Source organism: Eptesicus fuscus, chromosome 7 (genome assembly GCF_027574615.1).
Source record: "Eptesicus fuscus isolate TK198812 chromosome 7, DD_ASM_mEF_20220401, whole genome shotgun sequence".
In the NCBI taxonomy this organism is placed as follows: Eukaryota; Metazoa; Chordata; class Mammalia; order Chiroptera; family Vespertilionidae; genus Eptesicus; species Eptesicus fuscus.
The window spans coordinates 74,460,353-74,517,541 of record NC_072479.1 but is presented as its reverse complement, the minus strand read 5'-3'; the positions used below and the strand labels follow the sequence as shown (position 1 = coordinate 74,517,541).

The following is a 57,189-nucleotide window of genomic DNA, read 5'->3' as shown; positions in this document are numbered from 1 at the left end:
CTGACTGGCATAGGAACTGACCAATCAGAACCTAAACTGGGTGAACTGTGAAGGCAGAACCTAAGGTGGGGGCTGAGGAGGGGTTTTAAGGGCAACAGCTGTTTGGTGAAAGATGTAAGAAAGCGGTTAAATTTTTTAATGACCAGTTTGGCAGTATAGTGCATATGGCTGGCTATCAGTCCGGAAATAGGGATTATGTGTTTTTGTCTGCCAAGAGCATCTCCTCCTGCTGAAAAAGGCTCCCCCCACCCCATTTAAGCAATCCTATCCTATCTAATCTATCTATACTAATAAAAGGGTAATATGCTAATTAGACCAGGTCAACTGGCCATCTTCCAGACACCAAAGTTCCTTCTGGACAAAGCCATGGTGGTGGGGGTTGAGGCAGAAGCAGTTAGGGGCGAGATCGGGCTGGCAGGGGAGGGCAGTTGGGGGCGAGATCAGGACAATAGGGGAGGGCAGTTGGGTGTGAGATCAGGCCTGCAGGGGAGGGCAATTAGGGGCGATCAGGCAGGCAGAGGCAGTTAGGGGCGATCAGGCCAGCAGGGAAGAGCAGTTAGGGGCGAGATCAGATTGGCAGGGGAGGGCAGTAGTTTAGGGGCGATCAGGCAGGCAGGGGGGCAAGGTAGGGGTGATCAGGCCAGCAGGCAGAGGGGTTAGGGGCGATCAAGCAGGCAGGCGATTGCTTAGGAGCCAGTCATCCCGGATTGCGAGAGGGATGTCCAACTGCGTGGTAAACTGGCAATTGGACATCCCCTGAGTGTTCCCAGATTGGAGAGGGTGCAGGCTGGGCTGAGGAACCCCCTCCATGCACGAATTTTGTGCACCGGGCCTCTAGTATAATCATAAGTATGTATAAGGTTAAAGGTAACTGGTCAGAAGAAAACCCTTCGAAGAATAGACTGGCACCAACTTAGCCTGTAACTATCTAAGGACAAAGATTTGTGACCAACTGACTTCAAATGCTATGATGTGGGCATCATAGAAAGCAATTCTTATCATTAAAAAAGAGTATTTCAAGCTATCTGAGAAGAACACATCTCAGGAGTAACAAACAGCCCTTGTTCTTATTCACGGCCACAGAACATTAGCCATACATTTACTTATAACGTCTCATAAAATACGGAGTCTTCTAGAACTATCATTGTAAACTCAACCGAAAGCTCCTTGAGGACCGGGATAGTGTCTGTCCTGTTCATGCTCCCTCTTGTTGAGTGAGTGAGTGAGTGAGTGAATGAATGATTAAACACACTGATCAGTGGTATGTCAGCAGCACCTCCTCCCACACACACACATATACATTCACCTATAATGCTGGAATCCTTTTTTTTTTTTAAATATATTTTATTGATTTTTTACAGAGAGGAAGAGAGAGTGATAGAGAGTTAGAAACATCGATGAGAGAGAAACATCGATCACCTGCCTCTTGCACACCCCTACTGGGGATTTGCCCGCAACCAAGGTACATGCCCTTGACCGGAATCGAACCTGGGACCCTTGAGTCCGCAGGCCGACGCTCTATCCACTGAGCCAAACCGGTTTTGGCTGGAATCCTTTAAGTGCTTTTTACTTCTCTTCAATTTCCAACGTCTAATCTATTTTCAAGTCTTAAGGAGTCCCTTACCATTTTTTTTTTACTCCTTTATTTATTTATTTACCACCAAATCTACCATCCTATGTACAGTAGTACCTATGTACTCAATCCTTCTTCCTCTTAAAATGGAATTTATAAATGTCCTTTCTCCTGTCTAAAGCCAAGGCCTCCTTTTTTTGTTTTTAATTTTAACCAAGGAATCATTTTAACAAGGATTTCGCCACCCTTTTTTGTTTATATGTCCATAAGTCAAATAGAAAATAGCCATTTATTCATATGTAGTATATTATAAGAGTTTAAAATAATTAAATTAAAAAAAGTTATATTAATGCAATTTTTTAGAATACTCCACCTTCCCAGGCAAAGGGTTCCAGCTAATGGATGTGTTAATTGACTAGATCCGTGGCTGGCAAACTGCGGCTCGTGAGCCACATGCGGCTCTTTGGCCCCTTGAGTGTGGCTCTTCCACAAAATACCACGGCCTGGGTGAGTCTATTTTGAAGAAGTGGCGTTAGAAGAAGTTTAAGTTTAAAAAAATTGGCTCTCCAAAGAAATTTCAATCGTTGTACTGTTGATAATTGGCTCTGTTGACTAATGAGTTTGCCGACCACTGGACTAGATGGTAGGAATTCTAGGGTCATGTATGAAGATTGACTTTTTTAATCAATGGCATTGGCATTTCAGTGAATACCAATATTTCATGGCATTGCAGCAAATGTCAACAAGAAAATACTGATAGAAAATGGAGATGGCCCTGGCCGGTGTTTCTCAGTGGTTAGAGCACCGACCTGGGCACCAAAGGGTTGCATATCTCTGGCCTGGTCTGGGCTCTTATTGGAGGCAACCAATTGATCTCTCTATCTCTCTCTCTCTCTCTCTCTCTCTCTCTCTCTCCTTCCATTCTTCCACTCTCTCTAAAAATCAATGGGAAAAAATATCCTTGGGGGAGGATTAACAACAAAAGAAATGGCAATGATAGATTTACTAATTAGAGATTTCATATTAATAAATATCAGTAATACTATATTGATCCTAGTAATTATGCTTGACACTGAGGAGTTCAAAAAATAAATCAATGTTATTCCTGGCTGGTGTGGCTCAGTGGTTGAGAGTTGACTCATGAACCAAGAGGTCACTGGTGAGATTCCTGGTCAGGGCACATGCCTGGGTTGCAGGCTCAATCCCCAGTAGGGGGCATGCAAGACACAGCCGATCCATGGTTATGTCCATCTGCATACAAACATGACTTAATGTAATCCATGTTAAAAAATAAATGATTAAAACAAATCCTTTGACTTTAAGTAGTCTTTAGCACTACAGATTGTTTTTTTTATCATCTTCAGGACAAAATTTTGAAATTGTCCATGTTACCTGTCTCCTTTTTGCCCCTGTAATCACTACCATCAATGTTTTGTGAATACCACTCTACTGAAATGGAGTTTATTAAAGCCACCAACTCATTTCATTTTTAAAAATTCCTACAGGTCAACTTTCCACCTATCATTTGATTTGTTTGCTTACTTATTCTTTGCTGAAACATTTCCTTCTCTAAGCTTTCCTGACATCACGTGCTCCTGATATTATCCTGTCGTGACAGTTCCTCTTTCCCAATATCCTTTGCTCCTCAGAACTCTTTTCCTCTCTAGTGACCTCATCCAGGCCCATGGTCTTGGATACCTGCCATATGCTTATGACTCCCAAGTACATCCAGTTCTGACCTTTCCTCTGATTTCCAGACTCATATATCCAGGGACCTACTGGACAGCTCTTCTTCGATAAATAACAGGCATCTCAAACTGAACACTTCCACAATGGAGCTCCTGATTCCTGGCCTCTCCCCCTTCCCACTCCATCTGTCCAAATGTCATCTCGGTAAATGGCCAAATGACACACCCAGGCCAAAAAAAGTGGCATTTATCCTTCATCCTGTTCTCCTTGTGACACATATTCAGTCATAGATAAGACCTGTCTGTAACACCTCCAATATAGCCCAAAGGTGACCACTTTTCATCAATTCCACTGAAGAACTTTGGTCAAAATCTCCCTTATCTCTCACCCAGTCAGCTGCAACTGTCTCCCAACTGTTCTCAGGACTTTCTTTCTCTCTTGCCCCACCTACCTGTCTATTTGCCGCTTAGGACCCACAGAGGTCTTCACAAAGCATATACTGTACTGACTTCTTTTTTCTTTCTAAAAGTATATTTTTATTGATTTCAGAGAGAGAAAGAAAAAGGAGAGAAATATAGAAACATGAATGATAAGAGAGAATCATTGATTGGCTGCTTCCTGCATGACCCCCATTGGGGATCAAGCCTGCAACCCCGGGTATGTGCCCTGACCAGGAATCGAACCGTGACCTCCTGGTTCATAGGTCAATGTTCAACCACTGAGCAACACGGGCCAAGCTGTACTGACTTCTGACTTTAATAACTTTCTTTTGCCATCAGAATAAAATCCAAACTCCTTTGTATGGTCTACAGACCTACATTTTTTGGCTTCCGCCTACCTCTGTAACCTCATCTCCTTCCATTCTCCCCTTTGCCTGTATATTTCTTCTTGCCATACATAATTCCCTCTGCCTAGAATATTTTCCCTCTGATTTCTCTCCCAGGATAACACCTACTCATTTTCTCAAGCCTTGGCTCTGTGAAGCTTTCCCAGACACCTTTCTCAGCTAGACACACTTAATTGCTCAATAATTGTCCCTTCCTCGTTCTAAGCTTGATTCACCTCAGGGCTTTTGCACTTCCTGATTCTGCTGCCTCATATGCTCTTCCCCCGAGAAGTCCTTATGGATGCTCCGTGTCTGTCATGCATGTCTTAGGTCAGATGTCCCTTCCTCAGTCTTTCGTTGACCAGCTGAGGTAAGGTCATTGCACATGCTCTCTAATCCCCTCTATCCCTTCCCCTGGTTTTTCTGTCTTTATATATACTTAGCATTATCTGCAATTATTTTATTCACTTATCTGTGTACATGGTTTTTTCTGTGTCCCCCACATGCAACCTCTGGTGTATAGTAGATGCCAATAAAGAGTTTGATGGTAAAAATCAAGGATGGTTTACTATGTGCTAGTTACCATACCAGGTTTACTATGTGCTAGTTACCATACCAGGTGAGTAAAATATTGAAAGAAATATATGTATATAACCAAAAACAATCATAATACAATAGGATAAGCTCTACTGAAGTATGTATAACCAGTGGTGGACTCAGAAGAAGGAATAAGCAATTAATTCTACCTGCAGAGAGGATTGACTGGGGAGACTTATGTGGACAAAAGGGGCCACATGCTAACCTGACAAGCTCAGGGAAGGCCTGCATGGCGCTCTTGCAAACTCAGAGACCTAAAGTAACCACAAAGGATGGTCTGAAATGAAACTTTAACTAAAAGCAGTTATGGTGGGTAGTTACATCCTAGGCCGGTATCTCTGCTGACAAGGTCAGCCTTTACCTTAACTGAGCCTATCTGTATTTTTGCATCTATAATAACATACCCTTGAAATGTCTGGGTAACTTGTAACTTCCCTTTTTCTGGACCCCTTGGAGGCACAACCTAATGTACCTGGTAGACGCCAGGACAGATACCACAAATTCCTTCATTGTTATCATGTTAATTGTTCCTGCACCCACCTAAGTATTTGGTCTATCATTTTACTTTTTATTCAGTCCAGAGGTCCCCCCACAGCCCCCGCCACTTTGCTTTCCCCCGCCTCTCTAGTCTATCACCAATGGATTTCATGTAACCCACCTATATCTCTTCCTTTGATTGCAATATATAAATACAGATGTAACCCGCCATTCTCCAGAGCATTATCTCAATTCGTTGAGGTTCTGCTTCCTGGCATTTGTCAACAGATTGGCTCAAATAAACTCACAAAAATTATTTACAGGTTTGAATGTGTTTTTTTTTTCTTTATTGATTAAGTTATTACATATGTGTCCTTATCCCCACATTACCCCTCCATCCCCCCCCTTGAATGTTTTTATGTTAACAGTTAAAAGAAGTGCTATTTGAATTGAGTCCTGAAAAATAGATAGGAGCTGCCTTTTAGTGATTTTAGAAAAAGCACATTTCACTTACAAAAATGGAAGGAAGGAAGGAAGGAAGGAAGGAAGGAAGGAAGGAAGGGAAGAAGGAAGGAAGGAAGGAAGGAAGGAAGGAAGGAAGGGAAGGAGGAAGGGCATATTTCAGGCAGGGTTCTAATATACAAAACACCATAGAGAAAAAAATTGTTTTTAAAGATGACAGGACACAAAATTGATCTCCAGATCAATGCCACCCAATTATAATCTAGGAAGGGCCTTTTTGTAGAAATCAACAAGCTGATTCTAAAATTTAAATGGAAACACAAAGGAAACTTTTGTCCACATTTAACTGGAATACAAAGGAAACTTGAAAAAATTGGAGCATCTGTACTACATGATTTCAAAACTTACTATAAAGTTACAATAATCAATAAATTATAGTATTGGCATAAATATTAACAAAGATCAATAAAACAGAACTGAGAGCCCCCAAAGAGGTCTGCACTTAAAGGACCATTTGATTGACAAAGCACCAAAGCTATCCTATGGGAAAAAGAAATTTTTTCAATAAATCATTCTGAAATAGCTATGTGAAAAATAAATCTCAGCCTCTACCTCACACTGTTCATAAAAAGTAAATCAAGTTAGATCATAGATCTAAATATGAAAGCTAAAAAACCATAAAGCTTTCAAGAGAAAAAAATAGAAGAATATCTTTGTGTCTTGGAAATAGGCAAGTTTTAGACAGGAAATGGAAACGATTAGCCATTAAAAAAATTGAGAAGACTTTATAAAATTAAAAACTTCTGATTACCAAAGGATACTATTAAGAAAATATATAGGAAAGCCACAGACTAGAGAAAACATTTAAAAAACTTATGTCTGACAGAAGACCTATAACCAGGATATATAAAGCACTCCTATAACTCAATAATAAAAAGACAAAGATTTGGACAGATAGGTCACAAAAGGAAGAATACAAATATGTAATAAGCACATGAGAAAGAGCTCAACATCATTAGTCACCAGGTAAATGCAAATTAAACCATAACGAGATGCCACTACATACCCACCAGAATGGCTAAAATGAAAAAGACTGACAACACCAAATGTTGATGGAAATGTGGGGCAAGCAGAACTCTCATATGCTGGAAGAAAAGTATAACACAGTACAACTTCTTTGGAAAGAGATTTGGCTATTACTTATAAAATATATAAGTAATATATAAGTTGCTAGGATCCAGCAACTCCACTCATACTTACCAATAGAAATGAAAACATATATCCAAAGAAAGTCTTATACAAAAATGTTCATAGCAGCTTTCTATGTAATAGCCAAATACTGGAACTAGCCCAGATGTCTGTCAACAGGGGAATGGATAATCAAGGAATGAGCTATTGATACACTCAGCTCCATTCAAAAACAGTATGAGGGTATATACATGCTGTATAATTCTATTTACATTAAGTTAAACGACAGGAAAGACAAATCTCATCTCTGATGGGGAAAAAAAAAAAATGAGCAGTGGTTGCCTCTGGAAGGCCAGGCTAGAAATTCCTGAGATGATGGTAAATTGCTATATCTCAATAGGGGTTTATATTACCCAGCATTTGTCAAAATCCAGTAAATGGTGCACTAAAGATCTGCATATTTTACTATATATAAAAATTGACCACAGCAGAAAAATAAAAGGCCATATAAACCAGTACTGATCTCTAGTCAAGTATTTAGGGGGAAAGACTACAGGTGACTGCAATTTACTTTGATGGATAGAGGGATAGAGGGGTGAGTAGATATATGATAAAAAGAAGTACAATAAAACATTAATAATAAAATCTAGGTAGTGGACATATGGATGCTCACTGTAATATTCTTTAAGACTTTAAGAATATATTCAAAATGAAATGCTGGGGGAAAAGGCAGGGAGATAGGAAGGATGTGGGGAAATCCCAGACAGTGTTCAATGGCTGGGACAAGGGGTAGTTTGGCAAAAGATGAAGCAGAAGAGGCGATCAGAAGCATGATCGAGAAGGAACTTTCATGCCATGCGAAGGAGTTTGTATTTTATCCTGTGAAGCAATGTTGCTCAATTGTCTTTCTATTTTCATTGCTAGTGTCTTTAGTCATGCCCTCATTAACTTCCATCTGGGCTTTTGCAAGGTATTTATTTAATCAGATTGGATTGAACTGAATCAGATATAAAGGATGAACTTCACTTTCCTGTGACTTTACATAATTTTTCCTGCTTTAATCGCACTCAACTTTGAGATTTTTGCACATAAATAGAAATTGCTATTTAAATGCATTTCTAATTGACAGTAGTTTCAAAATTATATTTTTGTTTCTGCCTTTAGGGCCTTATTTTGCTTTTTTTTTTTTCCAAATAAGCAAGGAGCACATGTCAAATGTAAGTTTTTTTTAAATGGACTATTTATTTTTCTCAGTATAAAATATTCAACCAAATGCTGAATTGAAAATACTGTAGTAAACACTAAGGAGTGGCATGAATTATCTAATTATAAAAAACAGTTCCTACCTCCAAGGTCTTGACAGTCAAAATTCCTACATTTTACAAAACAAAATATTTTTAAGTATATGCTTCATTCATTAGCTGGACAGACGTATATTTGTTAGATTCTATGGTTTCCCACCTTCAGTTTTTCTACATGCATTTGATAATGAGATAGCTATTTGCAAAGGTGTGATGGTAGATGAAATCATCAGTGTGGGCACACAAAGTGTTTACCATCCATGGAGATAAGGCAACAGGGACTGAGTGAACCGTATATTTCCCAACAGCTTCCTCCCAAATGCAAACTTGCCTCTACAAGAAGTTTAAAAAAAAATTCTTGAAACAATATTAGTTATGTACCAAACTATTTCTCTCTCTGAAGAAAATTTAGCTAATTTATTTCCTTTTTCTTTCTCTCTTTGTTAGTTCCTACAAGATGTGTTTTCAATTGGATAATTTTTAAAATGTGGGCATCCCTCAAGAGCTTAAATCTTCTAAGCTTACTGAGTAAAACATCTATTTGTTCATGAAAATTCTTTCTGTTTTTGCCAAACTTTGTATTCTTAGAGTTTGCCTAGTGCTGGGCATTAAATACATAGATGACAAATATTATCCTATCTAATAAAAGGGTAATACGCAAATTGACTGTCACTCCAACACACAAAATGGCCGCTCCCATGTGGTCAAAGATGGCCACCCCCAGGTGGACACAAGATGGCCAGCAAGGGAGGGCAGTTGGGAGGGACCAGGCCTGCAAGGGAGGGCAGTTGGGAGGGACCAGGCCTACAAGGGAGGGCAGTTGGGGGGGACCAGGCCTGCAGGGGAGGGCAGTAGGGGGGGACCAGGTCAGCAGAGGAGGGCAGTTGGGGGGGCCCAGGCCTGTAGGGGAGGGCAGTTGGGGTGGACCAGGCCTGCAGGGAAGGGTAGTTAGGGGCAACCAGTCTGGTAAGGGAGGGCAGCTAGGGATGACTGGGCCAGCAGGGGAGGGCAGTTGGGGGCAACCAGGCCTGCAGGGGAGGACAGTTAATGGTGACCAGGCTGGCAGGGGAGGGCAGTTAGGGGTGACCAGGCCTGCAGGGGAAGGCAGTTGGGGGTGATCAGGCTGGCAAGGGAGGGCAGTTAGGAGTGACCAGGCCAGCAGAGGAGGGCAGTTGGGGGTGACCAGGCCTGCAGGGAAGGACAGTTAGGGGCAATCGGGCTGGCAGGGGAGCAGTTAGGCATCAGGCTGGCAGGGGAGTGGTTAGGGGGTTTTCAGGCTGGCAGGCAGAAGCAGGTAGGGGCAATCAGGCAGGCAGGCAAGCAAGTGGTTGAGAGCCAGCAGTCCTGGATGGTGAGAGGGATCCCAGATTGGAGAGGGTACAGGCTGGGCTGAGGGACACACCCCCCATGCATGAATTTCGTGCACCAGGCCTCTAGTAAATAAATAAGACCCAGTCCCTACTGTTAGGAGTTCATGGTGTGAAAAAGTAGAAAGACAAATAATAGACTGAGTGTGAGACAGGACAATGTATACAGAGGGGATACAGATGGAAGCAGCTAACAGATGCATCATCTGTCTCAGGATGAAGACCACACTCCTTACCCCATTGCCTCTGAGCCTTGCAAGATCGGGCCCCTGCTCATCTCTCTCCACCTCACCTTGTCCTGCTGTGTTCTGGGCTCACCATGTGCTAAGTTTCTTGAACCCACTGTGCAGCTATGCTGTCCTACTCCCTCTCTCTTCAATGCTCTGTCCTCCCTCTTCCCCTAATTAACCCTGATTTACCCTGTAGGACTGAGGGAGATAACATATAAAGTCCTTAGAATCAGGTAAGCAGGTATGTTACTTACTATTATCTATACTAATAAAAGCCTAGGTGGTCCTCGTGCTCTCGCGTGACGCCCTCATGTCATCAAAAGATGGCCGCCACAAGATGGCCACCCTCACATCATCACAAAGATGGCAGCCGCAAAATGGCTGCCACAAGATGGCTGGCAAGGGAGGGCAGCTGTGGGAGACTGGGCCACCAGGGGAGGGCAGTGGAGGAAACCAGGCTGGCAGGGGAGAGCAGTTAGGGGCAATCAGGCTGGCAGGGAAGGGCAGTTGGGGGTGATCGGGACAGCAGGGGAGGGCAGTTGGGGGTGACCAGGCCGGCAGGGGAGGGCAGTTGGGGGCAATTGGACTGGCAGGGGAGCAGTTAGGCATCAATCAGGCTGGCAAGGAAGAGGGTTAGAGGAAGATCAGGCTGGCAGGCAGAAGCAGTTAGTGCCTAATCTGCGGGATCGGGCCTAAACCAGCTGTTGGACATCCCCCAAGGGGTCCCAGATTGGAGAGGGTGCAGGCTGGGCTGAGGAACCCCCTCTCCCCCCGTGCATGAATTTTGTGCACCAGGCCACTAGTTTGAATACATAAACAAGTAAATAAGTAAGAAAATAGCAATCATGATATCAGAATACTAGAAAGTACAACTAATGACTATGCATCTAAATATTAAACAATTTATAACCCCTCATTAGCATCCAATCACAAAACAGTAGACACCCATGCATATATCAAATGATCTTTTCATTAAACTACAAGACACATGTATTTGAAACAGTTATAGCAAAAATTAATTGTTTTTCTTTAGCTTTGCTGGGGAAAAGGAAGCATGATGTCCTAGTTAGTACACTCAATAATTCTATTAACACACTGTTTCTATTAACATGTACTTGGTAAATAGAAAATCTCTATTGACAGGTATATCTGTGACTGGTATACCATGATAATAGATATTAATTAAAGATGAGTTTAAAGTTAGAGTTGAGCTCCAGGCAAAAGCTTGAAGCTTATGAATTTTGTATTTGGAACCTTCCCCTTGTACCTTCCCCCTTTCTCTCCCACTTCATAGAATCATGCATCCTTCACTCCTTGTGAAAGACACTCTTTGTACAAACAATAACCAATTTCCTTGGTTTTTCTGTCCTAACACAACTTCCCTTTTGTTTAGGTATGCATCCTCCTCCATGGGGCTGGGTGATTCAAGGGATATGGTCCCTACCTCTAGCTCCAGGGGCTAAATTCTGATTGATCTGAGACAATCTCTCCTTCCCCAGGCAGAGATTGATTTGTGCATAATTTTTGCTTGTGGCATAATTCCAACCAATAGGACATAATGGGGAAGTTCAGTTGGGGGCTTCAGAGAAAGGTTGAACCACCCTACAGTGACACACAGGAAGAGATAGTGCCATCTTCCTCTGGGTATTGTTGTGTGGCATCTGGAGTTGGCCCCTGGAATTGTTACAACCTTCTTTCCATTGGGTTGAAGTTGAAGCCAATATGCAGAGAAAGACAAAGGCAAGAGATGACAGAAGAGTGGAGTTCAGCTCTACATGCATGTAGCCTGCCTGACTTCTGTATAAGCTAATTTTAACTGAAATTTCCTGCTGCTTTCTGCTAAAACAAGCTAACCAATAACATTTCCTCTAAGTATTGGATGTTCTCATAGTTTCCTTTGGTACCCAAAAGCCCCTCACTAGAAACCATCCAATCTACCCTCTATCCCAGTAGGGTTCTTTCTTCTACACCACCAATTCTTTTAGTTCATTATTCATTAAAACTCCCAATATCGACTGCCTCTATTTTCAGCTAGATTCTAGGGGGAAATCTATCGGACACTAATTCTCACCAAGATGTCTCAGGGGAAAAACTGATCTGAATGGTTCTAAGGTGAGAATGGCTGGACTCTTTGGAGCATCCATATTTTCAATGCAGAACTGGTTAACTGAAATAAAAAATGAATTGGCTCAAATTTAGGAAATGTGACAAAATGAAGAGCATTTTAAGTAATATAGGGAAATATATGAGGCTAGCCTAAATTATATCAACAGATTTATTCTCTTTTATAAATGTTTACCAACTCTAAGTCTTAGAAACCTAATCACATATGAGTGACATGCATAGGAATATAATTAACCAGAATGTTTAACTTTCACTTTCAACCTGGTCTGGGAGATGAGAATTTAGTGTGTGTGTGTGTGTGTGTGCGCGTGTGTGTGTGTGTGTGCGTGTGTGTGTAATAATTAACATAAAACCTTTACTTAAAGTTTTGTTGTTGTTAGGGCTAGACATAGATAAAGTTGTTTGCATTAGAAATAAAAAATTTATTTTCTTTAAACAAAAGGAATACCTTAGCATCATATCTTATATATCCACCCTTAGAACTAATTGTGAAAAGTAAGGCTTCCTTGATGATCTGTGATTATTTACTTTCTACGAGGCCTATACATCTGAAGGATCTCATTCAAGGGGCTAGCTAGCACCATGGTCACATGATGGGCTCTCCAACATAATTGGCGCCACTTAATAGGATGGTGGTTACAACCGCTGTCTGAGTAAGGAGAACATGTGCCTGAGGATCAATTTCACATCATCGCAACTGAAGATTTCTTTCTTCGAATTAGATTCTTCAGGGGATACTTTGAAATGCTCAGGTCAAGTGACAGAGTAGCTGAGAAATGCTTTTAGGAGCAATTTATGATGAAAGGGGCTATTTTAAAGGCTAAGATGAGAAAAAGAAAAGAAAAGCTGATCCTTTCTGCATGGGATATTCCAGGCATCTCTTATGAGTAAGGCAAATGGGAAAACACTTTTCTCACACCCCGTCCTGGTAGGTCTATTATTTCACCAGGTATACAGCACAATGAAAAATGGGATTATGATTCATTGTGTCCCGGTACCTCGCGCAGGATCCGGTAGAGAGGAAACGTCTGATTTTTATCTACTGACTATCCATGCAGTTGGAAGGCTGAAATGAAAGGGACAGCTTTCCTCTAGCAGCAGCCATTGCCAGGTCCCTCAAAGGAGTTTCCTTATTCACCTGCAACAGTTGTGTTTATGGTTCATAAGGATTAGAAAAATAACAAAAAGAGGCACGTGTTATTGAGCACTAACTGACAACCAAGATATGAACCAGTTGCTTTGGGAGCCCAAAGTAGAAAGTAACCAACTGTCTATGGGAGGCCGGTGTCTCTCCATAAAGGTCTCACAGTTTTGCTGTCAATGAGCACATTGAACATGCCCACTGCGCGCCGGTAGAAAGAAATGGGAAACCGACACCGACACAGGAAGGCCGAGTTCGGCGCATGCCCGAAGGTTCAGTGTATTGGTAGCAGAAGGTATCTCTGGGGCCCACAGGGGCATGGCAGGGAGGGACTGGTGGCAGCAGAAAAACTAGAGGCTGGAATAAGCCATCAAAATTTCAAGAAGAGGGAGAGATCTGATCAAATCTTGTGCTTTGGAAAGTGTTTGATGTGAAGAATGAAGTATGGAGAGAGAGGTTAGAAGCAGAAGACCCTGTTCGGAGGTCATTTTAATAGCTGTTAGGAGGGGATGATACTAAAACCATTTCCGATGAGAAAGAAGAATAGACCAAATCTAGAGACTTTTAAAATACAGGACAAAAGTACAATCAGGAGGGAGAAAGGGAAAGTTGAGGAGTAGTCCTAGGGTTATAGTATAAAATCGAAGGAGACATACAAACATACAGTTCATAAATACTCCTGTCTTTATGCATATCACTATATCGCTGAAGAGAGAAGAGCAGTATGAAAATAATTTATTAATAATTTATTAATAGTAATAGGTAACAGATTCTAGACATGTAAGGGTACAGAGAATTAAAGAAAAAATTCTTACTAAAAAAAAATACTAAGCTCAGAGAGTGAACATATTAAATAAAACATTCTCTGAAGATCAGTATACATAGTTACTATCTATTATTATTAATCTTATTATAGGTGTTATTATTAAAAATAATAAAGAGTACCTGTTTAAAATAAACACCAGCTATACACAAGAAGCCAGAAGAAACATAATAATTTAGATTATGCTTTTAGGTTTTCAATAAGAATTTTCCTTTTTTGTTTTCAATTCTTACCTTGAGTTTTCTGACTTAATCCTCATATATTTAACCCCAAACTCATATCAATGAGTATTACTAGTTGTATTTAAAAAGAAAAGGAAATAGCTAAGTCATCTGTTTTTACTTTTGATGCTGAGTTGGTCTAGACAGGATGAATTTATTTTAACAGAGCTTCGGCTGGTAGCCATTATGCCCTATTAGAAATGTGATTTCTTCATTGAGGATAAACTACTCTAGGATTGACATTGTTAATCACAGCTTTTTGCTTCTACTTGCCTAATGTTATTAATAGAAATAGCAACAGTATAAACTTATGGTACATTATAGTTTTAAAATGCCTTTACAATTCTTACTTGACTCATAATGGACATTTGATGTAGATAGGACTGATAGAATTTAGTCCTTAAAACTTAACCTCTTATTATGAAATGTAATATACATGTAATAAAGTACACAAAACATGTACAGCTCATGGAATTAAGATAGTCACCTGTGTAACCACCTCCAAATCAAGAACCATTGTCAGATTCCAAAAGCCCCCGCAGCCCCTCCTCATCTATCATCCCAACCTTTATAGTTTTATCACGCATATTTGCACCACTAAAAACTATAATTTTTGTTTGTGTTTAACTTGATTTCAATAGAATTGTATATTCTTTTGTGCCTGGATTCTATCACTCAAGATAGTGTTTTGGAGGCTTATCAATGTTGTTTCCATCTATAGTTCCTTCATTTTCATTGCAACGGAGTATTTGCATTGAATGAATATCCCAGAATTTATTTACCCATTTATTATTGATGGAAATTTGGATTGCTTCCAGGTTAGGTTAATGCAAATAATGCTTTTGTGAACGTTCTTCCACATGTCCTGGAGTGCACACATGCACCATTTAGGACAGATAAACCTGGAAATGGAGCTAGGGACTCACAGAATATGCACTACTGAGATAATACTACATAGTTTTCATTCAGTTATACCAATTTACACCCCATCAATAGCATCTGGGACTTCTTGTTATTGCACTCGCTGGCATATCGCTATTGCTGGTCTTTAATTTTACCCTTCATGGTGGGTGTGGAGTACTCTCTCCCTTTAATTTGCATTTTCTTTTTTTCTTCCTCTTTATTGAATTTAAAGTGGTATGGAGTAACCTCAAAAATTAAAAATGGAACTGCCTTAAGACCCAGCAATTCCACTTCTGGGAATTTATTCTAAATGAGATTTGCATTTTCTTGATTACTACCAATGGGATTAAGCACCTTTTCATGTGTTTATTGGCCATTGGGTTTCTTTGCGGCGGGGAATGGGGGGTGGGGATGGGAGGGAGAGTGGCTACTGAAATCTCTTGCCCATTTTTCTACTGGGTTATCTGTCTTTTTCTCATCAATTGGTAGTTCTTTTGAATATGAGTGCTCTATATATTTTGGATATGAGTCCTTTGTCATCCTACATAATAAAAGGGTAATATACAAATTAACCATCACTCCACTACACCCACGATTGGGCCAGCAGGAGGCGCAGGGGTGGGATTCGGGGTGGCCAATCGCGCTGGCAGGAGGAGCTAGGAGCGGGGACTCGCGAGTGATCCCTGGCAAGCCGCGCCGGTTTGGGCTGGGGTCTCAGGCCTCCAGGGCCACGCCCCCAAGCCAAGCCACTTGGGCTGGGGTCTCAGACCACCAGGGCCCCGCACCCAAGCCGCAGGATCCCCTGGCCGTGAGGACAGCTTGGGCTGGGGTCTCAGACCTGCAGGGCCTGGCACCCAAGCCGCATGATCCCCTGGCCGAGGCGGCTGCCTGGGCTGGGGTCTCATGCCTGCAGGGCCGGGCACCCCCACTGCATGATCACCCAGCCAGCAGCAGCAGCCTGAAGCGGCAGGGCAGTGCACCCCCACCAAGCTGTCTTCAGGCCAGTGAAGGCAGCCTGGGCTGGAGCCGCACACCCCCACCGGGCTATCCACAGCCAGGCTTAGATGGCAGCCTGGGCAGGGATCTCAGCCTGGCCAGGGCCCCATCCCCTGCCAGCAGTGGCAGCCTGGGGTCTCAACCATTGAGTCACACCAGCCAGGCAGATATGGAGGAATCTTAAATGTTTATTTTTTTATAATATATATTTTATTGATTTTTTTACAGAGAGGAAGGGAAAGGGATAGAGAGCTAGAAACATTTATGAGAGAAACATCGATCAGCTACCTCCTGCACACTCCCCACTGGGTATGTGCCCCCAACCAAGGTACATGCCCTTGACCAGAATCGAACCTGGGACTGTTGATTCTGCAGGCCAATGCTCCATCCATCCGCTGAGCCAAAACAGTTAGGACTGTCCAATATGCTAAAGAAAAAACCCTATCTAATAAAGAGGGAATATGCAAGTGAGGGCATTTGGGGGTGACTGGGGTATCAGGGGCTGGCAGGGAAGTGGTTAGGGGGGTGATCAGGCTGGTAGGCAGAGCAGTTAGGGGCAATCAGGAAAGCAGGCAGGCGAGTAGTTGGGAGCCAGCAGTCCTAGATTGTGAAAGGCAGTCAGACATCCCCCAAGGGGTCCCAGATTGGAGAGGGTGCAGGTTGGGCTGAGACACACACACACACACACACACACACACACACACACACACACACACCCGTGCACGAATTTCGTGCACCGGGCCTCTAGTTTATTTATATTACAGAGATATTTTTTCTGGCCTATAGCTTGTTTTTTTACTTACTTCCGATGAACAGTTCTTAATTTTAATGTAGTCCAATTTCTCAATCTTTTCCTTTAGGTTTATTGTTTGTTTGTTATATAAAAACTCTTATCCTACCTTCAAAAACATAAAGCTATGTAATTTTGTAAATGCAGAAATAGATTCATAGAGTGATAGGGTGGCTTGACAAACTTTAATCCAGGTATTTGACACCAAATTCTGTGCTATTACCATTACACTATGCTAATGTCAATTTTTCAATGCAGACTTATTTTAATTTATTTTAGATACTGATCATTTCTTATTGCTTGCAGTGGTACAAAGCATCAAGAAAATGGAGAATCAGGTGATGGGACTTAGGGATAAGAAAAGTCCATAAAGGGTCCCTTCAGGCCCTCTGTCCAGAGGTGGGGAAGAAGGACATCTTGCAGAGATTTCCAACTTTGACACCCATGAAGTCTTTTCTCGACTGATTAATATTCCCACACTTCCTCTGGTCTTATTTCTATCCTACACACTCTAGACCAAGCAAAATACAATGCAATATGGGATTTAAGTTGTGGAGAGTGAATATGCAGAGTCAATAAATCCCCTTGAAAAATTTTTTAATAGCAAAGGACATGGAAAGTTATGAAGAAGGCTATATAAATAAAGCAGCAACCCAACATATTCCCAGTTAAATATGGGCCTCCCCAAGTTTCCATAGCAGTGCACAGCTACATATAATACCATTTGTGCTGACTAAAGATTCCACCAGATTTGAGAAGCATCCAGAGTTCTTGTGAATGCAATTTCTCCTAAACAGTTCTTCAAAACTTTAATTGCATCTCTGCCTGCTCACTGGGAGCAGATGACTGATACAAAGCAACTCTAGCACATCCCAAACATTCTATTTTACAACTTCTTATTTTGACATAATTTTAAAGTTTCAAAAGTTACAAAAGCACACGGATCTCCCACATACCCTTTACCCAGATTCACCAAATTTTACGTTTTGCCCTATTTGCTTTATCATTTTATCTATACTGCATAGATAGATACACATAAGTATAAATTGGAGACATCATATCCCTTTCTTCCTAAATACTTCATTGTGTATTTCCTATTATCAAACAGAAAATATTTATTTCCTATTGAATTAGTTGACTTTCTACTGTAAGGTAGAGCTTTCCTATATGTATGTATGTATGTGTATGTATGTCAGTACAGGCTTATGGATTTTTGCTTTACTCAATGGGTTGTAATTCATTGCTATTATTATTGATTTTGATGTTTAAATTATCCAAGGTTTGGTCAGTGGGAACCCCTCTACAGCTAGCTGCTGTGCACTTTTGACATAGCCCCATCATTCTTTTATTCTTTGAGTAAAGCCTGACTTTCGGGGGCAGTGAGCTATTCCAGACTCATTTTGTACTTTTCCTGCCTGAGTTTTGGAATCAACATTTCCCCCTAAGGATCTCTAATTCTGTTTGGTGGAGAATGGTATTTAGAGAGCTAGATCCAGGTAGTGGTTAGGCAACCATATGCATTTGTCAAAACTTATAGAACTGAACACTGAAAAGCATTATTAATTTTTTCTTTCTAATCCTTGGAATTTATAAAACAAAATATGAAATCATTAAAATACAAAAAAAAAGAAAAGTTTTTTTAAAAATGAATTACAGATCACTAGTAAAGTGTACTCTAAGCAACTAAGATATAGTATATTTCCTGTGTCCCCCAATGTCAACGTCTCCTTTCATTCCAGTCCCTGGAAATCCTTGATCCATTTTCTGCCCTATCAGCTGTCTTTTCCAGAGTCCTTAGAAATGAAATCATGTAGTATGTAGCCTTCTCTCTCTTACTCACTGGGCTCCCTCCATGTTATTCCATGTAATAGTTGTTTGTTCCTTTTTATTGCTAAGTAACAATTCACTGTATATACTACAGTTTATTCATGCACCAATTGAAGAACATTTGGGTTTTAGCAATCTATAATAATAAAAGTGTAATATGCTAATTAGACCGGACAGCCGAATGACCTTCCAGACATCATTTCGGTCGAAGCCGCGGTGGCAGGGGTCGATCAGGCAGGCAGGTGAGTAGTTAGGGGTGATCAGGCAGGCAGGCAGGTGAGCGGTTAGGAGCCAGCAGTCCCGGATTACAAGAGGGATGTCCTGGATTGCAAGAGGATGCAGGCCGGACTGAGGACCTCCCCCGGCCATGCATGAATTTCATGCACTGGGCCTCTAGTTATAAATAAAGCCACTATAAACATAGATGATATGTTTGTTTGTTTTTACAAGCATAGTTTTCATTTCTCTGGGTAAATACCTACAAGAAAGATTACTAAATCATATAGTGTGTTTAACTTCATAAAGTAAAACTTTATATTTTATAAATTATACAAAATAAAGTATAAAATTTTCTTAACTTTATACAGTTAAAAAAAATTTATAAAGTAAAACTGCTAAACTGTTTTCTGTTGCATGCCTGCCAGCAAGGAATGAGAGTTCTAATTGCTCCACCTGGTATTGTTCCATGAAAAAAACAGTAGGTATTCTAATAGATGTACAGTGGTACGTCATTTTCAACTTTAATTTGTACTTATTTCCTTGATTACTAATGATATTGAGTATCTTTTCATATAGCATGCATGCTTTTTAGAATCAAAAGTAGAATTACATTGCACATGCTTTTTTCCTCTTTATTTTTTTCCATCATCATTTATCCCCCCCAATACCCACCTCCACATCTACCCCTCCATCATTACACTGTTGTCCATGTCCATGAGTTACTTCTTTTTTCTTTTTTGCTCAATCTTTCCTCCTCACTGCCCCCACCCCGCACCCCATGAGCTGTCAGCCTGCTCTCTATCTATGGGTCTGTCTCTATTTTGCTTGTTAGTTCAGTTTGTTCATTAAATTCCACATATGAGTGAAATCATATGGTTCTTGTCATTCTCTGACTGGCTTATTTCACTTAATATAATGTTCTCCAGGTCCATTCAGGCTGTCGCAAAGGGTAAAATTTTCTTCATTTTTATGTCTGAGTAGTATTTGTACGAAATGTAAATGTACCACAGCTGTTTTATCCACTTATCTACTGATGGGCACTTGGGCTGCTTCCAAATCTTGGCTATTGTAAATAATGCTGCAATGAACATAAGCGTGCATATGATCTTTTGAATTAGTGTTTCAGGTTTCTTAGGATAAATTCCAAGAAGTGAAATTGCTGGGTCATAAGGCAGTTCCATTTTTAATTTGTTGAGGCATCTCCACACTGCTTTTCACAGTGGCTGCACCAATCTGCATTCCCACCAACAGTGCATGAGGGTTCTCCTTTCTCCACAATCTCACCAATACTTGCTGTTTGTTGATTTATTGATGATAGCCATTCTGACAGGTGTGAGGTGATATCTCATTGTGCTTTTAATGTGCATTTCTCTGATGATTAGTGGCGTTGAACATCTTTTCATATGTCTGTTGGCCATCTGTATGTCCTCTTTGGAGAAGTGTCTATTCTATTCAAGTCCTTTGCAAATTTTTAAAATTGGATTGTTTAGGTTTTTTTGGTGTTGAGTTTTATTAGTTCTTTATAAATTTTGGATATTAACCCCTTATCAGATGAATCACTGACAAATGTGTTCTCCCATATAGTGGGTTGTCTTTTTATTTTGCAGATGATTTCCTTTGCTGTACAAAACGTAACCTACTTTTTATTTCCCACTTAATATTGTGTCATTCATAGTGTTCTATAATATAATTAACTAATTACTTTTCCTAAGTAAATTATTGGCCAGCAAAAGAGAAAAATTGACGAGGAGCTTGGAACATAATGCCATTTTCCCTAATAAAAATAAATCTAGAAATTACATGTTGGTGCTGGAAGGACACTTGTCCCCGCACTTTTTCATTATTGCTTTCTCTTTTGGAATAGCCTACAGATTATTATTTAGTGACTCAATTCTCAATTTCTCTTATCTGCTGCTGGATTGCTTCTGGTTGGAGATGGAACTGGCAGAATAATCTACTCTGCAGTTTAATCTTCAACGTCTTTCCCCCCTTCCCTCCAATTTCCTTCTCACTGTTTTATCACCATCCCCAAGAAGGAAGAGTTCAGGAAGACTCTGCTCCTCTCACTCCATTGTGGGAGACTTTCCTAAACTAGTGTCTATTGACTGAGATCTCAAAGACAGTCTTTCTACCATGACCATCCACTCCTGTTTCCTGAGGATCCATTAGACCCCTCAGGATGCAATCACTAGCTGACCTGCCCTCAACCAGTTCCTATTTTATCAGAATTGTGCTAGTTTTCCAAGAGCATGCCACACGCTTCTACAGGATTGAGTTAGGGAATTTCTTCTAAAGTTAATTTTTTCCTCCAGTATTTCCATGGCATCTTCTATTTAGCTGAATATGCTCCCCAGAGCAAGTCATGTAACCCAACTTGCTGTTTTGTTCATCTCAGCCATATGGGAATTTGACATATAGAAATGTTGACATATATAACTTTCTCAGATAAGGGAATGAATTCTTAGAGTCGGGATTTTAAAGTTCCCTTTCCTGGGTATGCTCCACTCTGGTATAAGGCTGTTCATGGACGTCTATGCTCTTCTTTTTCCCAGAAGGCAGAACATTTGTTTGGAGAGGATCACCATAAACACCTGGCTCTCAGGCCCCTCCTTCCCAAATGAACTTGGACTCTTTTTGTCTTAAATGGTTCTTCTCCTCTCTTCTTGGAAGTGGAAGTTTTGTGGGAAGCAAGTTTCTCCACTAACCCATTTTTCTCCATGTTTGTAGGTACTCCCTCCTAATCTTAATAGATTCCCAAAAGTGTCTCTCAGCTTGGACCCTGACTCCACTTGTTCCTCTACAGCTGCGTTTCTATTGTCCAGAGTAGGCATTTTCTTCCCTGCTTGGTTGGAAGACTTGATGAGGACAAGCTAATCCACCATCTTATCGTTCAACTAGAGTCCAACCAAAAGGTCTGCTCTCAGATGTTCAGAGAATGAGCTGGGTTGTTGGTAAGATCTGAGTTTCTTTTCTCTAACATTCCTCCTGGACTTCTTGGCTCTATACTGCCATGCCTTCATTATCTAACATTGTGTAACAAATCATCCCAACATTTAACAGCTTAAAACAGCTAATATTATCATTTCACATAGTTTCTGAGGGATCTGGATTAACTTAGCTGGATGGTTCTGGCTCTGGGTCTTGCATGAGGTTGCAGTCAAAATATTGGCAAGGGCCACAGTCTCTGAAAACTTGACTGGGGCTAAAGGATGTGCTTTCAAGCTCATTCATGTGACTTTTGGCAAGCTGCTCAGGACACGGCTTCCCCCAGGAAAAGTAATCATGAGATAGAGAGAGATAGGAAGATAGATAGGTAAGTAGGTAGATAAATAGGTAATCTCCCAAGATAGAATCTGAAATCTTTTTATAAACTAATCTCAGAAGTGACATATTGTCACTTTCTCTCATATGCGATTGGTCACATAATCCAACCTTGGTACAATGCAAGAAAGGACTATACAAAAGTATGAGTACCAGGAAGTTGTGGGTCCTTGTGGGTAATCTTAGAGGCTGCCTTATATACCACCTACCCTTCTCTTGACTTAAATGATAGCATTCAGCTCCTAGTCTAACTTCATGACCTTTGTGCTGGTCAGTTCACCAGCATTTTTAAAGCAATCTCTCCTCTCCCTATTACATGGTGTTTTCCTTACCGGCAAATATTTGCCCATTAGCAACAAACATTCTGGTCTTATGGTGGATTTTTCTACCTTTTGTTTCTAAATGTCTTCATTTAGCTTTAAGTTGAAATGTACTCAAATACAAAGGCTCATGGATTCCCCAAGCTGGTCCCCAGATCTCCCCTAGTGCCTATGCAACCTCACTGGCTTATGGAAACAGCTTATTCATAGCTGGGCTAAGTGCTCCAATCCCACCTGCAAGGTGAAATCACTTTCCTTAATGTAGTAAAACTCAGCACCTTCTAAGAGTCCATGCAGAGGATTAGAAGAATGGCTCATGCAGTTCTCGCTCCCTTCTCAGGAGTGCCTTGCTGATTATTGCTTTTTGCCACCACGTTGTGTTGGAACTTTGTGGAGTTATCTCCAAGTCTCTCACCCATTTTTTCTCTTTATAATCTTTAAGGCCTAACATATCTGTAACTGTCAAATAAGCTTTTATGGAAAGGCTAAACAATTACAAAGAAAGATTAAAAAAAAAGAGAATCTAGCTAACAAAGTAGTTGAGAGACTTTCAACTTACATTTTACTCTGAAGTGCTGGTCTACTCTTCCTAGCTACCTCCCTGCATCCACTTGGAAAAAGGCTTTTGTTAACCCCCACCAGTAGGACTCACTTTCCCAGACACCTCGATTCCTTATCATCTAGACAGAATGGAGACAAAGCTTTTCTCTCTTATCTACCTAGAGGTCACCCCTACAGTTCCTCTGCTTCAGTAATTGCCTCTTCTCATGAATGCATCAGAAAAGACATCACCCATCTGTTAGGGGGGAAACTGCTTCCAAACCCGAAGAACTGTGCCTCTGCCCTTGTCATCCTTGATCCGATGGCCATTTTCCAACGAGCACAGTAACCTGATATTCACCTAAGTGATACAAAACCTGAAAGTTGTTTTCTGACAACTACTACCATGATCAATTTTTTAAATTATTGATGTAACTTCAGTTCAATTCAGTCCATACCGAGAGGATAATTCCCAGAGCAAATCATAAAATGGCTACAACAAATGCTTTGACAGGAGGCTTTTTTATATTGTTCCTCCTACTAGGGTATGTAGGCAGTAAATTGAATATGACATCCTTTCAAAAGTGAGATGTAGATTCCAAATTCATTTCCCGGCCCATGGTCAACTCTGACTTCAAATCTTCTATTTGTACTAAGTATAATGGCATCTAGAACTTTCAAAAGAGGCTGAAGGTTCTGGAACACAGGCTTTAATCACAGGGTTCCTCTTGCTGTAAAGAGTGACCCTCCGGATGTATCTTTCCTCTGCACAATACCTGTCATTTAAATCACATACTTTAACTGTGTCAGTATTCTTTGTACCTGAGATGGAAAGAAGCTTTCCTATCAAGGGCCGGGAGTACTGTATTGTGAGGAATGATAGGGTGGCATCCATCATGAGTAGCAAAGACTGATGCAGTTGTGCAGCCCAAGTGCCATGAATAGGCTGTGCCCACTCTAAAAACATTGTCTAGTTGGTGGCTTCTGGTATCATCCATGTTCTTTGACCATTAGCCCATCTAGGCCAAATATGCAAGATGCTCAATTCCAAGGATCTATTGGAAAGTCTTTCTGCATTCCCTCCCCCAGACCATGGAAGGTCAACGAAAAAGGACAGGAAAAACATTCTCATTTACACCCCTTTGGGTGAATTTGCATTTTAAATGGAAAAGATTGAAATCACACTTAAAAGAAAAGAATTTCTGAAGTTGCTACAGATATCCAACAACGTACACCAACATGAAACAAATCGTTTTTGAAAAGAGGCTCAAGAGGACAATAGTTTCTTTTAAAGAAAGGGGAGAAAACCTCCTGACATGATTTTATAAAACACCACACCAAATATTTTAGGCATTCGTGAGAACTGGTTCTGGAAGCTGGGTAAAGAAAAGACATATTCTTTCCCAGCACCCACATAGCTCTAACTACCCTCCCCACAGTCTCCAGAGTTCACATAATTGGCCCCAAAATTTTCAGATGCTTGAGCCAAGTCCATGGAGTAAAATATCTGCCATTTAAATGTTCTTTGCTTCTTTCAACCATGTCTCTTTTTAAATATCTTACTTGCTTCTTTGTCTAATAAGTAACCTTAGTGATTTATGAAATCACTGATTTGTTTCCCTCTTTCAGTATGAATATACTCATCTTTTACGGCAAAGATAAGTTTGTGGGATTTAGGATATGCTAGCTTATTCAATTTGGGTCTGATTTGTTGCTAAGTTAAGGATCTTTACATGGGTATATGTGGGTGACAGGAAGGAAAACATCTTTCTTTACACTTGAAGATGAGAAGGAGTTAATAGTAATTAATGGTACATCAAGTCTCCCTTTAGGTAACTAGCTAACATTTAAAGTATAAATAATTCAATCAGGCAATTTTTGAATCCCATGAATAGTTGCTAAAAAACTATACCATTCATTGTGTAGACAGTGGAAGTTGTAAATATCCCTTATCGCTGAAGAGCTTGCAACCTCACAAAGAAGGTAGGCACACAAGTATAATTTCCCATTTTTCTGTGATAATTGAGTATTATTGCATTATGGCTAAATGGACAGACTCTCCTCCTCAAAGAAACATGTTCTTAGAACTTTTTAATGTAAGATAAACAATTTTCTCATCTACAAGTCTAAAGTAGAAATGGAAAAGGATTTGGGGGTTTATACCTGGGACACCAACAGTCATGCTTTATGCAGAGTATTTGACAATGTATGAAAATCACTCGGTTGGGTTATCTTGATCCCATTTTACACATAAAGAAATTTAACCTCATAACGATTCTATTCTATTCCTTTAAAGCCACATAGCTGGTAAGAGTTAGAATTGGGACTCAATCTCAAATATTTGTATTCCTAGTTCCGTTACAACATATATCCAATTAATTCTTCTCTATATTTATATAAGCATCTTCGATACCCAGGGAAGCCCCACATACAAGGGTATACAATTCAGTAACTCCATTTTCTACATTTTTTATGTCTTTTCTTGAGAAAGGGAAATGACTTCTTGAAGTAATTGCAGTTACCTGCTCATTCTCAAGCTCCACTGAAGAGAGGAAGAGAGAGAAATGTCAGAGAGAAGATTCGATTAGACATCAGACTCGAGCTATTAAACACGACATACAATAGGTTACTGGTGACGGTTGTGCAATGTGCTCGAAGGGTAACTAAAAACAGGACAAACTCTCAGCTGCTCAGGGAAGTTTTTAAACATAGTTCTGCCTGAAGGTCAGAGAGTAGATCCAGTAATTTCCAAATCCCTATAATTACATGATTTAGGAGAAATGGCAATAAAAAACTCTTTTTTTATCCCAAGTGGAAGCAAAACATTCAGTGTCCAGGTTGATGGTCAATAATGAACAGAGTGAGTTTTACTTTGTGTGAGCTTTTAAAACAGAAACATTTATCTCGAACTATTTTTTTCTTTTGGTTTTTGCTCTTGTTAAATTCTCGAGTTGGAGACTTGTGACATTTAACCTGGACTATTTGATGTTGTAACAGCTAACATTGCCTGTGAGGAAAACAACTTTATACTTCAAAGACAAAAAAAGAGAAAGTGTTCAGATACAAAATTTTCACTACCGTTTCTTATCATCCCAAATACATAGCAAACCTACTATATTAAGAGTCTGTGCTGCGGGCTAAGGGTGGCCGGGGAGAGGTCAATGGAGGAAAAAGGAGACTCATGTAATACTTTAAACAATAAAGAATTTAAATAATAAAAAAAAGAGTCTGTGCAAGACACCAGGGAGAACATAGAGAAGGATAAGACACAACACTTGTAATTGAGCCAACTATAGCAAGTTTATTGGGATCCGATTTGATTCATCAAATGGCAAGGAATCTCTGTGATGCATTTGCAGTTCAAATTAAAACTCCCTGGAGTCATTTCTTTGAGTCTCAGCTCTAATTCACTTCCAGACAGCCCTGCAGTTTCAGGTGATTTGTATAGCTTCTGCAGACTGTGGAGGAAACTCTTGGCAATCAGATGTCTTATTGAAATATAATTTACAGATCAAATCAGAGATGAGGCACAAAAGCAACTCCGAGGGAAGAGAGGGTGAAATGCCCCTTAACCCTACACTCCCCACCCCAGGTAGGCACTTGATAAATACTTGTTAAGTAAATAAAGGTGCTATGTTAGATACGGAGACTACAAAGGCGAGGAGCACATGACCCCCCACTATGGAAGGTCTCCTCTCACGCAGGACAGGGACACACAAATGACTTTTAACAGGATAGACTTGCCTGTGTTGGAGCCTTGAACCATCCCCAACTTGATCAGAGCAGAAGTCACAGGCACTGCATTAAAAGAGGTCATGCACCCCTGCACTTTGTTCATGTAATTCCTGTCTGCTCATCTTGCAATGTCAACCTTGAACCTCCTCACACATCAATGCATCTCATTCCTGACCCATTTGGCTTTACATCTTGGTCCTGCCTGTTGGTGTCTAGCTTGACTTGGACTGGTGACCTGAGTTAGAACTGCTTACCTTGGCACCGCCCCAGCAAATCTGTAGGAGAGAGCAATGACCCTTAACTCGCTGGGCCATCTGCATTAAAACGTGGCTTTGCTATTTATTAGCTCCCTATTGTGATCTTGGGCACACACATAACTTTTTTGTGTATGCTTCAGTTTCCTAAGCTATTGAATTAGGGTTATAATAGTACCAAACTCAAAGCATTGTTATAAAGATTGAGTTAATACTTCTAAAACACTTGAAAATGTTCCTGGCACATAAATTTTGTATTAAATAAAGTTTACCTCCATTTGGTTTTCTCTCCATAGTGTTTCATTAAGCTGCAGCTAATAGGCCCGATGGTCCTCGCACACGACTAGCTGGCCAAGAGCATGGAGTGAGCAAAGGTAAGAAGGTGGGAAAGTAAAGACTGTCTCTTTAAGAGTCCCATCTGGTTAAAGCACTGAGCTCAAGGGGCTGCATGTATAGTAGCAGTTTTAAAAGGTTAAAAAGACCAGGTTTTGGAGTAACTTGAATACCAATATGGGGAGCGTGTAATCTATTCTGTGTGCCATGTGACATCACAGGATTGGGTCAGTGCTCCAGAAAGAATTCTAGTAGTAGGAGGGACAGGAGGCTAAGACATGGTGCAGGCAAGAAACTATTTTTTTTCCAAAAGTTGCAATGATCTAGGCAAGTGATAATGAACCATGAAACTAAGGCAGTGACAAAATAACAGCAATGTGGAGAGAAAATGCTAAGACAGTAGAGACTATCTGGAAGCAAAATGCAGAAAAATTATTTGTATGTCTATGATATGTCAGGTATCTACAAGGTGCTTTGTAAACATTGTCTCATTTAACTGGCGCTATATCTAGGTTGGGTAAATAATGGGTACTTGATTAATTCAGATGAAGAAATGCAGGGAGTTAAGCAATTTGCCTGAGGTCACAGTTCTAGAAAGCAGCAGAACAAGGATTCAACCCAGTCAATCTGGTTCCAAAGTCTGATTTTTTTTTCCCACTGATTAAGTTCATGTAGGAAATGAGAGAAAGGAAAAAGCTGAATGGTCTCCCCAAAGCTGGAAATGCAGTAATCCAGAGGAGAAAGCTTGAGAGAGGAGAATTTCAGTAGGGAGGACATGGTCCACAGTGTCAGATGCTGGTAAGATCAAAGAGCATAAGAACACAGAGAAGGCCAATGGAGTTGTGTGTAAGAAGGCTACTGGAGATCTTCAGGAGAACCATTTTAGGAGAGTAGAAGGAGCAAGCCCGGATTTAAAAGTGACCGCTTGGTAATAAAGGAAGAAAAACAAGTGGGAAATTAAAATGGGAATGGAGAAAATAGAACATGTTTATAGGTCAAAAAGAAGTCAAGCCAGCAAAGGTGATTGAAAAACATTGTGGAAGTGGCCTGGCTGATGTGGCTACGTGTCCTCCTTTGCACCTAAAGGTCTCTGGTTCGATTCCCTGTTAGGGCACATGCCCAGCTTGTGGGTTCAATCCCTGGTCATAATGAAGATTGGGAAGATGAGATCACACATAGATGAGTCTTATCTGGACAAGAAGTCCCTTTCTCTTCAGAGATCCAAGGGACTTCATGGAGTAGGGCAACAGAGTGAAGGAAGCCCCTGTTGACTAATCTCTGTTTCTCAATGAAGAAGGTGCAAATAATGATCTGCTGAAGCTGAAGGGCTCCAGGGGCCTCTAAGGGACACAGATAAGTGAATAATCCAGGCCCTCCTCTTGCACTCTTTCCTGCCATATTGTTGGATGACCCATGGCAGACATCGAATTCTGCTAGTCTTCCCCTTGTTGGCTTGTGGTTGATTGTTTTTGCTGGGATTATGCATGAGATGCAGTTGGTTTCCAGCTCTTTAAAGTATTCTCACTTTCCCCTGGCAATTATGAAATGTCTTTAAATTCCAGGAAAAAAGTAAAAATTGCAAAAGAGGATATAATTGTAGCAAAATGATCTCTATCTATCTATCTATCTATCTATCTATCTATCTACCTATCTATCTATAGATATAGGTATATATCTATATCTATATCTATATCTATATCTATATCTATATCTATATCTATATCTGCCTAAGCGACCATTAAGACGGAATGACCGGAACAACCAGTTCCTATGACGTGCACTGACCACCAGGGGGCAGAAGCTCAACGCAGGAGCTTTCCCCTGGTGGTCATTGTGCTTCCATAGTGGGAGCACCGCTCAGCCAGAACCTGGGCTCACAGCTGGCGAGTGCAGTGGTGGTGGTGGGAGCCTCTCCCACCTCTGTGGCAGCCCTAAGGAGCGGTGAGCTGAGTGGTAAGGAGCAAGCAGGTGGGCGGTTAGGAGCAAGGGGTCCAGGATTGTGAAAGGGATGTCTGACTGCCGGTTTAGGCCCAATCCCCAAGGGGTCCCGGATTGCGAGAGGGCGCAGGCCGGGCTGAGGCCCCCCCCCCCCCCCCCCGCACGAATTTCATGCACTCCTGAAAATGAGACTAATATCACTTCATTCACCTTTGTCTTGAATGACTGTTACATTTTCTAAGCATTATCCTAGAAAAACGAGGTGCATATTTTTACTGTTCCTGATTGTTCCTCACACTTCATTCCCTCTATTGCAAGACAAGAAGGAACATCCTTGCGTAGTGTAAGTAACAAAAGCATGACTGTTGATGGGAACAATAATAGAAACATTCCCAGTTCTCCCAAACCATAGGTTGGAGTGACTGAACTTTCAAGAGAAGACACTGAAATGTATGCGGAATGGGATGAATTGCAGCCCACCCCCTGAGAAGCGCCACCTCACACCTCCATATTTCTGGAGATCTGAGCGGTCTCGGGGGTTTTCCTGGTGGTAGAGAAAGGGTTGGTGTGCAGCTGCTGTGGTTTAATTCTCACACTCTGTAAGGAAAAGAGCCGAGAGCAACAGCCACCTCACCTGGACACTCAGAGAAAAGTGCGAGAGGGATGCTGAGAGGGATGCTGAGAGGGCCGCGCATGGGTTAGGAGACTGAAAGCACGTGACTGGAAGTGATCCGAATATCCCTTTCCTCTGTTACAACAGTTTTCATCTAAGGATCGAAGACACTTTTGGCGCACAGAGAATTTCATTATGTTTTAGATAACAAGTAGAAAACACACACACACACACACACACACACACACACACACACACACACACACACACTTTTCTTTGAACTTACAGACTCCTGAGAAGACAAACGTGGACATAAATGTAGTTATCATGAGATGTTTATAAAAAAGCAAGCAAACAAACAAAAACAACCACCACAAAACCGACCGTTGAATATGTTTGGGGAATCATTACTATATTAAAGGCTCTCAGAAATCCTTGTCACTTTGCTTCACTCAGTTCCAACTGGAATGCATTTTGGTCACTGCTACTCTAAACAACAATACAGGAGATAGTAGAAGCAATAGTTAGAGGAACTTCATAATTTCAAAGACTTATCTCAAAATATTGACTGAAAATTGTTTTCAATTCAGATTAAAAAAATTTTTTTACAAAGGACTATAGAAATCAGTTATCTGTTTATGCCAACACCTGGATTCAATTTAACTCATTTTTAACAGAAGAATTATACTTTTTATGTTTAATATGGCCACCGCGCCTAGCACAATAAGTGTAATGAACATTCATTAAAAGTTTGATATTTGACTGATGATGCAATTTCTCTGAGCCCCAACTGTAATTCACAGGCATGATTTTTGTGGATACTAACCAAGTCCATAGGGACTGGATCACATGGGCACAAATGGCAAAGCTATAGCACTATTAGGAACCTCTAGCCCTGTTGCCTTTGAACAAATATGAATAACGGTTTAAGGTCTATGCGTGAATAAATTATACAGGACACTTTCATTTATGAGTATAATAAACAGAATTGGAAAGAACATGGGATATATTTTTAGCCTGTGTTTTCCCTTCTGATGTGACGGATGGCTTGATGCTTCATGTTTTTAAAAAGATGTTTTCATTTCCTTTGAGATTCTTATGGGTTCCTTTCAGTTAGGAAAGACTGCTGCCTCCTGTGGCACACAGGTCTGCAGAAGCTGCTTGTGGACTTTGGCGTTAGGGACGTAGGCGTTATTGTGTATTTCTACGATAATTTTTCAGGGATATGTAACTTGCCTATAAAAATATGTCTGTGGGCTGACTACTTGGCAGTGAACATTTTAGTAAGAGACTATATTTAGTAATATCTGAATGTCTAAACAAGTAACACATAGGTAAGCTATTTTTAAAAACTGGGTGACAAAAAACATTGGTTGTTATTGCCACCTTTTCAATGTTTTTGGCTATTACTAAATATCAACTTTCAAATTTATTTTTTTAACAACATTTGAGAAGCATGAATTTGAGTTAGCCCTGCATTGGCCTCATCGTGAAAAACAAATAACTCAAGTCCTTCAGTTGGAAAATTGGTGACACTGAGCTCGGCTTGTTGAGTCAATATTGATGCATATTGACTTAGGTTCTTGGATTCCAATGTTGAAGGATAGCAGTGATATGGGGGTTCTCATTATGGTCTCCTCTTTTCCTCATTAATTCAATTCATTTGATAAGTATGTACAGAGAGTACTTAGCATTCTTAGCTTTGTTCTAGAAGGATACAATGACAGCATTGAAGAACTGGAGAGCATTAGCTTTATTCAACAGGTGATTGCCTGTAACTTAGAAGTGAAGGGAACAAATGCAAGTAAAGAGCGTTGTAATATAACCCTGCATTCAGAGGTATGGCCATTAATACTTTATGGAAGGGGACATACAAATTAATCAACCCACAAATTAAAAAACCCAAATGAATAAGTAATAAGCATATTTGGAAGATAGGTTGGAGTCGTGGAAACTTCATGCATTGAATCCAAGCCCTACCATTGTTACTTAATCCCTTTTAGCCTATTGCCTCCATTTGTAACATCGAGATAATTAGACCTACCTTGCAGGTTGTTGTAAAAATTAGACAAATATAAAGTGCTCAGTAAATGGGGACTGTATGATGAATATTATTGCATGGCAAAATCTCTGTTGCAGTTTCACAGCTAGTAAATGCTAATGGTCACACTCAAAAAGGAAGGTTAGATAGTCCAGAGCAGCCAAGAAAGGCCTTGTCCTTGCAGAGGTAATACCTGCGTGAACAGTAAGTTGTAGACAAGAGGGAAAGGGGAAAAGCTTGGTTTAGAAAGAAAACTTTATTTGATCTTATTTAAAATCCAAAGCTCTGTGGACAAAAGAACAGGGGTTGTATGAAAATAAATCTCACAAGGTTACTGATCATAAATTCCTAACTGGGCAGATCATGGTGGGTGGTCACTTCCCAGGCCTGTAACTTCTTTAGTGAAAGTTTTCAAGCCAGCCCTGTCCATTGTTCTTGTGCATCTAGGTTAACACACCTTTGAAATGCCAGGATACCCTTCAAAGGGGGTATTACCTCTTAAGAGAGCACATAATCTTGTTAATTGGATTACCCTGTAATCCAATCCCTGCTTTGCTTTCTCCAATTTTCCCCTCCTGTATTTCAAATGCATAAGAGGAGCTGCAAACCTGTTATTCTCTGGAGCATTTGAGATCCTGCTCCCTGGCATATGTGATTAGTTTGGCTCAAATAAACTCTTGAAAAACCTTATAACCATGGTTTTGAACTCTATATCCAGTTGTTTGCTTTCCTCCATTTCTTTCATTTGTGATCTGTTTCTTTGTCTCCACATTTTCGCTGCTTCCCTGAGTTGGTAGAGTAGCTTTGTGTGGTAGGTGTCCTATATGGCCCAGTGGCTCAGCCTCCCCCAGTTACCTGAGGTGGACACTTTTGGTGTACCCCTTTGTGGACTGTGTGCAAAGCCTTGTTGTAGTTAAGTTTGTTTTTTTGGGTTTTTTTTTGTAGTTAAGTCTTGATTGTTATTGGTATCACTGGGAGGAATTGACCTCCAGGCCAATTGGCTATGAGGATCAGCTGTGTCTACACTGGGAGAACTTCTGTGCTGGAGACACCCTTATGGGGGAAGACTTGTAAAAGCCTCTGTGCTCAGCATGGATGGGGAAGAGTCTCAGGGCGGAGCAGACAGCTTTGGCTTCCTGTCAGCCCTGCCCTATGAGGCCCCTGAGTCTCAGTGTCCCTTGGTAATCGCTGCAAGCTCCTCTGAGAGAAAGCCACCCTTTCTCTCAGAGTTTTGCCCGCTGCCAGACAGTCCATTTTCTCCCGGAATGAGTCTGGTTTCCCAGAAACTCGCCCAGAACTGGAGTTCAGCGCAGTCGGGAGCTTTTGTCTCCCTCCTGCTTTAGAAAGCCAGCCACACACTCAGCTGCCCATGCACTCAGCAGTCAATCCTCTCTGCACGCGTACGCACCTCTGGACCTCTGCCTTCCACAGCTCCCCTGAGTCTCAGTGTGCTTTCTCTTTTCCTGACAGTCCAGATTCCCCCCAAAATGAGTTTGGGTTCCCAGAGTCTCACCTGGGACTGGAGTTCATCACAGTCGGGAGCTTCTGTTTCCCTCCCACTTTAGAAAGCCAGCCATGCACTCAGCCGCCTGTGCAGTCAGCCGCCCGTCCTCTCCACGCGTGCGCGTCTCCGTACCTCAGCCTTTTGCAGCTCCTCTGAGTCTCAATGTGCTTTCCTCTTTTCTTCTAGTTGTAGAATTTCTACTCAGCCAGCTTTCCTGTGGTTCTGGTTGGTGTCCGTTTTGTCTTTTAGTTGTAGTTTTGATATTGTTGTGTGAGGCAGCAGTTTAGGTGTTTACCTATGCCACCATCTTGGTTTCTCCTCTTGGCTCAAATAAACTCATAAAAATTATCTACAGGTTTGGGTGTTTCTTACGTTGACAGCCCCACATGCTAAAGCCATATGGGAGGACCGTAAATCCAAAATCTCTATATTTTCATGGTCAATAGTACAGTACATTGTTCTTAACACTATGTTTAAGTTGAATTTTAACTTAATTATGGTTATTATGACTAAAATTTCTCTTGTCTAGCGTTGAAAAAGAGCTGAAGGGAGACCTGTGGCAAGACTAAAGAAGGAAAATAATCAAACCACAACAAAACTCATTTGTGATTGGCCATATGTTTTGTAAAATATACCGGTTTATCTTTCAACTAGAGGCCCGGTGCACGAAATTCGTGCACTGGGGAGGGTGTCCCTCAGCCCAGCTTGCACCCTCTCTAATATGGGACCCCTCGGGGGATGTCCAACTGCAGGATTAGGCCCGATTCCACAGGAAACGGGCCTAATCCAGCAGTTGGACATCCTTCTCACAATCCGGGACTGCTGGCTCCTTAACCGCTCACCTACTTGCCTGATTGCCCCCTAACTGCTTCCTTGCTGGCCTGATTGACCCCTAACTGCTCCTCTGCAGGCCTGATTGCCCCCAAATACCCTCCCCTGCTGGCCTGATCACCCCCAAGGCTTTTATTAGTATAGATATGACCCTGCACAGAAAATTTTACTAACCCTGCTTTACAATAAGGGCTTGACGATTGAATCATTAGGACCAGACACCAAGATTTCCTTTCTTTAAATAGTGGAGGGAATACTTATCTTGTATTTAAGTTGCCCGGAAATTAAAATGAGATAATGACTTAGAAAAGCATAAAAGCACCACATAAAGACAACTGTCTTTTTAATGAAGTGGCAAAATGAAAAACACTTTTTATTCTCCCCTTCCTTCCTTTACAGCTTTTATTTAATCTTTGAAATTCATAAAAATTTCACTCCAATTTTCATTTCTTTACATTCAACATTATTTTGTATTGGTTTCAGGTTTTATATTAGTTACAGAATAGTGGTTAGACAATCATATACTTTACAAAGTGTTCCCCGATATTTCTAGTACCCACCTGGCATCATACCATCATTACAACACTACTGACTATATTCCCTATTTAAGTGACAATGGGTTTACAGGTTCCTTTCAATCTTTCTTTTGTATTTTTTTGTCCTTCCTTTTCTTTCTCACTTCTTCCCTCATTTTCTTTATATAGTATCTCAATTGGCCATCAAAGATCAGTGAAGGCACTGGGACACGCTTCATCCATTTTACAGACCAGGAAACTGAGGCCAATTCCAGTTGGCTGTGGAACTTGACTCAGGAAGCCCTCAGAGCACACAGGAAGCCCTCAGAGCCATGCTCTTTGCACTTCCCAAGGGGCAGCGGCCCAGCAAACAGAACAAACCTTCCAGTCAGGCGTCCCAGCCTCTTCCTCAAGCACCTCTTCATTGCGGATGCTCCACATTCTTTCCTCTCCCCGCATTCTTTACTGCGCCCCTTCTCCGAAGCAGGTGGAAGGCTTCCCACTCACTGCCTAGGCATGCTCTGCTATGGGGCAGGGTGTAGCGAGCTTGCTTTTGGGTGAAGGCAGGAGCAGGAGTCACTGCCTCTGAAGTGTGAAGGCCACCTGAGCTAGGCCCATTAGCACTGGGAGCTTCTCTGAATCACGTCAGTCAGTCCAGTACCCTGCAGTGCAGCACCCCTTCACTGAGGTGGCTCCACCCCTCAACCCCCGCCTCAGGGGTGAGGGTCCTTGCCCCTCTGCCAGGAGTCCTTCCATGCCCCTTGATCCCTGGCTGGGCCCACCCACGTCTTGGGGGCACTGCAGAACCTCTGTCTCTCTGCAGATAAAGCAGATCCCTGCCCTAGGTCTCTGCAAAGCTATGAATCTGTGGCCAGAGGCCTGGTCTGGGAATCAGCAACCACATGCCTGCAATGTTCCCAGGGACCCTGGGAGCGGCTGGGCAAGTCCTGCCACGCCCCCCCCCCCGTGGCAATCGCCACCTGGATCACCCGAGGAGTGCCCGGCTGTGCCCGGCCACGCCCCCCCGGTGGCGATAGCCGCCTGGATCATGGATCACCACGGGAGCGCCATGCTGGGCCCGGCCACGCCCCCCCCCCCCCCCCCCCCCCCCCCCCCCGTGGCGATCGCCGCCAGGATCACCGCGGGAGCGCCCGGCTGGGCCCGGCCACGCCCCCCCGGGTGGCGATCGCTGCCTGGATCACCCGCGGAGAGCCCGGCTGTGCCCGGCCACGCCCCCCCGGGTGGCGATCGCCGCCTGGATCACCCGAGGAGCGCCCGGCTGTGCCCGGGCACGCCCACCCGGGTGGCGATCACCGCCTGGATCACCCGCGGAGCGCCCGGCTGTGTCCGGGCACGCCCTCCCTGGTGGCGATCACCGCCTGGATCACCCGCGGAGACCCCGGCTGTGCCCGGCCACGCCCCCCCGGGTGGCGATCGCCGCCTGGATCACCCGCGGAGAGCCCGGCTGTGCCCGGGCACGCCCTCCCTGGTGGCGATCGCTGCCTGGATCACCCGCGGAGAGCCCGGCTCTGCCCGGGCACGCCCCCCCGGGTGGCGATCGCTGCCTGGATCACCCGCGGAGCGCCCGGCTGTGCCCGGGCACGCCCCCCCGGGTGGCGATCGCCGCCTGGATCACCCGCGGAGCGCCCGGCTGTGCCCGGGCACGCCCCCCCGGGTGGCGATCGCTGCCTGGATCACCGCGGGAGCGCCCAGCTGGGCCCGGCCACGCCCCCCCGGGTTGCGATCGCCACCTGGATCACCACGGGAGCGCCCGCCCGGCTGGGCCCGGCCACGCCCTCCCGGGTGGCGAGGATCACCCGCGGAGCGCCCGGCTATGCCCGGGCACGCCCCCCCGGGTGGCGATCGCTGCCTGGATCACCGCGGAGCGCCCGGCTGTGCCTGGGCACGCCCCCCCGGGTTGCGATTGCTGCCTGGATCACCCGCGGAGCGCCCGGCTGTGCCCGGGCACGCCCCCCCGGTGGCGATCGCTGCCTGGATCACCTGCGGAGAGCCCGGCTGTGTCCGGGCACGCCCCCCCGGGTGGCGATCGCTGCCTGGATCACCCGCGGAGCGCCCGGCTGTGCCCGGGCACGCCCCCCCGGGTTGCGATCGCTGCCTGGATCACCCGCGGAGCGCCCGGCTGGGCCCGGGCACGCCCCCCCGGGTGGCGATCGCTGCCTGGATCACCCGCGGAGCGCCCGGCTGTGCCCGGGCACGCCCCCCCGGGTGGCGATCGCTGCCTGGATCACCCGCGGAGCGCCCGGCTGTGCCCGGGCACGCCCCCCCCGAGTGGCGATCGCTGCCTGGATCACCCGCGGAGAGCCCGGCTGTGCCCGGCCACGCCCCCCCGGTGGCGATCGCCGCCTGGATCACCCGCGGAGAGCCCGGCTGTGCCCGGCCACGTCCCCCGGGTGGCGATCGTGCGGAGGACCCCCGGAACTAAGAGAATTGGGCGCCGCCATCTTGGTCTTCTCAACAGCCGGAAAGGCCACCTGGAGTCCCGCCCCCAGCCTCTCGCAGGCCCAATCATGGGCATAGCGGAGGTACGGTCAATTTGCATATTTCTCTATTATAAGGTAGGATCACACATTAAGTTGAGCACTAGGCCTGGTCCTTTCCCAGACATGATCTCCTTCCACCCTGTTAGGAAGTGTGCATTATTACCTTCCTTTTAACTATGAGGCAATAAGCTCAGAGAGCCTAGCAGAGCCAGGATTAGAACATGGTGTCATTTACCCTTTCTACTGCTATTCTTACATTTCAACTGAGGGAGCAGCACAGGCAGTATATAGAGGCAGGGTACTCCCTCTTGGGAGGGAGATGGGAGTGTAGCATGTAAACCATGGGATTCAAATGGGGGCTGGATCAAGAGACCATCACATAACCATATCTACACTAATAAAAGTGAAATATGCAAATTGACCGTCACTTTGCTATACCCACCAGCCAATCAGGAGTGACTATGCAAATTAAGATGGCGGCGACCCCACCCCCCAGCTGCTCTGGGCCTCTGGGCAGCATGAATGCAGGCACAGAGTGGCCAGGCGGGGCTGGAAGCCTGCTATGAGGGGGAGGGCGGGGGGCGGAGGGAGCTACAGGAGCGGCGCTCTACCCAGAGCGAAGACGGAAGGCGGTGCAGAGCGAAGGCCTGGGTCCCAGGTGCCAGAGGAAAACCGGTGCCAGCAGCCAGGGGAAGGAAGGCCTATTGCACGAATCTCTTTGTACAATAGGCCTCTAGTTTTAAGATGATTGTCCAAGGTGCTGTTAATTCATCAATGTTGTGGTTCCCAGTGAGACCCCAGAAACATACATCCTGTTTTCTCATTTACTTTTTTAGGGGGGTGGGGCAGCATACTTTGGTATTGTACCAATTTCTATGACATGTGTGTTTGAGATAAGCAGCTGCTGAATCCTTATCTCCTCCAGCAAGCCTTCCAGGACTACTATCAAGGATGGAATACTTCCCAGCAATGCCACCCACTGTAGACAGTCAAGTCCTGTGACTCCTCCCATTTGTCTCTTTTCCTCTTCAGGGCTGCTGACCTGTCTTTCCTTTTATTCAATGTTGACAATAACATTACCTACACCCCTTTTATAGTCCACATCTTGTTAGCTGGTTATCTGACTGCCTCACCTTAGAAAGCAGAACTTTGACTGTTTACTGAAACTCTTGGGAAAAGACTGAATTTGGAAACCTGTGAGCATTTTTATTTCAAGCAGGAGACCAGAGCTCCCAGGAGCCAGACCAGCCTTCCACTGAAGCTTTGGGATACTTTCTGGACTCCCCATTTTGCTCTCTGAGTTCCCAGGTGCACTCAGTGTGGTATAGGTCAAGTTGTCAATGACAATGAATTTCAGCACTCTGTCCAGCAAGGCCCCAGCCTCCAAAGCAACTACAATAGGATCTACTCCCCTACCACTGACCAACAAGAGCTTTTAGAGGATTGGTAAAAAAAGTTAAGAGAAGAGTATAATATTATTTAAATATATTTTTAAAGCCCTTTTTGCTTTATTACAAAAGAAATCCACATTTATTGTACAGTCTTTGGAAAATATTAGGATTTGTAGATGATTAATTGATAACAAAGCAGAGGTATTTCTCAGCTGGTTCCCACTCTCTTTCCCACATTCTATACTCCCATTAAAGGACAAATATGACAATGTAGCAAAACATTTCTTTTCCTTTTTTCTCTTTTTAAAACTGTATCTTACAGAGGAGTGGCAGATCTAAAATTTTACATAAGAGGGTCTTAGGGGCCATGTCTTACTGTTATAAAGAGAGGGGTCAATTTGTGAGTTTGTATAGTGCTTGACATAAGACTTAGTACACACATATCAATTATTCATTTTTAAAAATGACTCATGAAGATGTTTTGGAATATAAAGTCCTTCCAAACCCTATTCCCAAAGACACAGTTGCTGCAGAGGAGTGTGTTTAAGAGACTATTTCATTAACAAGCATTTATTAAATACCTTCTATGTGTAAAGCCATAAGGTTGATTCCAGATGAAAAGAGAGACACACAAACTTTGGTTCCTGCCTTTAAGGAATTTTTAAATAACAAAAGAGACTTTGTTTGACATGTAGGTCACTCTCTACTAAAAATAATACTGTGATGAAATCCCTGTGGTTGAATTCTTTTGCACATCTATAAATATTTCCTTGGGGGTACGTTTTAGAAGAGGATTTGTAAGGTGTCACTTTGATGCTCTTAGAACTTATGATCAAATAATCAGACAAATCCACAAGACATAGATAGAAAGTAATGTATTATTATTTTAACATCTATAAGCCTTGCGTGTTTCTAAAACATTAAAAGTGTATGCGCAGAATGCAAGAGTTTGGCTAAAAAGACATTTAAATATCTCAATAGTCTAAGACATACAAAGTCCAATCATATAAGGAAGTTTCAAGAGTGAGTATTACAGATCCTAATATGATTTGAAAATTAGGTAATAAAATGACTCACCTCTAAGATCTTTAGCTATGTGAACACCTTTTGTTGTAAATGATGAACTCTCAGAGCAAGGCCATAAATAGGGCTCAGTGTGTCAGAATGCCCCATCGGTGTCACAGACAAGGATGCAGTGTTGTCTGAGCCTGCACCATCTGGCACTTATGAAGCTTCAGCAACCTGAAAGACAATGCAAAAATTACATGGGAGGTGACCCCCCAAACTGTGAAGGATGACATAATCGCTTCCTTAGTGGCTAAGCATCTTCCAACTGCAATATTTGGAAAGTTGTTCATGGTGTTAATATATTTTATGTTAGGAAATCTAGGTATACTTATTGGTTTGGGTACTTTCAATGGCTGGAATTTGATCTATTAGAGTTAACAGATCAGTTTTGTTTTGTTTTGTTTTTAGTTATAATTCAAAACATGTAATATGTAATGGATTTAGACTTGTGATATAATTTGAAATTTTATCTAGTTGATATACATATTAGAATAGTTAAGAGATCTTAAAGTTCATTATACTTAGGAGTTCCTTTTATTAGATGTATGGTCTATTTGGTACCAGGAGGGTTTTATTTGTTAAATCAGACAATCATAGTACTAGAAGAAAATGAGTATTTTAAATTTGTAAATAGAGTCTAAGATGTTCAAAGGAGTTCATTTCAATGTAAATGAGAGAAAACATTAGTTGATGGCCCTTAAATATGATTGAAAATATTTACTAAACTTAGAATATTATTTGTAAATGGAATCCAAGACCTTTATACAAAACTACTGTTTAGAATTTGTAAATTTAATTTAAAAAATTCTAGATAGTTTTTTTCTACACACAAAACCCTCCATCAAAGATAATTTTTAAAAATAAATATTTTTATTGATTTCAGAGAGGAAGGGAGAGGGAGAGAGAGATAGAACATCAATGATGAGAGAGAATCATCCATTGGCTGCCTCTTACATGGGGATGGAGCCCACAATCCAGGCATGTGCCCTGATGGGGAATAGAACCTTGACCTCCTAGTTCATGTGTGGAAGCTCAACTAACTGAGCCACACCGGCTAGGCAAGTCTAGTCTTTTGATAACTATTGGGTAGCTTATGTCTAAAGTTTCAAATTCTTTATCCCTAATTAACCATATACAGTTATTCCTATAATATATTTTAAATCTTTTTTTCTGTTCTTCCTTCATTTTTCTTATTTTTACTGAATTTTTAATAATCTTGGTCTAGGGCACACATTCTGACATAAGCTGAATGGCATAATAAAGTTATAGGTAAAAATGACAAATTATTTAAAGATGCATAATTTTCTTCTGCAAGGACATACATGCATGTTTAGAATTTAGAAACTGAAAAGAAACCTACTGGTTGGAAAGTTTTCATATTATTAGGGAGAAAAGAAGAATTGAGATGACCTTATGAAAGAACCACAAAGCTAATTAAAGGTTTGTGAAATAGGCTCCATAGGAAAAGGCTTAAAGGTCTGGAATATTTTAACTGGAGAAAACTGAGGTGAAGTGTCTAAACAAAGTGGTTTGACTAAATTTGGCTTAAAAATACTGGTTGAAGTCCTTCCAATAAACTCTCTCTCACCCCAGGCCCCACATTAAAGCAAATAAAGCTGATTTTTTGTTTCTTCTCAGCTGGCCTATTGAGTACAGAATTTGAGGGTCTCTGAAAATAAGAAGAGATATTCTATGAATTAAATGCTAAAGACATTTTCTTCCCACTAGAGATAGTGAAAAAAAGAATTAGCTTAAACTATAGAAAGAAGATTATAGGTGAACATCAGAAAAAAGTTTTAAATCTCAGATGGCATTATACAAATAACATATCTTTTTTTTCAGGAAAAAGAAACTGAAATACATAGACCATCCTTTCTTGGATGGTAGAGATGACTATGAAAAAGTGCTGAGAAAATAAAGGCGAAAGGAAAGGAAGTGAGGATAAACATAGTCAAGTCCTAGGCAAAAATGTAAAGACATCAAATCCAGCCATTTAGTTCTTCCTGCATCCTTTGTCACGGTCAGGTTCCAGGAAAGTAGCTCCTCTGGACCCTTACTTTCGCAATCTCTGCTCTGAGCCACCCTGTCTCACTCTAACTAACTTGTCCCCATCCCCCGGGGCTTTGCTTTTTATTAGATAAAAAACCTGCTCATCTGCCAAAGTAGTACTTTTTAAAATGTTAATGGAACCCCTTGGTTGGTATTATCTTTGCCCAAATAGCACATTTACTTTATAATCAGATTCCCCTGAGTATTTGTCACTTTACTCAAAGCAATGCCTTTAACAGTAGAACTCCTTGAAACTTCGTTAGGTCCATGTAGAGTAAGCAGATTTTAGAGTATCTAAATACTCCACGTATATTCATTCACTTAACAAATAGTTATTAAGCACTTCCTATATTCTAGGCACTGTTTTGGGTATGGTGACATCTGAGGAGAACAAGATATACAATGTCCCTTTCTGATAGCATTGCATTCTAGTGGAATTTGTAGTAGACAAACTATAATGTCATATAATGATAAGTGCTATGATGAAAAGACAATAGACTGATGAGTTAGTAACTGGACAGGGTTGGGTGGGATAGAGGATGGGAGTGTGTGAATGGTGAGTTGAGCTGGGTTACTATAGCATTTTTCTATGATCCGACCCAATCAGGCAGCTTGGTCTCAAAGATAACTGACTTATCTATTCTTCACTAGCAACCTCACCCACAAGGCTTAAAATTTCTTAGTTCCATCCCAATTAATGTAAAAGACCCTGTGGGAGTACACTCAACAATACTGTATTCGTTTATCGAAGTAGATGCTGTGACGTGGTTATTCCTTGGGGAGCAGTATTTTGATCTATTTCATATGCTCCAGAGGCCATCTTGTAATGCTACATTTCAGGATTGAACACAGCTGTGCTCTAGACATCATCCAGTCCAGATATTTTCCATTCCTTGGGAGGTTAAAAATAATGATTTCCTTACCCATAAATACATGCTTTCCCTATAAAATAGAAATATAATAGCTACTTCACAAGATTATGCTGATGAAATAAAGCATTTATCCAGTATAGCACCTGGGGCACAGTATAAAAATAAATATATATTTCTTTTTTCAGATAGTCTTGAAAACATTTTTTTAAATTTATTGGACCAGAGTATAAAGATATGCTTCAGAAAAATTGCCTAATGGCACCTGCAATTATTAAAAAAAAAAAGTGAGGGTATTCATATCTTGAAATCATATAAAAAGATTAAATGTACCATCTTTTCTCCCTTTGTAATGTATAAGGAACTATTATAATGCTCTGAAGCATTGAAACCGGTCTTACAGATAGCTTAAATTGTATCCACAATAATATTAGCGATTTACATTGATTTTTCAGACTGGTAATAAAAATCTAGGCTTCTAGAGGAGAGCGAATTTTCCTAACGTAGCACTTCCTATCCATCAGTCACTACATTACACTTGGATGTCCATGTATTTCTTTAACAACTATTTTTTAAAGAACTTAACACGTACTGGTTGTTTATTAACTACTGGAAATCTGTTCATGAATAAGACACCATTGTGCCCTCAAAAAGACTAATGTGTGTGAGACTGAAGAATGAAGTGAAGTATAGGACATTGTATAATAGGAGTACATTCAGTGCACACTGTGGGAGAACAAGAGCAGCAAGATTTCCCCCCAAATCTTCCATAACTTATTGGAGATTTCATTTATTGGAGGTCGACCTTCTGAGGTCACAATTCCACTTTACTGGTAGCATATGATTTCGAATATACCTTTAAAAGGGACTACCTCAGCATTATCATTAAAGCTTCTTTTTTTCCTGTCACCAGAAGCGTGAATATGAATGCTTGATTCTTACCCAAGTATGGTCAGCCAGCGTAAGAATCCGTATTAATGCAGTCATTTTGTATGTGAAGGCTGAATCACAGTTTTGATAAATAAATGACCACTCCGCAGGTCTTTTCTGTAAAGGTGCAAAAGTATAAATGCTAAAGAACACCCACCCCATTTCCCCCCCAGGGAAATCAGATCTCATAAAAGATTTCTTATTTTCTTCCTGGAGTATTTGCATTCAGTGGTTCCCGGAAGCAAAAAATCTCCCACTGGACATACCTCTTGCATCTGATTACCTCCTAAACCATTTCTGCGTTTATTTTTCCCCTGGTTTCCTAGGTGGATTACTAGCCTTCCTTACTACTTATTGCATGCTTACATTTCTGGTTTTTCAGGGGTGAAAATGTTGATATTTACCTTGCACCTTTCTTCTAAACATTGTGAATTCTCTTTGATCAATTTTCAGTCAGAGGCCCTTCTGATCTCTGTTCATGGAGGTTTACCATTTGATGTTCACTAAGACAAAAGAAACACCATTTTAAAATTCAGCAATACCCTGAACCACCTAGAAATGACCCATACTTAGTGGGACGCAACATTATTCAAAATTCCTTGCCTATTTACTAACAAGTAACCTCAGAAAACATCCCTGAAAAGGCTGACAGTTTCTACTTTTGAAAACATTAGGTAATTCAATAAGGTTAAATTCAGGTCAAAATTTTGAAGAAAATATTCAAGTTTTTTTAAAATTTTCCTGCTTTCTTTTTTTTAATTTAGAAATATTCTCTTCACGTTCATGGGAAAGGATTATTACAGTATTTACCTAAAATAAAGAAATACCTCTTTTAAAGCTAAGTATATACCATGAGTAATAATTTATGTCATATATTTCCCAAATTAAAAATACTACTTTAACACTCAAATTCTCCATCCAGTTTGTTGCCTCTTCATACTCATCAGTGTGTGAATACTTATAGAGATATGCATTTTCAAGTTAATTTGCATTTTGTAGAGAAGAAAATATACTTACAGTTTCATTAATAAAGATAAAACACATACTAATTAGGTCAATTAGTGAATGCTCTATGTCAGTGGTCGGCAAACTCATTAGTCAACAGAGACAAATGTCAACAGTACAACGATTGAAATTTCTTTTGAGAGCCGAAAACCAACTTCTGCACATGGGCCACGAAGTTTCAATTGCACTGTATGTGCACGCCCGCATGTGGTATTTTGTGGAAGAGCCACACTCAAGGGGCCAAAGAGTCGCATGTGGCTCGCGAGCCACAGTTTGCCGACCACTGCTCTAGGTCCTTGGACTTAATAAATGAGCTGTATTGTATATGTCTTTATAACTCTCTCTGTTCAGACTGTCAATTACTAGAGATTAGGGACTGCAATCCTTCAGTATGCACAGACCTGACACATAATGGAAGCTCAATAAATAATTCTCAAACTGGACTCTCAAACAGGCCCTAAAGGCTATGGATAAGTAAGAAAAAGAATAAAAATTTAAAAATAAACCTAAATCTCTGGTTATATATTTCTTTAAGATATTGATATACCCTAGCATTATATATAGACTCACTAAAGACTGGTAGATAAAAGGGAATGCAGACCTCCAGGCATAGAGTAATACACTTTATGAGCAAACTAGTCTGAAAGTAGATATGGGTTGTTTGTTTTTTTTCTGTTTTGGTTGGACGTTGTTATTTCTAGTATGTGCAATTAAAGGAACTGAACTGTGGCATCCAATAATTTTCAGTACTTATTGTCTATTTAAGGCCAAATATAGCAAGATTCCAAGAGCAGTGGATTTTTATAATGGTTCCACTTCTTTCCTCTCTCAACAGCTGCGTGTCCTCATGTGTGTGTGTGTGTGTGTGTGTGTGTGTGTGTGTGTGCTTTTCACATCATTACTTTTCTATTTAAAGGTGGAACTTTTTGAGAATAACAACTAGGGAAATGAGTTTAGTCTGATCTGACAAACTAAAAACATGAAAACAAAAATGAACCAGTTTTGACACATCTCGTATTTCACTTTTCTAACACTAGCTCCATCTGCAAAATTAAAAAAAAAATTATCTTAAAAGTTGTTTTCTCTAAAAATACATAATGTAAGAAGGAAGCATTGTAAAGTCATAATTAACGCACAGCCCTGTTGTGTGCATCAGATCCACGTTAATGCACATGAGCTAACTTCATTCAGGATGTCTCTCGTTAAAATGCTGGGCTCATTCTATCCTCTTTGCCCAAAGAACAGTCCTGGGCATGAGGAAGAGAAAAGACTTTTTAAAGCAGCTCCTTGTCCAATGGTCTTCCTTTCATTAATCAATCTAGTCCGTATCTATGTATTGAGTGCTTACTACGTAGTCTCTGATACAAAGATGAATGCAGCTAGGTCCGACTCCTCAGTGAGCCATAGAAGAGTTACCGCTCTATGTGCCCAAAGCACACTGGGTGCAGGAGGCAGGAGCCATGTCACTGTCAGGAGAAGCCAGGGAAGGCTTCCCAGAATTGTCTTTCCAGCTGATCTGGGAGGGAGAGTCGGGGGAAGGAAGGGGAGCAGAGGAGAGGACAGTGGGAAGGAAGGCCCTTCATTTCAGAATCGGTGGAACCACAGGAGTGAAGGCGCAGGCAGCGAAGGACCTCATACGTTTGGGAGGTGTTTGGAAGGGACAGAGGGTAGAGAAGTAAACAGCACTTGGACCCACAGGCCCTAGAAGGAATGTGGGATTTGTTCTTTAGACTTTAGATAGCTGCTGTGTGTGTACTCACCCAGGGGCATGTGAGGCTTTAGGATAAATATAGGGCAACCTCCTAGTATCAATTTAACATGAAGATTTGGGAAGGGAAAACCATCGTTTTTATATAAAAACTAGAGGCCCTGATCCATGCACCAGTGGGGTCCCTCAGCCTGGCCTGCACCCTCTCTCAATCTGGGACCCCTCGGGGGATGTCAGGCTGCCGGTTTTGGCCCAATCTCTGCAGGCCAGGCTGAGAGATTGGGCGAAACCGACAGTCCAACATCCCCCAAGGGGTGTAGTAGTGCACGAAGTGGCAGGTGGCTGGGGTGGAGCCCAAGCCCAGGCCAGGTGCCGCCCCATCCTGCTCATCCTGGCCCCGCTGTGCCTGCTCCTGCATTGAACATCTGCCTCCTGGTGGTCAGTGCACATCATAGCGACCGGTCGACCAGTCATTTGCTCATTCAGTCGTTTGGTCGTTGGGTCGCTTAGGCTTTTATGTATATAGATAAATGTGTATATGTTGCAGAAAGTAAAATTTTCTATCTGGCACAATTGCTTAGAGCTTTGCTTTAGATCCTCACATTTATTCTCTTCCACCCTTAGGTGTTCTTCAGTGATGTCTGGGAAGTACTGGGAAGTCATTGCTTTGTTGGTACAGAGCCTGGACCTGGGTATAGCCACCCAATCCCAATCAAGAGACCAGCACCATTGGGCTGGCTCCTCGCCCCTCCAAAACAAACACCACTCCTCAGTGTTCCAAACATCCCATCCTTCCTCCCTTCTCAGGCTTACATTTGAGTAGGTGCTCAAAGTTTAGGTGAAAGAGTAATCATTATAACACCATTTCTTAAGACTACTGTGTGCCATGCACTTTATATACATTGTGACATTTAATCCTTGCTCTCCTGTTAGAAATTGTGCTTGTTTTGCATATGAGAAAATGAGACCTAAGGTCACATGGTTGGAAGGGTGGGGCCAGACTTTGAAGTCAGATCTATCTGCCTCTAAAGCCCATTTTCTTAGTCCTTTCTTTTATGTAACTTTGCTTGGGGAAAAAAAAAAATCTGACATAGTCAATTATTTGGGGGCAGGGGAGGGGAGCAGTGAGTCCTGATGCTCAAAACATCATACATAGCACATAGACACAAACAACAGTGTGGTGATCGTCAGAGGGAAGGGAGGTGGGGGGTAGGTGGAGGTGGGCAAAGGGAGGGGGTGAAATGGGAACATGTGTAATAGTGTCAACAATTAAAAGAAAAAAACCCCACCACATCATACATGGTGTCCTAAATCCAGGGAGACAAAGCCATACCTACAGGTATAAATAAGCTAGTCTATCCTGGAAGCCACACCTCTTTCAAAGCCACAGGACCCCAAACAAACACTGGGGCTGGGGCAATAAAACCCAGATGCCTGGAACTGGGGTGGGGCATGGACTCTGCCACAGGTATCCAAACAAGGTGTGTGTACAGAACTGAAACCAAAACAAGAGAGCTAAGGCCAGCAGTCCTGCAAGCACCCCTCTGGGCTTTAAAACCACCAGTCTCTACAGGAAAGGGGGCGGGGTTTATTTGCAGATTTATGTAAATTGGCACCTACTAGCCTAGTTGATCATTGTTTGCTTTGTACTTTGTACTCACTCACCCTATTGTACGTAGAAAGCTTTTTATCTGGCAAAGCATTCACTACAAATTTGCACATTGTTTTAATAGAAACGTTACAAAACATATATTTTCAGAATCTTAACAGCTTTTATATTTTTGGATGAATAAAAAATAGTAGTTGAAGGGCAAGAAAAATTAAATATATAGTCAGAACCCTAGTTATGGGACTTCAGTTCATTAAATGTTGATTCTGGGTCCCACCCTCTGGGATTCTGAGGTCATACTTCAGGAAGGCCCATGAAGCAGCATAGTTAACAAACCAGGAGATTCTAAAGCAGAAAGAGTATTCTGGAATACGGCTCTGGAATGCTCTATAATCACTTTGCCTGTTTTCTGTGGAAGATAAATAAGGAGGTCCTATGTAAAGTGACATCACCGGGTGATCTGATCATCAGTTCCTTACTGGGCATGGTGGGTAGTCATGCCCCAGGCCTATAACTCCTTTAGGGAAAGGTTTTAAACCAGCCCTGCCTGTTGTTCTTGAGAAGGTGGGTTAACACACTTTTGAAATGCCAGAAGTAATACCCCTTGGAGAGGAAATTAACCCTCAAGAGAACACATAATCTTGTCAACTATCCTGTAATCCAACCCCTGCCTTGCTTTCTCCCACCTTCATGTACAATCCCTCCTTAATTTTATTTTATTTTTTTCTTCTTAATTTCTTTATTGATTAAGGTATTACATATGTGTCCTTATCCCCCAATTGCCCCCCCTACTCACGTCCTTACCCCCCTGTTGTCTGTGTCCATTGGTTATGCTTATATGCATGCATACAAGTCCTTTAGTAAGTTGATCTCTCCCCCTCACCCTCACCCTCCCCTACCTTCCCTCTGAGGTTTGACCCTCCTTAATTTTAGATGCAGAAAAGAAGCTGCAAAACTGTTGTTCTCTGAAGCATTTGAGATTTTGCTCCCTGGCATATGTTATCAGTTTGGCTCAAAAAAAAAAAAAAAAAAAACTTACAAAAATTTTCTATCGATCTGCATATTTATTACATCAACATTTTTAATTTTACCAGTTTTGAAGAACGTTATTTTTGTAATCAGAACGAAACATCTAGTTTTAACAACAAAATCATTCTAGCGACTGCTTTAGGCTACCATAAAAATTGCAAAATTCCCACCCTATCCTATGATGGCTTACTAAATTTTAGTTACTAAGAGGTATGCAACTGGCAGATATGCAACTGTGAACTAAGAATTATGACGAAACCACTAACTTCTAACCTATTAGGCATTAAATGACAATGCTGTGCAAATACTTCATCAAGACCTAGGAGCAGGCCCTGGACAGTTGGGCTCAGTAGTTATTAGGTGTATCGGTTAATAATGTGGATTTTGTAATCAAAGAAAACAGGATAATTTCCAGAGAAACATCAAAGTAATGTCCATCGCTAGCTACACATTTCCCCATCTTTCAGGTAATTTGTGGATACCGTCCCAATAGAACTTTTCTTGTTTTGAGGCAAACCATTCAGAGACCCTATTTTCCATTTCTTCGTACGTTTTGAAGTGCTGCTCAGAAAGTGCGTGTGCCATCGATCAGAACAAGTGATCAGAACAAGTGGTAATCTGAAGGAGCAAGATCTGGTGAATAGAGCGGGTGGGTTAATACTTCCCACGCAAGATCTTTTAACGTGTCTTTAACTGGTTTTGAAGTGTGTGATGGTGCGTCATCATGAAGCAAAATTACTTTGCCGTGTCTTCTGGCACATTCTGGTCGTTTCACAATCAAAGCTTGGTTCAAATTGATTATTTGTTGTCGGTAGCGATTAGTATTAATGGTTTCACCTGGTTTAGAAGCTCATAATACACCACACCTTCCTGATCCCACCAAACGAAGAGCACTGTCTTCTTTCCGAAGCGATTTGGCCTTGCAGTCAATGTTGATAGTTGACCTGGATCAACCCATGATTTTGTGTTTGGGATTCTCAAAATAAATCCACTTTGCATCGCCAGTCACAATTCGATGCCATTGAAGCAACATTTTACTGATGACTTTTCAGTTTTCCATTTGTCTTTCGTTCAGTTGATGTGGCACCCATTCTCCTTCCTTTATAATCTTTCCCATTGCTTGTAAATGATTGGAAATTGTTTGCTGAGCAATGTTTAATCTTTCTGCAATATTTAATCTTTTTTGAGTTTGACACGTATCTTCATCCAATAATGCTTGTAATTGTTGGTCTTCAAACTTTTTTGGTTGACCTGGACATTCTTTGTCTTTCACATCAAAATCATCACTTTTAAAGCATTTAAACCAGCGTTCGCAAGTATCTTGAGATGGAGCATGTTCACCATAAGCTTCCCGCAAATGCTCTTTTTTTTTGGCACAAAATTTGACATTTTTAAGTGTAAAAATATCTATGATGTTAACACCTTCATAAAATTTGACATATGAAGTTTTGAAGCTTGTTGTCAATACAACAAAATAGAATAAATATCAAATCGCATATATATTAACATATGTGTAACTCCATCTATTGAAAAAAATCCTCATTATTAACCGGTACACCTAGTAGAGCATCAGCCCATGGACCAAAGGGTCTCAGGTTAGATTCCTGGTCAAGGGCACATATATTGGCTCGATTGCCAGCCCCAGTTGGGGCACTTACAGGAAGCAACCAATCAATATGTCTCTCTCACATTGATGTTTCTTTCTTTCTTTCTTTTTCCCTCCCTTCCATTCTCTAGAAATCAATAGAAAAATATCCTTGGGTGAGGATTAAAAAAACAACAACATAAAACTAGGAGCAAGGTTGTGTGGCTCAGTTGGTTGGGTATCATCCCATGCAAAAAAAGGTTGCTGGTTCGATTACAGGTCAGGATACATGCCTGGGTTTCAGGGTGGGGGGCATGCAGGAGACAGCCAATCCATGTTTTGCTCTCACGTCGATGTTTCCCTCTCTCTCTCTCTCTCTCTCTCTCTCTCTCCTCTCTCTCTCTCTCTCCCCCTCTCTCCCTTCTCTCTCTCTAAAAAAAAAAAAAAAAAAAAATCTTCTAACAACAACAACAACAAACAAACTAGGAGCAGAACTTTTATGGAGCAGACCTAGAAAGGGCAAGAATGCCTGCTGTGTCTACCAGGACACAGATCACACAGATCAGAATGGACAAAGCTTGCTTTTCATGCTTCTCACCACCCAGCTTTCTCCAGTTCTCCCACCCACCCTTACCCCCAGGGTTCCTGTGCTTTAGGGTCTGTGGCTCCCAGGTTTAAAATCCTGGACTAGCCTGTTGAGGTAGTTTTGGAAACTACCTCATCATCCAGGTATTTGCTATCCTCCCAGGATAAAAATTCTCTCCTGAAGGGAGCTGGGCCAGTTTCAGGGACTCCTGGGAGAGACTCACTAGCTCTGCACAGGTCACCAGAGGTATGTGTGGGGGAAGAGGACTTCACATTTGATGAGCCCCTGAACTCTAGGCAAGTACTGAGGGGGAGCAGAGTTTGGCCCCCCCAAAAAAATATGCCTTTATTGGGATATTATTTTATATTATTATTTTATTGTTTTCTTATTTTTTTAAATTAAATCTTTATTGTTGAAAGTATTACATACCCCCTTCTGTCCCCCACTGACCTCTTCTAGCCCACCTCCACCCCCAGCCCCAGGCCTTGCACCACCCTATTGTCTGTGACCTTTGCATACACAGTCTTTGCCCCCCACCCCTTACACACCCACCCACACACACACACACACACACACACACCACCCTCACTTCCCTCTGAGATTCCGAAGTCTGTTCTATGCTTTTATGTCTCTGGTTCTATTTTGTTCATCAGTTTATTTTGTTCATTAGATACTGGGATATTGATTATTTTAAACTGGTTAATTTTAGGCAACAAAAGACTCAGGAAGAACCTTTGACTTTCCCCAACTGTCTGAAAGAATTTAGGTAATCATAGATAACTATCTCTGGTTAATCTGTCTCTATCAATTTATTAGACCAGCTACAATAACTAAGAGGGAAATGTTGGGAGAGTTCCCCTTTCTCCAGCCTATCTAATAAAAGGGTAATATGCAAATTGACCATCACTCCAACACACAAGATGGCTGCCCCCATGTGGTCAAAGATGGCCACCCGCATGTGGACACAAGATGGCCGGCAGGGGAGGGCAGTTGGGGGTGATCGGGACTGCAGGGGAGGGCAGTTGGGAGGGACCAGGCCTGCAGGGGAGGGCAGTTGTGGGGGACCAGGCATGAAGGGGAGGGCAGTTGGGGGGAACCAGGCCTGCAGGGGAGGGCAATTGGGGGAGACCAGGCCTGCAGGGGAGGACAGTTGGGGGGGACCAGGCCTGCAGGGGAGGGCAGTTGGGAGGGACAAGGCCTGCAGGGGAGGGCAGTTGGGAAGGACCCAGGCCTGAAGGGGGGGCAATTGGGGGTGATCAGGCCGGCAGGGGAGGGCAGTTAGGGGTGACCAGGCCAGCATGGAAGGGCAGTTAGGGGCAATCAGAATGGCAGGGGAGCAGTTAGTCATCAATCAGGCTGGCAGGCAGAGGGGTTAGGGGCAATCAGGCAGGCAGGCAGGTGAACAGTTGGGAGCCAGCAGTCCTGGATTATGAGAGGGATCCCAGATTGGAGAGGGTGCAGGCTGGGTTGAGGGACACTCCCCCACCCTTGAGCATGAATTTTGTGCACCGGGTCTCTAGTAATACTATATTAGGCTTTCACACACATAATCTCACTTAATTTCATCCAAATCTCACAATTACTCTACATTTCAGAGAGGTTAACAGCCCTCCCAAATTCACACAGCTGATAAGTCCCAGTTACAAATTAAAGACTGGCTGACTGTCCAGCCCAGAATACCTCATGTCCAAGGGGGCCACATGAGAAACCCCGAGTAAGATCTCAGAAGGCACGAACAGTAACCTGGGGATGTCACTAACTCTGAGCAGTGTAGCACTGGAGGGGGCCAATGAGAGACTGGAGAAATGAAGGAATGGTGATGTGTGCTCTGAGGTAAGTTTCAACTTTTTACTTCTGGACACTATGCAACATATTGAAGGGACAACTTGCATACATAAAAGCTAGGGTGGAAAATATATTGAGGGAAGAAAGAAGAATTTATGCAACTAGTTTCTAAATAGAACTATGTACTCAATACCATCAGCAGCTTAATTAAGAAGAGATGATGATAAAGGAGCAGATTTTTTTAAGGGAAAGTTTAAATATTTTTATTGATTTTTTTTTTAGAGAGAGGAAAGGAGAGGGAGAGAGAAACATCAATGTGAGAGCGAAACATCGTTTGGCTGCCTCCTGCAGGCCCCCTATCAGGGACTGGGCAACCTTCAGGTGCCTGGAATGACGCCCAACCAACTGAGCCACACCGGGGAGGGCAATAAAGGGGCTGGTTTTCAATTAAGAAGATCACTACTGGAAATCAGTTTCCCTGATACATGTTCTGTGAAAACATAACTGTGGTGCTATCTTGTTTACAGAGAGCTTAACGTACTGGGAAAGATTTGTTCCACATTGTTGCATTTCAAGTCATAAAAGTCTATAAACATTTTTGTTAGATGAGCGATGAAGAGGCATTAACTATGTGTCACCAAAAGGCTTTCCCTGACCAAGTCATCCCCATCGCCACCCAGGTTCTCTCTATTTGCAAGGGCCTGTTCTGCTTTCTTCAGAGCCCTGGGTACTACTTGAAATTATCTTAGTTTATAGACTACTTGGGTCTTATCCATGTCCTAGGATACAATCTCCACCAGAGCTGTCTGGCTCAGCACTGTAGGCCCCATACCTACATCTGTGCTTGGCACGTTGTAGGAGCTTGTTGCAAATGTGTTCAAGAAACGGAGCGTGAGGAGCTGCCGCATGTCTGCCGCCTGCAATGGATGATCGTGCGGAACTGCTCCAGCTTCCTGATCAGGAGGAACCAGCAGACATACAGCACCGAACCCACTAACCTGAAGGCCCGCAACTCCTTTCTCTACTACGGGCTGATACACCGCAAGACGGTGGGCCTGGAGCCGGCGCCCTGCGGCAAAGGCGTGGTGGTCATCATGAAGCGGAGATCCGGCCAGCAAAAGCCCCACCTCCTATGTGCGGACCACCATCAACCAGAACGCCCGGGTCACCCTGAGCGGCATCCCGCACATGATCCGCAAGAACAGGTACCGCCCGGATCTGCGCAAGGACGCCATCCGCAGGGCCAGCACCGTCCTGCGCAGCCAGAAGCTGGTGAAGGTGGAGAGGAAGCGGCCCGCCCCACCAAGAGCTCTGAGCGCCCTCCCCTAAAGCAATAAAGGTATCAGCCAGCTTTCCGGAAGGAAGCAAGGAAGGAAGGAAGGAAGGAAGGAAGGAAGGAAGGAAGGAAGGAAGGAAGGAAGGAAGGGAGGGAGGGAGGGAGGGAGGGAGGGAGGGGAGGAGGGAGATGTCAAAGCACTATGCATTAGGGATTTTTGAAAATTATATCAGCTAAGTTTATTTTTGGATCTGGTAGTGGAAGAATAGTAGCTGTAGCTAAAAATGTTACCTCATTATTTGGATTTTTATTTACTACCCCGTATTTTTTTTTAAATACTACCCTGAAATGCAGCATTTTTATCTTTCAAATTTTATAGATGATAAAACTGAGCACAGGGAGGTGACACACTAAAGTTTTCCATCAGGAAAGTGAGGGGATTGGGATTCAAACCGAAGCCAGAGTCTCCCCAGTCTCAATCCTATTCTACTGGCTTTCTATTTCGTATCAATGATGTACTAGTACATGGATATATTAGTAGTATTTCTCACTGATTACCTTAGCCCTGCCTCTGCCAGAGCCTTAGCAGATATTTCTTGGCTCTTAACTTATTCTAAAATCTCCCTGTATACCACATTAAGAGTAAAAACACTTTCAGAGTGCTTGACCAATTTTCCTTGTAATGAAGTATTTACAACTTTAACTTGAACGTAGCATGCTCTTTGAACTTGAGAGAAAGCAACATATAACTGACCATGTCTGAAAACAGGTTCAGGTAGGAATATTCCTACTCTGTCTACAGTTTGTCCTTGTGATTTATTAATAGTCATCGCAAATGCTGGCATCACGGGAAACTGTCTTTGAATTAATTTAAGTGGGGGGGCAGTGTCAGACCGGGACAAATATTGCACATGTGCGAGTCAACGTTTATTTTTAAGTTGCCAGTGCGCATCATATGTACCAGCCGGCTGGTTGGTCAGACAGTCAGACGGACAGTCAGTCACTTAGCCTTTTATATATAGAGATATATATTTGAGTTTAGATGCAGACACTGAGCTCTCTGAAGGTTAAGTAACACAGGTCAAAAGGCACACAGCCAGCAGGTAGAAGAACAGGGTTGAAATGCACATGGGTCATGCTTGAGTCATGGGCCCATGTTCTTCCCCACTGTGCCACACTGGAAGAGCATACTTGGGCAAATCCCTCGCCAGCCAGTGCCCATCTCACCTCAGACCCAGGCCATTTCTCTCTCTCTCTCTTTTTATTATGTTTGTTCTTACTTAGTTACTTTTAGAAAAATCTCATTTTTGACTGGACTCAGACTTAGGGGCAGACGCTCTTAGAGTGGACAGCTATGGCTCTTGGCAATCTGTCCCTGGCATTTTTCTTTCGTCTCCTTCAGTCTTTTTTTTTTTTTTAATATATTTTTATTGCTTTCAGAGAGGAAGGGAGAGGAAGAAAAAGAGAGAGAGAGAGAGAGAGAGAGAGAAACATCAATGATGAGAGAGCATCATTGATCAGCTGTCTTATGCAGGCCCCACACTGGGGATCAAGCCCGCAACCCAGGCATGTGTCCTTGACCGGAATCGAACCCGGGACCCTTTAGTCCTCAGGCCGACGCTCTACCCACTAAGCCAAACTGGCCAGGGCTTCTTCATTCTTTTAGCCTAAAGTTTAGCATATTCTGTGGCCTCTTCTTTTGCTTAGCATGTTGTTTCTTCAGAGCAATGCACTAATATTTGGGTTGCAGGACCCATGGAGTAACAAGATGCTGAGTCTGGGGTAATTTGGTCCCAGGTTTCTTACCTTCTTTATTTAGGGGCTTTCTCACAACATACTGCGGACACTGTATTCTTTAGAAAGATTGAAAACTGCCAAGTCTGCTAGCCCTTTTGGGCCCCAAGTGATGAGGCACAATAGTATCAGTGAGACCGGAAATATCCTTCTCTCCCCTTTTTACAATGACCAAGGTGAGAACGCTGAGATTGGCATCCACCATGCAGCCCCGAACAGACTTGCACTTTCTGTGTGCAGTCCTCCTTGGTCTGTAACAGGAATGCCCTTTCTCAGTAGCAGGCAGACACAGGCGTGGGTCAAACACCCTGCTTTCCTTCGCACCACGGATTCAAACCACATAACCCTTCCACTCTTCACCCAGAGCGTCAGCAGCAACTTCGGGGCCACATGCGTCTCGTAAAAGGTATGAAGCTTGTGTTCAGTGTCCACTTCAGTGAGGTTCTGGCAGCCGGTGGCTGGGAAAGAGATGTTCAGCTTCATCCTGCAGCTGCCAGCTGCCTCCGAGGCACCACCAAATAGAGACCCGGGCCATTTCTAAGCAGCTTGTCTTAAATGTGCAGAAATCCCTCTGGAATTTCAGCGGTGAAACAGCTTTTCTTACCTAATCACAGATTGCCGTGTGTTATTATTATTGTTATTATTATTATTATTATTATTATTATGCCTGAGTATTCAAGCAGGACAAACATAATGTTGCATAAATTGCTCTCTTTAATATTTCCCTTTATATGCTTTTTACCTCCTTAGTGCTCTATACTTAACGTCATGATCTATTTCCTTCCAAATGTTCACAATTGTGAATACCACTTACACCTTTAACATGTCAGTGGACTGCAGGGGCAAGCACTTCCCTGACAAAAGACTGCAGTGTCCCTGAACAGCAAACAGAACCCTCCCTGAAGGACTCAAGAGTCCTGAGAACACAGGCCACATTTTGTACCCCGTAAAGCATCTGGAACAAGCTGGTGTTCAATAAATACTAAATAACATACCCGTTGAATTTAAACTATGATTCAGCAGTTCAGGCTAATTTTAGACCTTAACTGAATGGATGTCATTTTCATAACAGTACACAAAAAGGATTAAGACTGATACTTTGTAGATTGGTATTTACAAGGTATTGGAGACCTCCCTCCCACCTCCCTCACTGTGGTATGTTTAAAGCATTATAGTATTACTATGTTACTTTCATTTTTTAATAAGAAAAGGAAATCAGAGAGACAGCAATTTCCCCAAAGTAATCCAAAAATTGCAGATAGATTAATAGCTTCTGGCTTAGTCAACAGTGTTCTTATATCCCAA

The 57,189-nt window shown here is 42.3% G+C and overlaps 1 long non-coding RNA gene and 2 pseudogenes across 1 annotated transcript; 2 read left to right on the top strand and 1 right to left on the bottom strand.

Annotated features, from left to right (window-relative positions):
- The first annotated feature begins 21,668 nt into the window (after window positions 1–21,668).
- LOC129149669 (uncharacterized) lies at window positions 21,669–47,070 on the top strand. The gene is made up of 3 exons (XR_008556525.1): window positions 21,669–21,705; window positions 27,221–27,298; window positions 46,845–47,070. It is a non-coding gene; the product is annotated as an uncharacterized LOC129149669 (long non-coding RNA).
- A 602-nt stretch (window positions 47,071–47,672) lies between these two features.
- Window positions 47,673–54,143, top strand: LOC103285470 (60S ribosomal protein L28-like; annotated as a pseudogene).
- Window positions 54,144–55,391: 1,248 nt separating this feature from the next.
- On the bottom strand, window positions 55,392–56,367 carry LOC103285155 (40S ribosomal protein S6-like; annotated as a pseudogene).
- Window positions 56,368–57,189: the final 822 nt, after the last annotated feature.